Raw genomic sequence first — 72,089 nt, 5'->3', positions numbered from 1 at the left:
CCCGACTGAGGGACTCCTTATTCATTCTTTCATCCAACAAATATTAACTAGTGTCTACTAGCCGCCACATACTGTTCCAGCACTGGAAATGTAGCAATAACCAAAGCAATCCCAAAGCCTGGCCCTCAAAGAGCTTACATTGGAGCTGGGGAGACAGCCAATAACAAATACATTTCTTATAATTGCAAAGTGACATGTCAAGTGCCAATCAATGCTTTGGAGAAACATAAAAGCAGGGAAAGGGGGGTGGGGCGCTGAGATGGCTGAGCACTTTCAGTTTTAAATAGCGTGGTCAGAAAAGGCATCCTTGATAAGGTGAAAATTGAGTGAAGGTACGGGAGTGAGCGATGCCAGCACCTGGGGAAACAGCAAGTGTGGGTTTAGTTGGTATATGGCTCCGCCCAGTTTGGAACCTTCTGGGGTCAGTGGTGCCAGGAGTATCTGCAAAGGAGCAGTGTATGCTGGGGATGGAGGGGCCTTGTACGTGCAGGGCCCTAAGTCCTGACAGTGCTATCTCTTTCTCCCAGGGGCAGACGCACGCCCCTGGTTAGCAATGAAGTACAGTGGCTAAGAGGGTAAACCCCTTGGGGATGCTGTGGCAGATGTAGGCACTTGCGCCCTACTCCATACCTCCATCCACCTGAGGGGGCGTTGCTAAGTGTGACACTCCCGGCTCTGTTCCAGCCCCTCACTCATCTGGGGGAAAGGAGTCACTTGCCTGATTGGTAGGATTTGGGCGTAAGGAATTGCATGTGCATAGCTATACCCTTTCCTCCCCACTTTCTCTTAGCAAACTCTGGTCTGTGAGTTTGTGCTCTGGAATGCTCTTGGGCAGGTGGTGAGCTTTGCAACTCACAGGGGAGGGCTGTGGTCATTTGGAGTCCCCTGTGCCTGGGTGATAAACCTCCCTTAATCTGGTGTTTGGCATGAAGAAATCCTCTTGTCTGCAGATTAGACACAGTCTCCTCTAGCAGCTTTATCACAAAAAAAAAAAAAAATGATAATTTGATCTTCATTTATTACTCCTTTGCCTTATTTCCCAACTGGGTCAGAATTGGATGGGGAAGAAGAGTGCTATGTATTGGTAATCCTCAAACCCTAAGATTGTGTGTGTGTGTGTGTGTGATCTGTTATCCATGTGACAAATAGTCAGTGAATGAATGTATGGATAAGTGATGGTTGAGTTTGTGCTCTTATAATTGACCTTGAGATCTTTTGGAACCAGCAAAAAGGGTAATGTAACTTAGATAAAAGTGGGCAAAGCTCTAATGGATAGATACATTAAGAAAAAGAGACCAAAAGGAGGGGTGATTGAACAGAACTAGGTTTTTCTGTTTTAAAGGGTGAAACTTTATATTCACCAATATACTCTCCCTGTGGCATTTAAGTTTGAAAGGGTAGCTCCTTTAATTGAAGTTGCTGTAGATAAGTTTTTAACAAACCTGCCCCGATTACCCCAGTGGGAGAACCACACCCTTGGTCTTTGAGTGTTTAATGTGAAAGTCCTTCAACAAGTACAATAAATATGGGCACTGGTCCTTTCTGACCGCGTCACCTAGAACTTGGTCTGTCCTGAAACTGGAGATGAGGCTTTGCTTTTTCCTTAGGAGGAAGAAAGGAATAAAGGGGCTGGATATTATGAAAAACAGTGATATTATGATAAAGAAGAGGCATTTTCTAAGTTACGTAAGGACGGAAACATCTGAGAACCTGCAGAATTTTGAGAGAATGCTGAATGGTCTGAGTATCTAAAGAGGGCTGCTTGGCACCGTAACTGTACTTTCTTGGCTTTGAATCATTTTGTGATCATGTTTTAATTTTATTTTTCCTTCTTACATAGTTACTGATGAGCCCAAGGGCTCAGACAATGAGAGAGTCAAAGCAGGAATTGTGAGAAAATGAGTTGGCTTTTCTTTTGTATTTGCTGAGTATTAAAATCATGTTTCTGTTTTTAAGTAGAAATTGCAGCATAAAAGATATCGTAATCCATATTTTGGTTTATTTGGGTGGCTGAATCCGTGTGTAATGGGATTTGCTTATATTCTACTGGCTGATAAATGTGCCACCATAAACCAGCCTGGAGCTTTCTTGTGTAGACAAAAGACCAGAGAAATTAGCATTAGGATAAACTGCATTTATAAAATGCTATTAGCTTTTGAAGTAGATTTAGATTCTTTTCTCTATTTTGTAAAAATCCTCCACTTCTGTCTCTTTTCTGCTCTGTTATCTGCTGAATTCAATGTTATAAACACACAAGTGTTCAATAAATATAACCCGACAGTGACAGGCTTGGATATGAAAACAAAACAGCACTAAAAATTGCTAAAGTAAGTTGGTTATGGTTAGAGTTTTTAAAGGCCATGATGGTGCAGTTTGGCGGAATTCCCAGCTTCCCTTAAATGATGACAAAAGGTGTCTCGGTACAGCCCGGAGTGTCTAGAATAAAGATGAATTAGGAGAAAATGTCCAGAAGACTTAGCAAAGTCTTTGTCATGATAGGATGTAGGGTGGCATGATTCTTAAAATTCTCCATGAGGAATCATATCCATTGATAAGTTTTCCTACCCTTCTCAGAAAGGGCACAGCAGCACTGTATTAACTTGCTGTATGAAATAATACATTACCTTGTCACATCTGGTACATTATAACTGACTTGGTGAGCTTCACTGATATCCCTTTTCTGAGAGTTCATCTTGAATGCTTTATGAATGACGGCCAAGCTCTGAGACCCATCACAAACTTTCTTATATAGAGTTGGTCATCCGTAACACTACCGTCCCTGTAAAAAATGACCAATTTTGAACAGATTTGTGAGAAACGGGACCTTTACTTCTAAACTGTGAAATCATATTAATGTGAATAGGGAGAGAGGTGGGAGAGAAATCATCCTGAAATACTACTATTTCAATTCTTTTTGAAGGCTAAAACTAGGAATAATTATACCTAATGTATTCTTTAGGGATTCTTTATTTTCAAAGAAATTTGGCTTTGGAAGCTAAGGAAGAACCCAGGTACAATTTTTCAGTGTTGTGCTTAGGGATTGCTTGACTGTTCCTTCCAAAGACATGAGGCTGGTTTATTGGCAGTTTATGGTTGGATTTTCATAGCAAGCATAAAATAGTTGAAGCAGCAAATGATTTGTGAATGCCTGTGGTGGGTTGGGGTAAGGAGGTATATATTGTTTTCTCTGCAAATCTACTGCCACTACAAAACCACTTCTCTGTGTGAGATGACCATATATAACTTTTATTTTTAATATTTTTAGACTCTGGCCTTCTTTAATGATTTACTTTTACTTCCAACCACAGTGTTTCTTGCAATTCCCCTGTCCTTACATGTGCTTTGTAGACCAACTAAGAGTGAGAGCAAAATGAGTACATGCCTCAACTGCAAACTATTTATCAACTTTTTAAAAAATATATTCACTTTAGATTCCCTCCTGGTTATCTGGAGACCTCTTAACACTTGCTTCTCCCATTGCTTTTCATAATAAAGCCTCTTTGTTCTTCAAACCCCATCATATTCATGCAGATTTATGCTAATGATTACTTCCTATGCAAATATTTCAATTTAGTATTTGTAATAGAGAAAGCACTGACCAGCAGACCTGAAATTGAAGCTCAGCTCAGCTCTTAATTGTAAGACCTCATATATTTTACTTAATCTCTCTGGGACGTAGTTTCACCTCTGTAGCATGGAGATCTTAATAACTATCTTACAAAGCTGTGGTAGAAATTCAACAGATGGAAAGCCTTATAGGTTTTGAAGCACCTTACAGGTGTTGGGCATGAAGCAGAGACTACAGTCTGTGCACCCAGTGCATTCCCTTCTTAGTAGTGGACTTCTGTCTGAATCCAGCCTGGGGCTGTACACTCTAGCCTCCCTTACAGCTAGGTGTAGCCATGTGTTTAAGCTCTTGTCGGAAGAATGAAAGAGGGAGAGATGTGTATCATTTTTGCTTTATTTACCTTGCAGGAGATAGCTGGCCCTGGACTTCAACTTGTCGCCTTTCTGATGGGCTGGTAGGGCTATTAGCAGAGTGACCTTGGAGACCAAGTATTGTTGCACCAGTTCCCTGAATCAAAGGAGGGGGCAGAGCTGTCAGCTGCTCTAGAATACTTGTCTTGCACCCTTGTGTAAAAGAGAAGTAAATTCTGTTTTGTTTGAGCACTTGCACTTTTGGGTCTATTTGTAACAAGTTTAGCCTACTGTAACTAATACTGGCATTATTTCTGAGTCCTTGTTGATAGAGATCCACAGAGTAATAGAGCTGGAAGGATCTATAGGGGTCATCTGGCAAATAAAAATAGCACTTAGAGAGGAAACAAGTTTTATTTGGTCACAAAACAGATTAGTTACAGAGTTGGAATAAAATCCAGTGTTCACAACTTTGCTTCTTCGTAAAGTGAATAATAAACATACGTAATCTAATATGTATGTACAGAGGTGGTACAGACAGAACATATGAATAGATTCAGAAAGTATCCATGTAAACATTTTTTTTTTTTTTTTTTTTTTTTTTTGCGGTACGCGGACCTCTCGCTGTTGTGGCCTCTCCCGTTGCGGAGCACAGGCTCCGGACACACAGGCTCAGCGGCCATGGCTCACGGGCCCAGCCGCTCCGCAGCACGTGGGATCTTCCCGGACCGGGGCACGAACCCGTGTCCCCTGCATCAGCAGGCAGACTCTCAACCACTGCGCCACCAGGGAAGCCCTCCATGTAAACTTTTTATAACCGTCTAGAAATGGCAAGTTAGAGAAGTGGCATTTTACCCAACCTTTCGCATTGAGATGAGGATGGAAAACCAGGTCCTTACAGAGCACGAGCTCTGGGGCTTCTTTATCAACAGTTCCAGAGCATGGAGGGTCCATGTGTCAGATAAAGGGTTACAATGCCTTTTGGTTCCATGTGAGAACCGCTTTGGAGGGAAAATGACCACCCTGGCAGTGGCGTTGGGTATGTTTTAGCCGCAGCTGCTGGGAGCTTCTGTACTCAAGAAGATTGATCTAAAATGGCTTCTCAAAACAACCCAGCAAGAGAGAGACGAGGTTATGTTTAGACGAGGTTATGTTTCTAGCATTTGAACCAGAATACATTCACTCTGCTTTAAAAGGTCTTATGGGACTGAAAAAACCCAGGGAAATAGAAGTTGCTGTTCTCATTAAAAGAGGGAGGTGTTTTTATTCATTGTTTCTATTCACATCAGTTAATTCAACATGCCTTGAAGGGGCCTCTTCCAGGCTGGCAGTATTAAAGTAGCAGTTTACTCACTAATTATAAACAAACATTAGTCAAGTTGACTTACAAAAGTTGGTGCGTGGATAAAAAGCAAAAGAATTACCTTCTACCTGACAGATGAAATGAGTCCCAAAAGCCTCTTTGGGTCTTGTGACAACATGCCACACAAGAAACTTAGAATGAAATCCAAACTCTTTAACCATGACTTGTAAATCTCTCCATGATCTGGCCCATACCCACCTCTCACCTTTATCTCCTGACCCTCCACCTGGAGCTCACTACTGAGAAGCCACACTTGGTTTTTCTGTTCTACGACCACAGCCTCTTTCCTGTGCTGCAAGGTTCTGCACATGAAGTTAATGTGGCTGGCTACTTCTCCTCTTCCTGCATCTCAAGTTAAAAATCACCTCCATAGAGATATCTTTGCTGACCACCCTACAAAAGGAGGTTCATGCCACTCCATTTTTTATTTTATTTATGTGTCTGTTTATTTACTTACGGCTGGACATTAATCTCCCCCACTGGACAATGACTGAATCAGCGAATGACCCAGTTTGACCATAAAAGGGGCAAAGTTCAATCCAGGGAGGGTCAGAAAACTCCAGGTTGAGGCCAAACTAGAGCTCAGGTAGGAAGAAATTGGAACCAAGAGACTAGGGATGGACAGTGGGATTAGCGACCTGCTAGGGTTTTCTTTGGAATGGCAGACAGGCTGGGGTGGACTCCCAAATGGAGATCAATCCAGTATGGGAAGAGGGACAAAAAGACCCAGAAGATCAAGGACCTGAGAAGAAGCCAATGAAGCAGAAGCTAAGGCAGGAAAGAGGCAAAGTCTTAGATGGACTGATTCCTGGGCCAGTGGCTTCACTTCCTTCTGAAGGCGGTGCTATTTGTCCTTTGGTCAGACAACTGGAGGGTGATTCTTTCTTCTGGCTGGTGTCACCTCTGACCAGTTCTTAACTTTATACACATATCTCAGCAATAGGATATTTTCCTACAGCTCTGGCAGCTGACTTCTCTGATAGAAGTTGTGCACCTTTGGTCTAGAAGCAGCTTGTAACTCTTGAGCTGCCCTTCTGTCTTCCCTAAGTTCTGACTGCCCTATGCCCCATTCATAAATCAAAACCTTCTTCAAATTCTGCTTTGTTTAAATTCACCTTTCGCTTCTTAGAGAGGAACCCAGGAATCATCCTGGCGTGTGGACGGCCCTCAAGGACAGATGATTCTCTTTAGAATCAGAGAATCATCAGAGTCTCTTTAGACTCAGCCTTTCTGTTGTTATAGTAACAACAGATGTGCCTTCTAGAATGTTACGCTTCCTGCGAACTCTGTTGTAAGGATCGTAAGAGAGAGTCACTTGGTCCCAACTCTATTTCAGACTGAAAAACAAAAATCCTGTGCCCACGACTGTATTTTTTTTTTCTTGCATTATGGAAGTCAGGAGAAATTGACAGGGTAATACAGCCAAATCTTTGCAAGGAGTAGGACAAGTAACATGATGAAATCTGATATCTAGCATGTTCTACTTTACTAAAGAAAATATAATGCTAATAATGTACCTGTACTGTGATTATCAGTATAAATTGTGCAATAAAATATATGACTATAATGGAAATTTCAAAAACATCAAATAGATGATACACGATATAAAACACGGTGGACTATTTTACTTAGCTTCGATTTTAGCGTTTGTAAAGAGAATGAAACAATGCATTTAAATGCAGGAACCCATATTATCACAAACATATTTGCTAAAACAGGGAGCATCAATTGTGGTTAAATTTAGTAATGTCTGAGGTATGCTTGGATGTTTCTTTGTGATTAAATGTGAACAATTGCTCCTTTAAGGTAAAGGTCTGTGTATATGTGATTAATCAGATTGAAATGAAAGTGCAGACAGCTCATGCCATGCCTAGTTATCAGAATGATTGATTTTAGTCTGTGCTTCTAGGTGAAAAAATATCTGTTAATAATCCCAGCAGCCAAACCCCTGATGGCACTGATAGCTCCATGATTTGTGCACATTTTGCATTATCGAGCTCATTTGCAGGTAGAGGGTCTACACAATGATCCACTGGATCGCAGAATTATAACGTGAAAAAAAGTGACATCTAGATTTATGCAAGAGTTATGACTGCGAAATGCATTTCATCAGTGAGAAGTCTAAAATTGCTGCTGTTGTAGCTGTCACGGGCACGTTATTTTCTTTGGTTTGTGTGTAGGCAAGGCTGTCAAGCTTTTATCACACACACTGGTGTTTTTTGTGCACCATAGCTCTCTGCCTGCTGGCGACAGCCGGTCTCTGAACCCGGCTTGTTATTAAGTCTTCAGCTTTATGATAGCACTTTACCAACTTGGTTGAATTACACTTGATCATAAACACCTTAATGTTTTACTGGGTATAAAAGGTTCAGAGCAAAACATGAAGGCAGAGTCTGTAGTAAGTAGTGGTGGATTGCTGGTGGGGGCTGTTGCTGTTCATCACTGCTGAGGAGATGGTACCATCCTTAAAGGTCTCAGTTCTGGGTCCCCTAAAATGAAGGAGTGGCTTTAGCCAGAGATTTACGTAAAACTCAGATGTCTTCCGCATCTTGTACCCCCTGAATTTTTAGACCTAGTCACTGTATCGTCCAGTTGTCGAACCCTTCAGCCCCGTGCCCTTCTGCCAAGAAACTTGTTCTCTCTCCTCAGCGGTTCATTTCTGGGGGCAAGTTCATCCAAAATATCTCGGGGCATGTATTTGGCACCAACTCTCTGTCAGATTAATTTTTTTTCACACACTCACAATTGGTCTTGGTGCTTTGCTATAAAGAAACCAGGAGAAACTGACAGAGTAATAGAGCCAAAGCTTGGCAGGAAAGCAGTGAAGATGTCTTTTATACGATGAAATATTATACATAACGTGTTCTACTTTTACGGAGAGAAACGTAATGCTAATACTTTATCCGATTTTGAGTATCAGGGTATATTGCAAGGTAAAATATATGGCAATAAGGGAAACATCAAATGCTGCAAGTAACACATCTAAACCAGGGTGGATTCATGCATTTGGCTTCAACTGTTATACTTGTAAAATGCGTGAAGCTATGTGTGCAGAAACCTTTCTTAGGAGATTTTATGCAGTTGTGTCTGGTATGATACCTGGCCCTCAACAGGCAATCTAAAAATAGGAGCCATTATTATTATTACTATTATAAGCAAAGAAGGGACATCATTGCATGTACGTTTATGTGTTGAATGGCCAGATAATGAAGCGAAAGCAAGACTGCAAAAGTAAGTGAGAGGTCTTGAAGAAGCACACATCTAAGGGGTCTGTACCACCCCACCCCCTAGTGCTGGCCTGGCTATACTTTTAAAGAGCCTGTGTTAATCCTGACCTAAATCCCTGGGGCTGTGCTATCCAATGCGGTAGCCACTAGCCACACATGGTTATTTAAATTTAAATTAATTAAAGTTCAGCAAAATAAAAAATTCAGTTCTTCAGTCACACTAGCCAAATTCCAAGTGCCCCAAGCCACATGTGGCTAGTGATTACCATATTGGACAATGCAGAGAACATTTCCACCATCACTGTCAAGCGTTGTATTAGGCAGCACTGCCCTAGGGTAAACTCTGCAAAGAACCTGGGATTTCGAAGCTGAGGTCTGCAAAACACAGGAAAAAAACTGTGCAGTCAAGTGAGTACCAGACCCTGTTTGTGGAAATTAATTAGCAAGGAATTGAAAAAGAACAAATTGCACCGTGTAGTGCATTTTAAAGGCCTTGGCTCCTCTTGAATGAAATATTCAGGTAAACAGAAAGAATCATCAGTCACCATTCAGCATCACCTCTCAGCATCCCATCGGGGAGCCATGAGTCAGTCCCAAAGAGCTGCAATGGGAGGAAAACCAAACCCAAATCCAAACCTCAAAACGAGATTATACAATTGAAATTGAAATAAACGTGGAACCACATGAGTCATCTTAAAACTGGCCCTTTGCAAACACACTGTGATTTGGTTGTTTCTTGAATGTACCTGAATTTAATCATCCTTAGAAAGTGAGGAAACTCAGTCTTGGTTCCTCACGCTTCTGTAAGTTCCCAGTGATCCATCACATCATCACGAATTGTGCTACATTTATTAATGATACTCAATTAGTCCCAAGGGAGGCAGGAGCTAACGTCTGTCTTAGTCTTGACAATTACTAGAAATGAAACCGATGGCATTGCCTTCAGAATAAGTGACTAGAATTAAATACATGTAATAGTACGTTGACATTCTGTCATAGAAACAATGTAAAAATATTTGACATTTAAAGGTTTATAGGCTTTTCTCCATAAAATTTCTTAACTTTCTTCATATATTTTCAAACAATTTAAGTCACTTCAGTTAGGGAAAACTGTAGAACCCTGCCTTAAAAGATTCTCCCATGTGTGACCTCCTAGGGAATTTGAAGACGGTAAATTTGGCTGAATTTCACTGAACTGAAAACTGAAATTGTCACTTATTGGAGAGTGCAGTGGATTGTATGGTGTTGTCAGCATATTAAATCTTGGGTGAAAGTTATAAATATTATTGATTGTTTTAAATTAGAGAAGTGTCTGTGTGTTCAATATCAATTTCAGTTCAATTTTTAGAACTCAAGAAATACATTAGAATTGTAATGCTGGCAGGGACCTCAACTGACAATCTTGTCTTTCCTCTTAGACTCTAAGTCAGGCTGGATAAAAGTGATCCTAGGACGCTTGCTGGGAGCAGGGAAGTAGGATGGTGGAAAAGGCACTGGACTATGGACCCCTGTGATCTGCACTCTAGCTCCAGCTTTGCCACAATTTCCCCCCAAATTCTACAACTTCCTGGGTCTCGGCTTCCTTCATGATAAAATGAGGGAAATGGACAAAATAGTTTCTATAGCACTTTCTAACTCTATTAGTTTTCTGTTGTTACATAACAAATTACCACAAACATAGTGACCTAAGATAATGCCCGCTTAGGGCAAAGGACCTGAAGGGATGTTTTTCCAAAGAAGACATCCAGATGGACCACAGGTATATGAAGAGATGCTCAAAATCCCTAGTCATCTGGGAAATGCAATCAAAACTACAACGAGATATCACCTCACACCTGTCAGGATGACTTTTAACAAAAAAACAAGAAATATGGTGGCGAAGATATGGAGAAAGGGGAACCCTGGTGCACTGTTGGTGGGAAGATACATTGCTGCAGCCATTTTGGAAAACAGTATGGCAATTCCTCAAAAAACTAAAAATTGAACTACCATATGATCCAGCAGTCCCAGTCCTGGGTATATATCTGAAGGAAATGAAGTCAGTATCTTGAAGAGACAGCCGCATACCTCCCCCCACACAATGGCAGCGGGATGGAGCCATCCCGCCTTCACTCCCTAGTAGCAGCCTTTGTTCAGGCCATTTATAGGGAGGCATTTTATTTTATTTTATTTTTATTTATTTATTTATTTTTTGCGGTACGCGGGCCTCTCACTGTTGTGGCCTCTCCCGTTGCGGAGCACGGGCTCCGGACGCGCAGGCTCAGCGGCCATGGCTCACATGCCCAGCCGCTCCGCGGCATGTGGGATCTTTCCGGACCGGGGCACGAACCCGTGTCCCCTGCATCGGCAGGCGGACTCTCAACCACTGCGCCACCAGGGAAGCCCTATAGGGAGGCATTTTAAATGAGTTGGCCTTTCTGCAGTCCAGTCCCTTCGTGGCAATTTCAAGTGACTTAAATGGTTACAGCAGTGCTTTTTCTTGTGATTTTTTGGTACAAATAAATGAAATCTGAAAGTACAGATGATCCAATAGACAAAAATGAAAACCACCACAATCCCATCATCCAGGGGTATTCACTGTGAATAGTGGGCTGCATAGCCTTCTAGATATTTTTCTATGATACGTGCATAAAGTATTTTTAAGAGGATATTGTACAACATTTAACAATATATGGTGAAAATTTTCATGTCAGTAAAGATATTTCTGTGCTATGTTAATTGGCTGCCTCCTAATATTCCACCTTTGGGTGTAATAGTATTTATTCAGTCATTTCTGGTACACGTTTGGGCTGTCTCTATCTCTCACTTTTATAAATAGTGCTTCAATGAATATCTAGATAGCTAGATCTGTGAGCATCTTATTAATTACTTAGGATAAGTTGCTAGAAGTGAGATTGTTTGGCTAGAGCATACATACATATTGAAATCTTTTGAGATATATTGGCAATGCCTTATAATTGTAAAATGCACATTAACTGATATGGCCTCCTGGAAGGAACACTGTGTTTGTGGTAGAAGGTTGGGCGGGAGCTTTCTTTCGTTGATTGCTCACTCTATAATTTTGATCAAATCAATATCCCTAACATTCAATGTCCTCGTCTGTAAAACAGGAATAGTAAAACTCACTCTATCCACCTCAGATATAAGTGTTCATCTGCAGGTGAAGAGAGACAGACTATGAGGCAAGAACTTGGAAAATTATAAAGTTATGGATAAGTACAGGCATTTATTTATCTCTTTTGTCTAGACAAAGGCAGTGGTCTTCAGGAAAACAGTCCATCGTATCCACTGAATTACACCTCTTCTGAGAACATCTGTGTGTGCTGAAATCCCCCAAGAGTGTCCTGTGGATTTAATGACACTCCTTTGAGTGTACCACTGGCTCTAGTCCTGATCCAAAAGTCTGCTTCCATTTGTGTGTGCCTGTTGCTTTTCTTGCACAATAAAGTCTATGAAGCGGGAACTCTTCTGTATGGTCACTGTATTTATTTACGTTTTTGTCACCTTGCTTTCTCAAGCTGGCTATTCACTCATCCCCTGCCGATCTATTATGTTCTCTATGACAGCTGTCTTTATTGGTACTCATAGGTGGCATTTAGCGCTCATATGGCACTTTTCATCTTGAAAGCACTTTACAGACATTTAGCTAATTAATTTTCCCATCACAGCATGATAGGTAGGTAGGGAGCTAATCTAAGCATTTGAGCTACGGCGATGAAAGTTGTGTTACGATAAATTATTATTTTATTATTGTTTGAAGGAAGATGAGATGGTTATGTAATTTGTCCCAAACCGCAGAAAGTATTTACATGACAGTTGAAATTCAAGCCTAATCTGGCATTTTGTTGTATCACAGCCCTTCTTACTGGTTCTCATCCAGGTTGCTCCCAAAAGCAGTGTTATGGGAGTGAAACCAACCGGCTGGCTTCCCTTCCCACTCTGCGGGGCGGGGAGCAGCATTATTGGCACTTGAGTCACTTTCTTTCCTTTTTGAATAATGACACTTACTGAAATGAACCTGATGAGAAGTTTGAAAATATATCAGAGGGGCCTCCAAGTTTATGCAAGAGAAGGATGGACAGCAGTGGCAGGCGATAGGGAAGATATGGCTGGATAGTAATTTGCTTTTGAAAAATCTAAGTTTATGTAATTGGTAAAACGATGATATTGCTCTTGCTTGGGCCGATGGGAAAGTAATAAGGATACAAACTCCTTGGCCTGGCTCTCCTGAGCTGTACCAGTAGGGATCCCAGAGTGGAGAAGGAAGGCTGGAGGACCCAGGAGCAGTGGTTCTAGCTTTTGCTCTTTAGCCCCTAGGCCTCCCCGGGGTTGAGACTTCCCGACTGCCCTCTGATATCGGGGTACCAATCTGAGTTTCCAATGTTGATTTCAGAGGAGAAAGAATACTAGTAGACCTGGTTGTTATGAAGAAAGGGAGCTTGGTCAGTATTCTCCAGAATTCTCCTTCCTGAAAGGTTCATGGGTGGAACTTAGGCAGTGATGGGCTCTGAACCCATAGTCTTTCTTTCGTCAGTGATGTAATTGAAGGTAATGTGAGGATCACATTCTTGTAAGAGAATATCTGATTCAACTCCCTGTGTCCTGAGATGTGGTCAAGACTTGCAACAGGGGCTTCCCTGGTGGCGCAGTGGTTAAGAATCCGCCTGCCAGTGCAGGGGACACGGGTTCAAGCCCTGGTCCGGGAAGATCCCACATGCTGCGGAGCAATTAAGCCCATGTGCCACAACTACTGAGCCTGCGGTCTAGAGCCTGTGCTCCGCAACAAGAGAAGCCACCGCAATGAGAAGCCCGTGCACCGCAACAAAGAATAGCACCTGCTCGATGCAACGAGAGAAAGCTGCATGCAGCAACAAAGACCCAATGCAGCCAAAAATAAATGAAAAATAAATAAATTTAAAAAAAAAGACTTGCAACAGTAGTAATATAAATAAAATCCTTAGACTTTGGTAGTTGATGGTGGGGGAGCTAGTGGAGGAGGAAGCCAGAAAGAACAAGTCCTGATGTTTGACCCATTTGCCAGTAGCTCTTCTCTGACGGTCAGATTTCCCTGGTCTCTATAATTTCTTATGCCAGTGGGTGTCAGTCTGAACACCTAAGCAGATGGCCTAAAGAGGAGGGCAGGTTTGACATTTAGCTGTTAATTTATTTCACGATGTGGGCTGCCATGTATTATACATGAGGTAAATAAAATGATGGACTAATTATGGAAACATGTGCTGCCTTCCAATTACTCTTGGATTACATGTTTAATATTTTGAAGAATTCCAATTACGGGGAGATTTGTCACTGTGGCAAAGTTTTATTTGTGGAATTGCAACTTTTTCTCCAGTGAGGCTCAGCTGATTTTGTGCTGCTAAGTAAATGAACATCCTAGACTTTCCAACACAATTGGGATTTTTATTTTTTTCTGGTTGAATCATATTTTAGACTTATATTTTTGACAACCTATTTCACAGTTGACTGGCCTCCCTCTCCCAGTCTGGGATTCTGGTCCACTTTCAAATAGTAGATCCACATTTGTTATCATAAAAGGGCAATCTTGTCATTTTAAAAAGATCACTTCTTGTTAATTCAAGATCTGTAACTTGTTTTGGTCTATTAACTTTCTTATATTTCTTTCAAGAACAATTTGATTGGGAAAGGAATGGAGCAACACAGCAAAATGGTTTAACATTATCCAAATGTCTGGTTAAAAATTACATATAGTTTTTAAAAAGCAGGAACAACTAAGTTCTTTCAAGCTTAGGTTAGCAGTAATAGAAGCACTAGAATGTTTGAAAACCAGAAGATTGTTTTACTTTGTGTCTAAAGACTTAATGAAAGTCAGTTTTGTTTTGTTTTGGACTCGTATTCTGACTTATGCTAACTACACAGAGCCATCCTTCTCAATTTCATAAAAATTTGAAATTTTATAAAAATGGAAATTTTTTGTTTGTGTGCTTTTCAGTTTAAGATAATTATTGCCTCTGATCCAGAGCTTACCAATTTTATTTCGATCTTTTGCAAAAAGAACACTTCATACAATAAAGCATAGTAACTTTATTACAGAGGAGAGTATTATGAATTTTATGGTTTGAATATTGTATCTGTAAATGGTTACATTCGTTTTATATGCTTATATCTAATCTCATTTCAAACAATCATTTGAGACCGATTATACAAATACATAAACCAAAATACACACATTATAAATGAGTTATAAATCAGGAACAGGAACAGAATAGGGAGTCAAACTTGGGGAAGAGTTTGAACATAAATAAGAGGACACAGTTGCTAAAGAGAAGCACAGATTGGCTCTGTGTTTCTTGGTATCCAAATGAAAAGGGAAGCAGGATCCATTTCCTAAGACAAATGATCCTCAAGGAACAAACATACCTGTTCCTCAGGGGAAACAAAGCTTTTTTTTCTTGTAATTAAGTTTTTAATATTAGTATCTTACTGTTCATGATATTAATATATTAGCATACATTTTTAGGATAACTCTCAATACAGGTTTTATTATTTTTGTGTCATTTTTGTTCCATGAAAATACCCAAGCATGGTGGCTTAAAACAACAAGCATTTATTATTTCCCTCTGTTCTGTGAGTTGTCTTCTGGGTGGTTCTTTTGGTCTGGGCTGGTTTCACTGGGCCCAGGTGGCCTAGGATGGTCTGAGCTGGGATTTCTGGGATGACTGAGTCCTGTCTCCGCATGGGTCCTCATCCTCCAAGGCCATCAGGCTTATGCACGTGGTGGCATTTCTGTTCCCAGTGGTGAGAGAGCAAGCTCCAATGAACAAGCACTTTTCAAGTCTTTATTGGTTTGCTGATGTCTTATTGGCCAAAACAAGACATATGGCCGACCTAGATTCAAGGAGTGAAGAAAGAGACTGTCCCTCTTCAGGGTGAGAGCTGCAAGGGGCTGTGAATGCAGAGAAGAAGAGAATTATTGTGGGGTTTTTTTGTGCATACAGTCTACCGCAGTTGGAAAGCCCATCTGTCTCTGTACCACTCCCCATTAATCGTTAAGGCTGAGCCCAAGCCTGGAATAGAGAAGGAGGACATTGTGTCAGTTATCAATTTGTTGCCTCTCAGCTCTAAATGCACCCTTCAATATATACGCTCTGTGAGAGCCAGTGAAATTCTGTAAACGTTCCTCCTTACCACGAGCACGGTGGTAAGCTTTCTCAGTAGAGGGCACTGGAGGGACATTACAAAAGGAAGAGACTTCTGCAGTTGCTGATGGACTGAGGTCAGCAGCGTGGGTGTGAGGCACCCCAGAGAGCCTGCCTAGCCAGAGGCCCCGGGGTCCCTGTGTGACTTTGCAGCTTTGGCCTGGTGCTAACCTTTCTGCAGCCCTCTCCACATGGAAACCAAACCCTGTGCAACCTACAGACTGCCTACAGCTCAGAGAGTCACACACCGAGCTGTGATCCCTTCTGCAAGCACCGCCTTCTTCTCCACCACCCTGGGCAGACTGGGCACTCTGCTGACCTCTGCCCCAGACCCTCTGGCACCCCGACTTTCACTGCACACCTCTGTCACTGGTTGCTGACTGTCTGCTCCCCTGCCTGCTCGCCATAGGGTCGCCTAGTGTTTGCCCAGCAACTCCAGGCCAGCTCACTTCTCTGCTATCCAAGGACCAAACCACCCCTCCTCCCATGAGGTCTGTACCCCTTGCAAGTTTGTCCTTCCTTGGGTGCTCTCCCTCAGCCCCAGGGTACCAGACAGAATTTCCTTTCTCTTACAGTTTCTCTTTAATCAAAGATAATAACTCTTATATTAAATTTCCCCCATTTAACCTACTATGTGGTTTCTCTCTCCTGGTTGGACCCAGACTGCTACAAGACATGGTGTAGAGGAAATAGAAAAGCTGAAGACGGCCCTCCCTGATCCTGTGAGCAAGTGGACAAAGCAGGGAGATGGGAAGGGAAGTAAAGGAGGAGGGATTTGGGGAAGAAGGGAATGCAGGTAAAGGGAGCTGGTCATTTCTTTTCTCCTTTCCCCTGAGAGCAGAAGCTAGGGAGGCATGTTTTGGGCATTAAAGCTACCCAGTCACTGGATAGTAACTGGAAATCTCATACATTGTTGGTGAGAGTGTATTGTGGCATAAACTCTGACAAACGTCTGGCAGTCGTTGTTGTCTTTTTTAAGTGAAACTAAAAATATGGATATTCTATGACCCAGAGATTTCAATTCTAGGAATTTACCCAAGAGAAATGAAAACATATGTCTACAAAAAGATTTGTACGGGAGTGTTCAGAACAGCTTTTTCATAACAGGCCTAAATAGCTCAAGTGTCCATCAATAGGAAAATTGATAAAATGCGGTATAGTCATACCCTGAAATACTATTTAATAATAAAAAAGGTGGACTATTGTTACATGCAATAACGTGGATGAATCCCCCAGACATCTCTCCATCCATCCATCCATCCATCCATCATCTTATTTTTTGATGTATTTCAAAGTAAATTGCAGACATCTGTATACTTCCTGCTAAATAATTCAGCATACTTACTGTCTACTAGTTCCGTTTGCTCACAGTTATGTGAAAGAAACCTTATGAAAAAGAGCACAAATAGTATTCGTCCATATGAAGTTCTAGAAGAGGAAAATCTAATCTATGGGAGGTAGAAATCAGAGCACTGGTTGCCTCTGGGGAGGTGAGGACGTGGTGGGGGACAGCTGAGTGGGAGGGGACCTGAGGGAATTGTCTGAGGTGGTGATAATGGTCTGATATCTTGATAAAAGTTTGGGTAGCACAGAGATAAGTATGTGTATGCATTTGTCAGCATCCACAAATATACACCTCCGATTTGTGTAATTCATTGTATGTAAATTTTACATCAAGATAAAAAACCATAAACAAATATAACTAATTAACGATAAGTATGCTGATGGATAGATACGTGATAAAGTATATTTGTTAATGGTAGAAACTAAATGGTGAGTATGTAAGTCTTCACTGTGAAATTCTCCCAACTGTGCTGTGTGTTTAGGTTTTTCATAAGAGGAAATCTTTTCAAAGGCCCAGTTAAGTATGGAGAGCCACAGAGCATTCAGACTAAGAGCACACATCCCCCGACTACAGGGGAAGACTGTAGCTCATTAGGTGAAGCTACATACACAGCTGTTTCCACATGGCGTGGGTTGAGGGCACTGGGGTAGCAGCCGACAGTGTGTGGATAGATGTGTCCAAGGCAGAGCGCCTTGTGCTTTGACTTTGATGTTCTTATGCAGAGGTTTTCATGTGCCCCAGGATGGGGACGTGAAGGTGCTGAAGGTGCCTATGAATGGCATTTTGGGGTCAGGGTGAAGAGGCCATTGTAGGTGGCAATGAAATTAGGGGCAAAAGGCCAAGACTTGGTCAAAAGACCCACACAATGGGTGTTCACATCATGTTCAAGAGCTAAGGCTCAGACAAATGTCATAGGTCACCTGTCCATTCATTCATTCAACAAGCATTTAGTGATCATCTACTGTGTGCTGTACAGTGCTCTGGGTACTGGAGGTACAGCAATTCACAAAACCAGTTGAGTCCCTATGGTTAAAAAAGCTTTATCCCAGTGGGGGAAACATAGACAACAAATAAATAAGCAAGTATAGGGCATATGTCAGATGGTGATAGATGTTATGGAGAAAATAAAGTACGGGAATTAGATGAGAAGTATCAGATAAAGGAATTAGTATTTTATAAAGGGTGATCTGGGAAGGACTTATAAGATAATATTTAAATACAGATCTTGAGGGTATGGAGAAGGAAGCCATATGGCTATCTTAGGGGAGTATTACATTAGGGAAGCAGCAGGTGCAAAGGCCCTGAGGTTGGAGTTTGCTTGCCCTCTTTATAGAAAAGTTAGGAGCTCAGTTTGACTTGAATCAGCAAGGAAGAAAGTGAGATCAGAGAGGTGGTAGAAGATACAGAGCAGATAAGCACCTAGGCTTTTACTTTAAGATGAAAAGGTTTTGAGCAGAGTTTTGAACTCAGAAATAATATTTTAAATGGATCACACTAGCTGGGTGCAGATAGATTGAGAAACAAGGGTGGAAGCAGGGAGGCCAATTATAGAGCCTTTTCATTTATCCAGGTGATAAATGATGGTGGTTTAGACCAGGTAGAAGAGCTGATAAGAACTGGTCAGGTTCTGGATATATTTGAAGGCAGAACCAATAAGATTTACTTATGGGTGCAAATAAGATCAGAGAGGAGTTGAAAATGGCTCCAAAGATTATGGCCTGAGCATCTGGAATGATATGTACATGACATGGGCAAGAGTATAGGAGGGACACATCTGGGGACAATTCTGAGTCAGGAATTCAGAATTGGACATGTTGAATCTAAGATGACTTTGAGCCTTCTAACTGAAATTGTGGGTCAAAGTAGGACAAATGAGTTGGACTTCCAGAGAGAGGTGTTATGTAGAGAGATAAATTTGAGAGTTACTGCATTTAGATGCTTTTTAACACCATGAAGCTGGTAAGATCACCTAGAGAATACGTGTAAATAGAGAAGAGATGGGGACAAAGAGCTAAAGCCTGGGGACTGTAATGTTGAGAAGTCAGGAGATCAGGAGCAACTAACAAAAGATACTGAGAAGGGTTGGCCAGTGAGGAGACCAGCAGAGAATAGTGGTGTTATGGACTGAATGTGTGGACTAAAATGCAGCTGTTGATGTGATGATACCCAGTGTGATGGTATCTGGAGGTGGGGCCTTTGGGAGGAATTAGGTCAGGAGGGTGGAGCTCTCATTAATGGGATCAATGCCCTTATTTTAAAAGGAGGAGACATGGGGTCTCCCTCTCTCCCTCTCTCTCTCTCTCTCTCTCTCTCTGCTCTCCCCCATGTGAGGACACAGCCAGAAGATGACCAACTGCAAACCAGAAAGAGGGTCCTCACCAGAACCCAACCATGCTAGCACTCTGGTCTTGGATTTCCACCTTCCAGCACTGTGAGAGATAAATGTTTGTTGTTTTAGCCACCCAGTCCTTGGTAGTCTGTTATAGCAGCCTGAGCTGATTAAGACAGGTAGCCAGAAACCAAATGAAGAAAGCATTTGAAGGAGAAGGGAGTAATCAGTTATGTCAAGTGTGACTGATGGTTCAGGGAACAGAGAGGAGCACTGTCCAGCCACTTTGTAACAGAGACCAGCAAGGATGCAGAGGACCCTCTGTGCATTCAGGGTTCTTACCATCTCTCCACGGGTCAACTCCACACATCCAGTCATCACTCGGAAGGAGACGGCAAGGTTCAGGAGGTCTGAAATAGCAAGACATAGCATTCAGTGAAAGGAACTGCTGAAATAATTTCATTGGATTGATTTACCTTTTGGATTAAAAGGTTCTTCCCAGCAGGAAGAATCTCAGAGGGAGGATGAGGTATCAAATAAATAAGTAAATAATGAGGTATCAAATACCTCAGAGGGAGGGTGCGGTATCTTAATAAATAAATAAGCTACATTTTCCTCACACATCTGAATGTGTAAGCTACATTTTCCTCACACATCTTAATGTCTGAATTAAAGTAATTAAGTGACCTTATTCATAAATGGGCACACTCTGAAGGGCCTATTTTTAATGCACTTGACTAAAATATAATTTTCATTTTTAAAAGTATAATTAACACTTTGGACCCAAGTTTAACGTGTGTTTTGATTGTAAATGAGATGCATAGCTTGTAATAATGCTGAGGTGGCCCAAACGTATACACAGCATACAGGAGAGTGCTGGTATAGTGCTGGACAGTCAATAAATATTTGATAGTTAAACAAATCTAGTTGCATTTTTAGATTTTTTTTTTTCCTTGAGATTCCTACTCTTGTGGATGAGACTACAATATAGATACCTCTTTTCAAAGGCTGTTCTGGTGGTTTTCCTGGTAATAACAGAGCCATGGCAAAGTTGTCAATCCGCAAGAGAGGCAGGCGTTAATAGATGGTGTTCTTAAAGCAGCAAAGAGAAAAGTTTAAAAACCTGAGTAATTAATTAAAACTCTTGCCTAATTAAGCATTCTTTTACCAGGCCAGGGTCCTCATATTATTCAAAATGAGTAGAGCCTCTGTTTGTAACAACCTCTTAGAATCACAGTGTCAGAACTAGCCCTATTATTACTTTCAGATCAGGACACTGAGATCAGGGAGAGTGTGAGATGTGCTGGGTTATCGGCTAGATGATAGCAGTGATGGCTCTTAAAACTAGACTCTCTGTCTATTTTTTCTTCCGATACCTTATCAATGAGCCTAAATTCAAAACCTGTGTTAATTTTCTTATGAACTCAGGTACTCAGCAATTCTGATGTGTGTGTGAAAAGAAGGGACTAAGAAATCATCAGTATTTACAAAATATTTATATCGAATTAGTGCTTATTTTCTACATTCCTTGACCCACAAAAGGAGTTAAGGGGATCTGTCCTATAGAGTAGGGGTAGAGAACTCAAATACTTACAGGATCCCAACCTTTGATTCAGATGAACAGGCCATCTGAAGACTATGACAAAGGAGAGGAGAGGCTGATGGTCAGCTCCAGCCAACTTGTGCAGGCCTGCTGTTGCATCACCTTCCATTTTTCCAGAATGCTCAGTTTCTATGTGAAATTTCCAATTTTGCGTATTGACCGCTAATTAAAAAAAGTGCTGTGCAAGTAATATTTAAACAATGAACAAGCATGTTTGTGGGATGGATTTGGCTGGAGGCTTCCACTCTGCAACTCTGGTGTAGAGGTTTGGGGTTATTTTACAATCTCTGCCAATACATGACATGCATTAAAGGTACTCATGTGAGCCTAGCATTGTACTAAATACTATGGGGATGGGTAGAAGGGAAGCCTACAGTAATTTAGGGCATGTTTCTTATCTTCTGGGAATTCCTTAGTTGGAAAGACCAATTTATGTGTGTCTGTGTACAGATACATATAAGAAATAACTAGGGAGGCAGGTAATCAATATGAAATTCCAGTGGGTACTGCTGGAATTCAGAGGGTGATTACTAGAAACGAACTGAGGTGTGAGCTGATTATTGATGTATTATCTCTCAGTTCTAAATATTTCCCTTTTGCATGGTCTGTGAAAATGGATCTGGGCCCTTTACATATTTCTCCTTTGCCAGCTGGCATGAGGTTAAGCTTTGTCATTGTAAAAAAAAAGGGTTTTGCTTCCTAGTTCTGGTGTGCCGGTCTGGAAGACCTCAACCCTAGGGGAAGCCTCTCTCTTGGGTGCTCTATCTCAGCCCTAGGGATAGTGGCTGCTCCTTATAATAGCTGTTTTGATACTCTTTAGGCTTCTCTTTACTTCTTATTAGCCAATCCCTTGCTATAGTTAATGCATTTTATATTTAAAATTTACCTGTTAAAATTACTGTGTAATTTCAGTCTCCTAATTAGACCAAGAATGACATAGGGTGTGTTTCCCTCCCCCCCCACCTCAAACTCATAATGATGTCTCCAAGGGCTCTTTCTAGGCTATAGACCTTAACTTTTTGTTCTTTCTCTACTCCAGCATTTGATGTTAGTGGGGGCTGTCCATCTTAGTTCTCAACCTCCTTGTGATTGGTTTATAGAGCATGTACTGATGCAAAACTCACCAGAGTCCTTCTTTTGGTTTTGTAAAACTTGAGCTGGCATGATGGGACTAGTCTATATTGAGGCTGTAATGATGGTTACATATAGACATATACATTTGACAAAACTCATTACAATGTACACTTAAAATGGGTACATTTATTGTATGTTAAATATGTCTCAATATAGGTAATTTTAAAAAAAATCCAAAAACTTTTTCTCTGGGTCTGAGGCTGAGAATATACACTCAGAGCTGCCTGAGGCCTCAGTTCTAGCCCTGTGGGGAAGGCCAGTTTGAGACAAAGAAGCTGACATACACAGAGGTGAAGATGAGAGACAGGGAGAGGGAAAATCGGAAGGTTCTGGTCTCTTGTTCCTGAAGTTTCAAAAAGTGGATCTACTCCCTTTCTTTTCTGCTATTTGCTCTTGTGAGTTAAAAAGTCCTCCGTTTTGCATAAAGTAGTTCAACTTGATTTTCTTCCACTCATAACTAAAATATCTAACACAGAAAGAAAAGGTTATTGTAGCCTGAGCTAATCCGTGTGGGCAGACTTTATCTCAGAGATGAGAGTGAGCTGGATCTTGTAGGGAGCATTGAGAGGAGGTAGAAAAGCACTGTAGGTGACATCGTAAAGAAAGCATGGTGGAAAATAAGGATATGTATGGCATTGGTGGAGATAGGCCCACAAATTATAGCAGCTCAGAGCAGGGTCTTTGAAATCAGATGGCTTTAGGCTTAAATCTTAGCTTTGTTCTTTGCAAGCTAGTGTCCTGGGGTAGAGACCCAAGGTCTCTGAGCTTCAGGTAATTGTTGCAAGATTTACATGAGATTAAATATTTAAAACATCACAGTGAATGGCCTAGTAATAGAAATGATAAGACAAAATAGCAGCGGTAGTTATTCGTGCTCACGATTATAGGAAAATAATTCTTGAAAACACAATTATTTAATTCCAAATTAATAGATGGTGTAATTGACACCCTTCTTTAGAAAACATAAGAAAAATTATTAACCAACTTGCAATCACTTAGAAAAGAATTAGGTGGTTCCTAAGAGTCAGCAATGGCTCACCAAGAGCAGATCATGCCCAATTAACTTCCTGTCCCTTTTGTTAGTTTTGTGAGATGGAAGGAGTAGGGGAATGTTATTGACGTGGTCTGTCCTTTTTGAAAGGCACTAGATAAAGTGATCAGGTAGCCTAACTTGGATACTTTCAGCCACGGAACCTCTCTTTGCCCAGGATACCTTAGATTTCTCGTTAGCTATTTCCAATGTTTAGAAAGTCTTTCTTTTTACTGACCTGGAATTTCTATATTTGCATCTTAGTTCTACTGTTTGCAAGTGCACAGAAAGAAGGCTAGTTCTGCTTCCTTTCAGTACTTGAAGATCCCTCTTTTTCTTTTGTCCGATATCTTCTCCTCTGTTACATCAACCCTCAGTTTCTCACATTGCACTTCGTTGCAAATAAATTCTAAACGTTTCCAGTTGTCCTTCTCCTTCGTGCTTTATTTTGTCATGTCCCTTATGAAGTGTGGAATCTTCACTTAGAAGAATCTTCACTTAGAATCAGTTGTGATATTTTTGATATTTTCAGACTTATGCAAATTACAGAAAGACCGTTACATAGGATGCATTAATATTTTTATCTTTTGATTTTAATACTATTAACATTTTACAGGAACTGTGTCACTTTGTGGATTCATTTTGAACTTGAGAAGAACAAAATTCAAATTTTCCATTTAAAATATACCCTTATAAATCTAAATCTATAGCTGTGCTGTAACTATTGACTTTTTAAATCTAAAATGTGAGGTTTTACCATTATCTTTCTTGTTAGTTTCAGCACAGTAACTCAACCTGTCAGAATCTTGATCCTGTCATCTGTCATGTTAGTTATCCCTTCCTGGCTTCACTTCATCCTCAAATTGGATTTGCATGATCCTGCATCATAAGCCACTGACAGAAGTGTTGAATAGGACAGCACCAAGTGTGGAGCCCTGAAGCATGTCCTAAAGATTTCCTTCTACATTGACATAGTTTTACTAATTGGTACTCTTTCAGTAAAGTGTTGCAACCAGCTAAGAATTTTCTTATTTGCACTCTGGTCACCTTCCATGGATATCGAGAAAACCTTCTTTGGAGTTGTGAGAAGAATCTAGATTCTAGATTCTGGTTATATTAGAGCTCTTCAGAGAAACAGAAACAATGGTATATGTATGTGTGTGTATATATATGTATATGTATATTTGTATAGTTATCTATTTGTACATCTGTATCTACATAGATATCAATATGTCCTTCAACTGATTGGATGAGGCCTACCCACATAATAGAGGGTAATCTGCTTTGCTCAGAGTCCACTGCTTTAGCTGTTCATCTCATCCAAAACACCTTCACAGAACTCCAGAATATTGTTTGACCAAATATCTGGGCACCATGGCCCAGCCAAGTTGACACATAAAATTAAGCATCGCTCTAGGAGGGTTAGACATATCTGGCCCGCCATGAGGGCTGCCAGGAAGAATTGTTCAGTCCACGCCTTTCACAAACGCACTGTGCTGAGTGAGTGGGCACTGATGGTAGTCAGTGTACTACTCACCAAGCCATGTGCCCTGAACTAGGACTGCACCTACTAGCAGGAAAGGCACCTTGTACTAATTGGTACACAGGCACCGTCTATTCGGCAAGCCATGTGCCCTTGGGCCTCTTTTTCTAATTTGCACAAAGCCGTTCAATAGGCAAGCTACACTTGGCTTCTAATTCTAATTCTAAATCTTACACTTGGCTTCTAATTCTGACTTAGCTTCTTAGTAGCTATATGCCCATGGGCTAAGTCAGTTTTTTTTTTTTTTCTGTGAAACCAGTTTTCTTCATCTATAAAATGGGCACATGCACCTGGTGGTAAGACTCAGATCAAATGGGCTAACATGTATGAAACGCCTGGCTTGCCTGGTGTTTGGCACACAGTAGGTACGTTGGAAATAGCAGTCAGGATGATGATGTTGTACATCTCCCTAGGCTACAACCTGGTGTTCCCTCCAGAAATAACCTCTTGGCATGTGCTCTGTCCCAAATATTCCTCCTTTAGTTGGCTTAACTGTGGGTTCTGTTTAGAACTGTTGGCTGGTCTGGATGACCACAAGGGCCGCTTTCCAAACATTGAAAAAACAAGAGACTCAGATATTGAAATTCCTTGTCTGGCTTAGGCAAAGACTGTCAGAGTCAAGGGACAGTGAGACGGGCCCATAAGTTCCCATTTCCTGGAGCACACAGCTGGCGAGTCTAATTTGAAGTCCTTGCTGAAGTCCCTTTTGACACTCATAAATGCAGACTGTCCTGTTTTATCAAAACAATGACTTGTAGAGAGACACTAAACAGATGACAGCCATGCAGCCTTCCCAAATGGAGCAAACACATGGTCACCAATAAAGTTTGTAAATAAATTAGTAAGTCATACAAAGAAATGCAGGATTGATTGGGAATGGATAAATAACAAGACTTTTTTTTCCTTAATTAAAAGGATTTGGCTCACTTAAAATACCAAAGCACTGTTTGCCTTTGTAGAGAGAGGGACATTTGGAATCAAGTGTTAAATCTCTTTTGATAATTCCATGACAGCTTCAAATCTCAAATATATAATGTTTTTAGTTTGACACCCTACTCCAAAAAAGGGGCAGTGCTTTGAATAAATCATCTGTAAATGAATAGAAAAAATATTTTTTAAAAACATTTTATACAGCTTAATTTTTATAGAAGTCACAGTTGGAAAACAGCTGAGAATATAAGTCCTCTATAGAGGATGTTCCTACTCCAGTAGACTCTGTTCCAGGTTAATTAAAAAATTTTCCTAACAAAGCATGTTAGCATCTTTACTGTCTTTCTCTTTGTCCCTTCTCTTTCTCTTCCCTACAGAAAAGCGAATTTGACAGTGACAGTGATGTCTGTGCACAACTGGCAGAGAGAATACCAAAAGCTAGTAATAGTCTGTTTTCTTTTCGGTAATTTCCCCCTACCCCTGGCTTTCTCTCTCCCCAACTGAAGTCAGGCCTTCCTGTGTATATGTGTATAAGAGAGAGAGGCGGGGAGGGGAGGGAGGGAGAAAGAGAGAAAGAAAGAAAGAAAGAAAAAGAGACCCATCCTGCTGTAGATGGGACAGCAGGAACAAGACAGGGAGGGAGGGAGGCAAACCTTGATGGCCGCTTTGGCTCTTTCGCTGGTGTCCACTGAGTGAGATTGATTCTGTGATAACTTATCAAGGGTAGAAAGAACTTTGTGCTTTGGATGAGATTTGTGCTTCTGTTGCCTTAATCTGCTCACAGCTCCTGAGACCCTCCATTGACTCAATCCCCTTTAAGCCATGGATAATAGAATCACTGCCTTAAAAAAAGAAAAGAAAAAAAAAAAGCCTTTGAGGTTGTCTAGTTCATTTCGCAGAGAAAAGGGCTAAGACCTTGTGAAGGGTGACTCAGCCAAGGTCATTCAGGCAGCTGTGGCTGCAGCTGCCCTGGAAATTGCCTTCCTGAAATCAGTTCAGGGCTTTTGTCACTGTCATATGCAGTGTCCCTGCAGTCAGGTCACCATTCCCATTATCTCTAGTTTGATGTCACTTTGAGTTTTCTTGAAAATACGGTCAGATAAATGCCCATTGGTTTGTGCATTAATTTACTTTTTTCTGCTTTTCCAGGAGGCTGAGGAAACAGGCAGTCATATTAACTTTAAATACTTTGGCTTAGCATAAAGTTTCTCCTCCATCGTCATCCTCTCTAGTCTTCCCAGGGCTCATGCTTCGGGGGCCCACATTTACTCTCTGTCCTTTGTACACATCTAGTCTCACTTTTGCATCCTTGCACACACCACACCTTCTGCCAGAAAGATCGTAACAATAGTGGCACTTAGCGGTAGCACACAACGCCTGCCCAGCAATGATCAATCGGCAGATTGCTAGGATCCGTCACCTAGTGATTTAAAACATTGGCGCACTAACTAAACATGCAGGGGTATTAAGAAACCACAGCACTGTCATCCATTGCTTCTGGGGCTGATGGAAATATTACACTGGGTTATCCAGGGAATATTATGGTGTATCCGTCAAGGCTCAGACAGGCAAACAGAAACTCTTCTAGGTATTTCAAACAGGAGGGATGTTAACATTAGGAATGGATGCTTAAAAAAACTTCTGGAAGATCTGGAGGTTGAAAGGTCAGGAAAAAGGCTCTGCTAGATCTCAGGTTCCTACTAAAGTTTCCTGCAAGACCCCCAGAATGTTCACCACAGCTTGGTACACTAAATTATGTGATCTTCAGAGACCACTGCAAAACTTTTTGCCCACCACCTAAAGCCCATGCATTCCCACCCCCATTCTGCTGGAAGAGCACTAGTATCATTCTGTTGCTCCTCTGCCTTCTACATTTCATGGGAGTTCTTTTTATTGTTGCCAACTAGCCTGGAAACTTGCTAGCAAAGGATTCTGGGAAATGTAGTTTCTAGACGTTTAGCCTGTAAGACAGCGGTCCCCAACCTTTGTGGCACCAGGGACTGGTTTCGTGGAAGACAATTTTTCCACGAATGGGGAGGGTGACAGGGGAGGGGCGGATGGTTCAGGCGATAATGCAAGCCATGGGGAGCAATGGGGAGCGGCAGATGAAGCTTTGCTCGCTCACCCACTGCTCACCTCCTGCTGTGCGGCCCGGTTCCTAACAGGCCGAGGACCGCTACAGGTCCACGGCCGGGGGTTTGGGGACCCCTGCTGTAAGATACATGGGATAATCTAAAGGAGAGAATAGTAACAAATTGCCAACAATCTGGCACAGATGGCGTCTGTGTTTCTTCATAGTGCGGTGGTAGAAGGGAGAGGAAAATCCTTTTTTAGCTTCTATTTCCATTCTAGGTAGGCAGTGACTTTTTTTTTTAACATCTTTATTGGAGTATAATTGCTTTACAATGGTGTGTTAGTTTCTGCTTTATAACAAAGTGAATCAGCTATACGTATACATATATCCCCATATCTCCTCCCTCTTGCATCTCCTTCCCACCCACCGTCCCTATCCCACCCCTCTAGGTGGTCACAAAGCACGGAGCTGATCTCCCTGTGCTATGCGGCTGCTTCCCACTAGCTATCGGTTTTACATTTGGTAGTGTATATACATCCATGCCACTCTCTCACTCTGTCCAGCTTACTCTTCCCCCTCCCCGTGTCCTCCAGTCCATTCTCTAGTAGGTCTGTGTCTTTATTCCCCGTTCTGCCCCTAGATTCTTCATGACTTTTTTTTTTTTTAGATTCCTTATATATGTGTTAGCTCACGGTATTTGTTTTTCTCTTTCTGACTTAATTCACTCTGTATGACAGACTCTAGGTCCATCTACCTCACTACAAATAACCCAATTTCGTTTCTTTTTATGGCTGAGTAATATTCCATTGTATATATGTGCCACATCTTCTTTATCCATTCATCTGTCGATGGACACTTAGGTTGCTTCCATGTCCTGGCTATTGTAAATAGAGCTGCAGTGAACACTGTGGTACATGACTCTTTTCGAAATATAGTTTTCTCAGGGTATATGCCCAGTAGTGGGGTCGCTGGGTCGTATGGTAGTTCTATTTTTAGTTTTTTAAGGAACCTCCATACTGTGCTCCATAGTGGCTGTATCAATTTACATTCCCACCAACAGTGCAAAAGGGTTCCCTTTTCCCCACACCCTCTCCAGCATTTATTGTTTGTAGATTTTTTGATGATGACCATTCTGACCGGTGTGAGGTGATACAGTAATCAAGCCAGTATGGTACTGGCACAAAAACAGAAACATAGATCAATGGAACAGGGTAGAAAGCCCAGAGATAAACCCACGCACATGTGGTCACCTTACTTTTGATAAAAGAGGCAAGAATATACAATGGAGAAAAGACAGCCTCTTCAATAAGTGGTGCTGGGAAGACTGGACAGCTGCATGTAAAAGAATGAAGTTAGAACACTCCCTAACACCATACACAAAAATACACTCAAAATGGATTAAAGACCTAAATGTAAGGCCAGACACTATAAAACTCTTAGAGGAAAACATAGGAAGAATACTCTGTGACATAAATTACAGCAAGATCCTTTTTGACCCACCTCCTAGAGAAATGGAAATGAAAACAAAAATAAGCAAATGGGACCTAGTGAAACTTAAATGCTTTTGCACAGCAAAGGAAACCATAAACGATGAAAAGACAGCCCTCAGAATGGGAGAAAATATTTGCAAATGAAGCAACTGACAAAGGATTAATCTCCAAAATTTACAAGGAGCTCATGTAGCTCAATATCAATAAAACAAACAACCCAATCCCAAAATGGGCAGAAGACCTAAATAGACATTTCTCCAAACAAGATATGCAGATTGCCAACAAACACATGAAAGAGTGCTCAACATCACTAATCATTAGAGAAATGCAAATCAAAACTACAATGAGATATCATCTCACACCAGTCAGAATGGCCATCATCAAAAAATCTAGAAACAATAAGTGCTGGAGAGGGTGTGGAGAAAAGGGAACACTCTTGCCCTGTTGGTGGGAATGTAAGTTGATACAGCCACTATGGAGAACAGTATGGAGGTTCCTTAAAAAACTAACAATAGAACTACCATATGACCCGGCAGTGACTTTTGTAATCAAAAGGAGTTTAAACTTCCCCCTGTCATCACCATAGCCTGCAAAAGAATACTGAGTGTAAGGAGAATAGAGCTACCAAAGACACTGCAGACACAAAACACACATGTGCTAAAGGCTGCAGTCATTCCTAGGTTAATAATCTAGATGAGAGGTCAAGAAACTTTTTCCATCAATGACCAGATAGTAAATACTTCAGACTTTGTGGTCTATGTGGTCTCTGTCACAATTACTCAACACTGCCCTGGTAGTGCTAGGGCAGCCATAGACAATATGAGAAAAACCAAACATAGCTGTGTTCGAATAAAACTTAATTTACAAAACCAGGCAGTGGGCCAAATTTGTCTACCAGTCCATAGTTGTCTGATCTCTGATCTAGATCATTAATAAGCAAAAAATACCCCCCAAAACAAAACAAAAAAAAGCAAAAAACCCAAAACCCACTTCCTTCTCCCAAACAAATAAACAAACAGAAAGAACCAACTAATCAAAAAATACGAAAAATTCAATCACCTAGTAGAGCTATCTGGGACAATGCCAACGTAGAAGATAGTGAAAAGGGTACAGAATGGGCAAGAATTATTTGCTTAGCTGTTTTGATGAAGTGGTGGGGATAGAGATGGGGACTGTTCCTTCATTTTGGTGAGGAGAAGCAGAGACTAAGAACAGAAACCACATACATCCTTTGTGGTTGCTTATACATATGAGTATGTGTAGTTCATTTAATTCTCACTATAGAGTTTGAATCTAGGCAGTCTCCACAACATGTTTTTGCACGATTATCAACAGTCTTTCAGCTGCAAGTGATGAAACCCAGTCCACACTGGCTTAGGCCAAAGGACGGGTGCCTCAGCTCTTGTACCTGAAATCACCAGGGCTGTTACTGACTTGCTGCAAAGTTGGCTCTAGGTATGTCTCTAACATCGATAGAAATCAGTCTCTCCTCATCGCTCAGCACTGCTGCTCTCTGCTTTGCTTCATCTCACTCAGGTCAGCTTTCCGTCTGGGGTGGCGATCCGTGATCTCCCAGCCCCACAAGCCCAGTGGGAGGAGAGTGCCGTTTTCCTCACAGTTCTAGCAAAGTCCCCCCTGACTCTAGTTGGTCTGAGTCGAGTCTCAGGCACAGTGTAAAACCAATGATTCTGGCAAAAGGAAAGGAAAATGCTGACTGCCTAAGCCTAGGTTATATGCCTTGTTGCAGGTGGGATTGGTCGCATCTCAGTCACACAGACTGAGAATGGAAAGGAAGCGTAGTTCTTGAAAGGAAAATCAGAATGTTATCACACTTCGTTAAAATGGACGCTATGCAGGTAAAAGCCATGAGTCTACAGCTGGCCTTGCTTTTGTAGAGGTCTAGGTTACTCAGGCCCAATGAATCACAGGTGCCTCAACTAGGCAGATGGTCTCTGATGCACATGGTCCTGCTTCTAATGTCCCTCTAAGTAGAAGCGTTGGCTCAGCTGCAGGCACACAGCCGGTAGGAGGCAGATCAGTAAAAGGTTGAATGACTGAATGGAATGTATTTAATCAGAATAAGTATAGCACACTTTCTTGGAGGCTACCTTTCTGAAGAATCTTAAACACAATGGAGACCATTTTCCTTTCTAAACCAGAATCATTTGATCATTTTTTCTTGTATTTCCTTTGTTCTCATGAAAGCAGTTAATGAGAGAAAGAGAGAGAGAGAGAGAAAGGTCACAGTGTCCTTTCTAGGAGGCTGTGGCACTTGAATTTACCTGTCCTTTAGCTTATCCACTGAAATGGATAAAGACTTAGAAGCTTTTAAAAGCAAAGAGCAAATAGATTTCATCTTATTGGGTTAGAGAGATGTGGGTTTCCTCACGTCTGAAAGAGACACTACCCTGCCAGCCGTGGATATGTATTTAAGCGTGGCCACCGGTGCTGTGGTGTGAGCAGGCACTGACCTTTTAGATTAGCGCCTAAGCCTTCATTAAGAAGAGCATCCAGAATGACAGCCGTGCCTCTGAGGAAGCCCAGCATTCCACACTGGGAGCCCAAGCGGTGAAAATTGACTTGGCTCGGGATTCTCCTCTCCCGGGCCCCCATACTGGGAGCCAGGAGCACAAGACAGCAGGTTGGCAGATTCCGATCACTTAGGGGCTTTCCTTTATGATGTTTCTTTGTAAGAATGCGTCTAGTTAAATTCACAGGGTCATTGACTGTGGCTTTCAAAACATAAGCTTTTATGAAGGAATGCAGACCTGGAATCCAAGGTTCAGAGCCCAGACCTTCAAACAGATTAATCGCCATGGGGAGCATCATAAGAGTTTTCCAACTCTGGCTTCATCCTGTGCCCTAGCAACCGTGGGGCCCCTATTCAGCAGACCCAGGTGTCCACTATGGTCTGTTGGACAGAGCACTGGGCAGGGAGCCAAGAACTGGGACAGTCTCAATTTCAGCTCCCCAGTTGGCTCCCTCTGTGCCCCCTTGAGCAAGTTTCCTGCTTATTATGTTAAGAGGAGAACAATAATGTCCCAAGACACAGAGTTCCAGGGTGAGGATAGAGGTGGGACAGGCGGATGTGTGTGTGTGTGTGTGTGTGTGTGTGTGTGTGCGTCTGTTGCAGCGGGGAGTGTCTGGGGGGCAAGTAAATCATTTGCGACGGAGATAGCGTCCTGTTCTGTCTAGTGGATAAAACAAGTGACTGTTTGCTGCTCTTACATTTCCTTCTGATAAGCTGAAGCCAGGGGGAGACAAAAAAGATAAATAGGACTGAGGAACAAATGAAGAATTGACAGTCTATCCTGTGAGTTTAATGTAACCTAAGAATTTTCTGGTGCTCTGTATTAGAATTTAAAACTGTATTTTTCTAAATATGAATTTAAAATAATATTTTCTTCCAGATAAGGGGCATGTGGGAGATGCCAAATAAGTATTTATCACATCAGTAAAATAGTTTTAAATATCGGCTAGAATGCAGCCATAATTAGCAAGTAGATTACTGTCTGTACCAGACAAGGCAGGCGGTGGAGATTATAGCATTTATTGAGTGCCTACTGTGTGCCTAACATGGAACCTCACACTTTTGTATGGATTATCTCATTTCCTCTTTTCAATAGATGCAAAAAGTAGGGTGTTTACCATCATCCCCATTCTGCAGACTGGGAAGCTAATAGATGTACAGGTGTTAAATACATTTTCATGAGGTTGTGGAGCGGGGATTTGAACCTAGGCAGTACAGTTGATTCTAGAGTTCACATAATGCCACCGCTACTCTGCCAGTGATTGCCACATCTTCCTGCTGCTGTCACATGAGACTACGACAACCTGGGACTGAAGGCACTACCCAGAAAGAAGTGGGAGGGTTGCCAGATGTGGCAAATAAAAATACAAGATGCCCAGTTCAATTTGAATTTCAGATAAATAACAATATTTTGCTGTGAGTATGTCTCATGCAATATTTGGGACATACTTATACTAAAACATCATTTCTTGTTTGTCTGAAATTCAAATTGAACTGGGTGTCCTATATTTTATCCTACAGCCCTCTCCCTGGGAGACATGGCTGCTGTTGAAGGAGAATACATCCCACACATCCTGGCTGGTCTGGGTTCCCAAAGGAAAGGGCCTGCAGGGTGAGTTCCTCTTTGTAATTCACCACTCAGTCTTAAGGTCCCACCCAATGCTCCTTGCTTCTCCAAACCAGTTGAAATCTCAAGTGCCTCAGGTGCTTGTAGTAAATACAGGTGACTGCGCATGAGGGAGGAGTGGGTACCTTGTAGAGAAATCCATCATTTTATACTTGTGTTTGTGGGAGGAGCTCAGGAGCAGTTTCTGCCTGTATAGTAATAAGAACTGTAGGTGTGTACCTCCAGCTGCTTATGGCTCAGAGATGTGTTTTCTTTGGCTAAGTGATTATTGTTGAGGCTCTGCCCTTTGTCCACTAAAGTGTCCACTATTTTTTTATTCTTAGCTACTGGCCTGCCCCACTCATGTATATTATCTGTCTGCACCCTCCTCTGCAGCCATTTGAGTTGATAACTACTTTTGGGGAGGCACCTACCCAAGAGATAGCCAGAATTCAGTTTCCATTGTAAAACTGCATTGGATAGATGTCATAATTTAGGCAAATGCATGCAGGTTTTAATACAATTTATGCAAATTCCCAACGATCCTCCTATTTTATACACACGGCAATGGCCACTGGTAAAATCCTAGTGAAGCCCACAGGTACAGAATGTGTGTAACTGAGCACTGGATTGAGTCGAGGTTCTCTGAGCTTTGAAAGGGCAAATGGTGTAAATGTTAATACGGACTAACATGAAGAGGAAGGCCTCAGGGGCTGGACTGGAACATCTTTGGTTTAGAAGCAGTGAAGCACTTAACCTTTGATTTATAAACAACCCAGAACCAGATGTAGGAATATTTGTTTTCTGTGAATATGATGTATCCTGCTGATGAGAATCTCTTTCTCCAAAGAAATAAAGAGAAGATCTGCCAACCGTTTAAGTGAAGAAAAACATGCCTGGTACTTTGGCCTGCCTTGGTATAAGCCAGATTGTGAATTTAGAAGAATTCAAATGGCCCCGTGTTCTGAACAGAATCATTCGGCAAAGTGCTGATTGAGATCTGCTCAGCTGGTAAAAAAAAAATTGTTTAGGGTTTTAAGAAATGATGTTAGCATCATGTTTACAATTTCATTAGGTGACTAATTTTATTTTTTTGCTTTTGACCTAACTGTTGTGTCAACACCTTTTATTGAATATCAGTGGATTCAACAAAGTATAATCGTGGAAGTGATTTGAAAACAATGCAAGGTGAATAGGTGTTGATGGAACCATTAAGAAACCATAAGGTTTCTTAAAATTTCTTTGTCTTTGGTCAAAACTCAGTTTTTGATTTACAGATGGTCTGTTCCATGTTTGAAGAGCCTGGCTTCTACCAATGAAAAGTAACATTTGGACTGGGGAGAAAAATGCATCTTGGATTACTTTGCTGTTTCTAGCCTTGAGAAAGATGAGTGTTGAGGGGCCATAGGAGGCACTGGATATGGGAGTATAAATGCCAAAGCCTGTTATGTATTTAAATCTGGCTGGTGACTATTTATCTTCATGTTCCTTTTATCCTCACCCAAACCATTAGGTAATCAAGTTTAGACTATGCAGATATGCATTTTCAGTATTTATCTGCAGGTCATTTAAACCAAGGTGCATTTCCATGATTAAAAGTGGCACACTAAGGAGAGTTATGAAAAATGACTATAAAAGAAGACAATTGGAGAGATAAGCTAAATAAACGAAACCAATTAGAAAACAGGCTTCACAAAGAGATGAAAATACATGTAATTTTGTGGAAGAAGTAGATAATGTTAGTTAAAGGTTTATAAAGTGCTTTCGGGGAAATGAGAGTCAGCCATTTGAATGTGAGGCAGAGATGAACTAGAAATCAGTAGACTTGATGGAGTAGGGGAATAAATTATTTGCGATTCAAGGTTTTAAATAGGGTTTCAATGGTGTTTTGAGACAGAATGTCAAAAGACCAACATGGGTGAATTACAGAGACCAGGATGGGAGGTAGTGAATAAACTTGAGGAGCCTAGATGAAGGAAAGAAAGAGAATGAATTCTAAAAGGATGAAAGTGGGTTTGAGTGGTAATGAATAACATATTGAGACCAAAATATGAATATTCAACAGTAATATGAGACCATCAGATTAAATAGTTAAGAAATGATATAAATATAATAGGAAATAGAAAAGACAGAGCAGATATAAAATAAGGCATTTTCTATTTTCTCTTTTAGGATTAAGAGTTCTGATTGCAAATGGAGGGAAATAAATGTCAAGGTAAATACAATTAATGTGCCTTTGGCAAATAAAGGAAGCTAACACCAAAGAGAGGTGAAATGCCCCTCCCCCCCAAACACACGGACTGAAGTAAACCATATTCGGCAATTCTTGCTTTTTTCCAGGAAGCAGTACCTGAAAATTCTCACAAAACATCTCATTTATTATTGTACTTGAACTTTTAAATTGGCACAATTTGTAGTATTTTTCTCTCTCAATTTGCAATTGTCTTTGTGTTTTGGATCAAAATTTTTTCTCATTGTTATCGTACATATGGGTTTCATGTCTTTTCCACTTTTCCCCACCTGATAGCACCTGCTCACAATATTTTTCCACTGCTTTACCAAGTATTACACACACAAAAATTAGGTACATGGAGAAAGGCATATTTTAGGAGAAAGAGACTAAAATTTAGAATGAGAGTTAAATTCAGAAGTAAGTAATCTGGTTGGAAAGATAGAAAAATATTAAGCTGATGAGAGCCAATTCAAGCAGATGTATGACTGCAGGGAGGTCAGGATGACCATTATGGGACAAAGACGTTTCAAGTTGAAGATGGAAAGTTAACTCATGCATTATTTCACCTGACAAGGAATATCCACATACTTACACAAAGGGATGTTTTTCTTTTCCTTGGGCAGGCAAAATCAATTACATATTTTTTTCTAAAAAGGATGTCTGCTTGCTCTGCTGGTAGTGATGGAGGGGCTTGTACCTCACCAGGATGAATGTTCTTAGGCCCCTGTGTCTGACCTTGAATTTGACCCTAAGTGTTTTTCAAAGACATTGAAAACTGCCACGTACAAAGTAAAATGAATTTAACAATCGAAGCCACTGAGAAGACCGTGCTGGTCATCCTCAGTATCAATTGGGCAGCTCAATTGGTGAGCTTTTTTTTTTTTTCTTTTTTTAACATGAAAGATGAGCTGGTCTTCAATGGGAATCACAGCTAAAAGACACAAAATTGATGGTGACTTGTAAATTTAGAGGCAAAAGAAAAAGAGAGGTAATGCGCTATTTTAAGGTGTATTCAGGTAATGTATAGTGAGTCTGTCTAGAAGTCATACACCCAGATACTGTTTCATTAACTCTCCAGGCCTCACTCACTAATAGACCTGCTGGCAGAATGCAGAGATCCTTTCCTTATTATCAAATGACCACTTAAATTAGGTCCCTCATATTAGGTCTCAGTAAAGCCATCTTCCTGCTCGCAAGTGATTTCCCTCTGACTGTGTGATTAAGGGTATCCATTTGCAGTTTTCCAGTGCAAAACAAATTGAGAAATTTTTCTGTGAAACAGAAGTCTGCATTACAAGGCATTAAGCATCCTTTATGACACCAGCAAGATTCAAGCAGAGCGTGGATCTTTTCTTTCCTGAAGTGCTAATGTGGGACTTCCTAGAATCAGAGCATGACACAGGGAACTGGAGACATCATTATGCACTTGAAAACTCCAAAAATTACTTTCAGCTGAATTTCAACATGATTCGGGTACTCGATTCCATCAGGTGGAGGCAGTAATTGATTCAAAGGAATGGGACTGAGAAGCGGTGCATTTATGAGCATAGCTTCCAGAAAAGAGAAAGCACATTTCATGGTCCCTGCTGCAGGCTTTGGGTTGTGGGGTAGGGATTTGAATGCTGTATGGCTTCATAAAAGAGGAAATTCTTTCTGGATTTACCTCTAATCTAGGTTTGAAAGGATTGGGACATTTGTTTCCCCTTCCCCTGCGTTCTATTTTTTTTTTTTAAATCTCTCCCCACTGACATTACAATCTTCATCCCATGTCTTCTTTTTTTTTATCTGATAGAAGCCAGTTTTGTGACCCTATTCTGACCTCCTCCTCTTTTCTTCTTCTTTTCTTTTATTTAACATAGATGAATTATTGGAGTATAATTGCTTTACAATGGTGTGTTAGTTTCTGCTGTATAACGAAGTGAATCAGATATACATACATCCCCATATCTCCTCCCTCTGGCGTCTCCCTCCCACCCTCCCTATCCCACCCCTCTAGGTGGTCACAGAGCACCGAGCTGATCTCCCTGTGCTATGTAGCTGCTTCCCACTAGCTGTTTTACATTTGGTAGTGTATATATGTCCATGCCACTCTCTCACTTCGTCCCAGCTTACCCTTCCACTTCCCCGTGTCCTCAAGTCCATTCTCTAGTAGGTCTGTGTCTTTACTCCTGTCCTGCCCCAGGTTCATCAGAAGCTTTTTTTTTTTAGATTCCATATATATGTGTTAGCATATGGTATTTGTTTTTCTCTTTCTGACTTACTTCACTCTGTATGACAGACTCTAGGTCCATCCACCTCATTACAAATAACTCAATTTTGTTTCTTTTTATGGCTGAGTAATATTCCATTGTGTATATGTGCCACATCTTTTTTTTTTAAACATCTTTATTGGAGTATAATTGCTTTACAATGGTGTGTTAGTTTCTGCTTTATAACAAAGTGAATCAGCTATACATATACATATATCCCCATATCTCCTTCCTCTTGCGTCTCCCTACCACCCTCCCTATCCCACCCCTCTAAGTGGTCACAAAACACCGAGCTGATCTCCCTGTGCTATGAGGCTGCTTCCCACTAGCTATCTATTTTACATTTGGTAGTATATATAAGTCCATGCCACTCTCTCACTTCATCCCAGCTTACCCTTCCCCCTCCCTGTGTCCTCAAGTCCATTCTTTATGTCTGTGTCTTTATTCCTGTCCTGACCCTAGGTTCTTCATAACCATTTTTTTTTTTTTTAGATTCCATATATATGTGTTAGCATACGGTATTTGTTTTCTTCTTTCTGACTTCACTCTGTACGAAAACTGTAGATCCATCCACCTCACTACAAATAACTCAATTTCGTTTCTTTTCATGGCTGAGTAATATTCCATTGTATATATGTGCCACATCTTCTTTATCCATTCATCTGTTGATGGACACTTGGGTTGCTTCCATGTCTTGGCTATTGTAAATAGACCTGCAGTGAACATTGTGGTACATGACTCTTTTTGAATTATGGTTTTCTCAGGGTATATGCCCAGTAGTGGAATTGCTGGGTCGTATGGTAATTCTATTTTTAGTATTTTAAGGAACCTCCCTACTGTTCTCCATAGTGGCTGTATCAGTTTACATTCCCACGAACAGTGCAAGAGTGTTCCCTTTTCTCCACACCCTCTCCAGTATTTATTGTTTGTAGATATTTTGATGATGGCCATTCTGACTGGTGTGAGGTGATACCTCACTGTAGTTTTGATTTGCATTTCTCTCATGATTAGTGATGTTGAGCATCCGTTCATGTGTTTGTTGGCAGTCTGTATATCTTCTTTGGAGAAATGTCTATTTAGGTCTTCTGCCCATTTTTGGATTGGGTTGTTTGTTTTTTGATGTTAAGCTGCATGAACTGCTTGTATATTTTGGAGATTAATCCTTTGTCAGTTGCTTCATTTGCAAATATTTTCTCGCATTCTGAGGGTTGGCTTTTCATCTTGTTTATGGTTTCCTTTGCTGTGCAAAAGCTTTTAAGTTTCATTAGGTCCCATTTGTTTATTTTTGGTTTTCTTTCCATTTTTCTAGGAGGTGGGTCAAAAAGGATCTTGCTGTGATTTATGTCAAAGAGTGTTCTTCCTATGTTTTCCTCTAAGAGTTTTATAGTGTCTGGCCTTACATTTAGGTCTTTAATCCATTTTGAGTGTATTTTTGTGTATGGTGTTAGGGAGTATTCTAATTTCATTCTTTTACATGTAGCTGTCCAGTTTTCCCAGTGCCACTTATTGAAGAGGTTGTCTTTTCTCCATTGTATATTCTTGCCTCCTTTATCAAAGATAAGGTGACCACATGTGAGTGGGTTTACCTCTTGGCTTTCTACCCTGTTCCACTGATCTGTATTTCTGTTTTTCTGCCAGTACCATACTGACTTGATTACTGTAGCTTTGTAGTGTAGTCTGAAGTCTGGGAGCCCGATTCCTCCAGCTCTGTTTTTCTTTCTCAAGATTGCTTTGGCTATTCGGGGTCTTTTATGTTTCCATACAAACTGAGAAATTTTTTGTTCTAGTTCTGTGAAAAACGCCATTGGTAGTTTCATAGGGATTGCATTGAATCTGTAGATTGCTTTGGGTAGTACAGTCATTTTCACAATATTGATTCTTCCAATCCAAGAACATGGTATATCTCTCCAACTGTTCATATCATCTTTAATTTCTTCCATCAGTGTCTTATAGTTTTCTGCATACAGGTCTTTTGTTTCCTTAGGTAGGTGTATTCCTAAGTATTTTATTCTTTTTGTTGCAATGGTAAGTGGGAGTGTTTCCTTAATTTCTCTTTCAGATTTTTCATCATTAGTGTATAGGAATGCAAGAGATTTCTATGCATTAATTTTGTATCCTGCTACTTTACCAGATTCATTGATTAGCTCTAGTAGTTTTCTGGTAGCATCTTTAGGATCCTCTGTGTATAGTATCATGTCATCTGCAAACAGTGGCAGTTTTACTTCTTCTTTTCCAATTTGGATTCCTTTTATTATATTTTTCTTCTCTGATTGCTGTGGCTAAAACTTCCAAAGCTATGTTGAATAATAGTGGTGAGAGTGGAAAACCTTGTCTTATTCCTGATCTTAGAGGAAATGGTTTCAGTTTTTCACCACTGAGAATGATGTTGGCTGTTGGTTTGTCATATATGGCCTTTATTATGTTGAGGTAGTTTCCCTCTATGCCTACTTTCTGGAGAATTTTTATCATAAATGGGTGTTGAATTTTGTTGAAAGCTTTTTCTGCATCCATTGAAATGATCATATGGTTTTTATTCTTCAGTTCATTAATATGGTGTATCACATTGATTGATTTGCGTATATTGAAGAATCCTTTCCTTCCTGGGATAAAACACACTTGATCATGGTGTATGATCCTTTTAATGTGCTGTTGGATTCTGTTTGCTAGTATTTTGTTGAGGATTTTTGCATCTATGTTTGTCAGTGATATTGGCCTGTAGTTTTCTTTTTTTGTGACATCTTTGTCTGGTTTTGGTATCAGGGTGATGGTAGCCTCGTAGAATGAGTTTGGGAGTGTTCCTCCCTCTGCAATATTTTGGAAGAGTTTGGGAAGGATAGGTGTTAGCTCTTGTCTAAATGTTTGATAGAATTCGCCTGTGAAGCCATCTGATCCTGGGCTTTTGTTTGTTGGAAGATTTTTAATCACAGTCTCAATTTCAGTGCTTGTGATTGGTCAGTTTATATTTTCTATTTCTTCCTGGTTCAGTCTCAGAAGGTTGTTCTTTTCTAAGAATTTGTCCATTTCTTCCAGGTTGTCCATTCTATTGGCATATAGTTGCTTGTAGTGATCTCTCATGGTCCTTTGTATTTCTGCAGTGTTCAGTTGTTACTTCTCCTTTTTCATTTCTAGTTCTATTGATTTGAGTCTTCTCCCTTTTTTTCTTGATGAGTCTGGCTAATGGCTTATCAATTTTGTTTATCATCTCAAAGAACCAGCTTTTAGTTTTATTGATCTTTCCTTCATTTCTTTTTCATTTATTTCTTATCTGATCTTTATGATTTGTCTCCTTCTGCTAACTTTGGGGGATTTTTGTTCTTCTTTCTCTAATTGCTTTAGGTGTAAGGTTAGGTTGTTTATTTGAGATGTTTCTTGTTTCTTGAGGTAGGATTTTAAGCTTGCTTAGGATTTAAGTTGCTCTAAGCTTCCCTGTTAGAACTGCTTTTGCTGCATCCCATAGGTTTTGGGTCATCGTGTTTTCATTGTCATTTGTGTCTAGGTATTGTTTGATTTCCTCTTTGATTTCTTCAGTGATCTCTTGGTTATTAAATAGTGTATTGTTTAACCTCCATGTGTCTGTATTTTTTACAGTTTTTTTTCCTGTAATTGATATCTAGTCTTATAGCACTGTGGCTGGAAAAGATACTTGATACGATTTCAATTTTCTTAAATTTACCCAGGCTTGATTTGTTACCCAAGATATGATCTGTCCTGGAGAATATTCCCTGAGCACTTGAGAAAGTGCATTCTGTTGTTTCTGGTTGGAATGTCCTATAAATATCCATTAAGTCCATCTTGTTTAATGTATCATTTAAAGCTTGTGTTTCCTTATTTATTTTCATTTTGGATGATCTGTCCATTGGTGAAAGTGGGGTGTTAAAGCCCCCTACTATGATTGTGTTACTGTTGATTTCCCCTTTTATGGCTGTTAGCATTTGCCTTATGTATTGAGGTGCTCCTATATTGGGTGCATAAATATTTACAATTGTTATATTTTCTTCTTGGATCAATCCCTTGATCATTATGTAGTGTCCTTCTTTGTGTCTTGTAATAGTCTTTATTTTAAAGTCTGTTTTGTCTGATGTGAGAATTGCTACTCCAGCTTTCTTTTGATTTCCATTTGCATAGAATATCTTTTTCCATCCCCTCACTTTCAGTCCATATGTGTCCCTAGGTCTGAAGTGGGTCTCTTCTAGACAGCATATATATGGGTCTTGTTTTTGTATCCATTCAGCCAGTCTACCTTTTGGTTGGAGCATTTAATGCATTTACATATAAGGTAATTATCGATATTTATGTTCCTATTACCATTTTCTTAATTGTTTTGGGTTTGTTTTTGGAGGTCTTTTCCTTCTCTTGTGTTTCCTGCCTAGAGAAGTTCCTTTAGCATTTGTTGTAAAGCTGGCTTGGTTGTGCTGAATTCTCTTAACTTTTGCTTGTCTGTAAAGGGTTTCATTTCTCCATCAAATCTGAGTGAGATCCTTGCTGGGTAGAGTACTGTTGGGTTTTCCCTTTCATCACTTTAAATATCTCCTGCCACTACCTTCTGGCTTGCAGAGTTTCTGCTGAAAGATCAAGTTTCTGCCAAAAGATCAGCTGTTAACCTTATGGAGATTCCCTTGTATGTTATTTGTTGCTTTTCCCTTGCTGCTTTTAATATTTTTTCTTTGTATTTAATTTTTGATAGTTTTGTTAGTATGTGTCTTGTCGTGTTTGTCCTTGGATTTATCCTGTATGGGACTCTCTGGGCTTCCTGGAGTTGACAGACTATTTCCTTTCCCATGTTAGGAAGTTTTCAACTATAATCTCTTCAAATATTTTCTCAGATCCTTTCTTTTTCTATTCTTCTTCTCGGACCCTTATAATTCGAATGTTGGTGTGTTTCCTGTTGTCCCAGAGGTCTCTGAGACTGTCCTCAGTTCTTTCCATTCTTTTTTCTTTTTTCTGCTCCGTGGTAGTTATTTCCACTGTTTTATCTTCCAGGTCACTTATCCATTCTTGTGCCTCAGTTACTCTGCTCTTGATTCCTTCTAGAGATTTTTAAATTTCATTTATTGTGTTGTTCATCATTCTTTGTTTGGTCTATAGTTCTTCTAGGTCCTTGTTAAATGTTTCTTGTACTTTCTCCATTCTGTTTACAAGATTTTGGGTCATCTTTACTATCATTTCTCTGAATTCTTTTTCAGGTAGACTGCCTATTTCCTCTTCATTAGTTTGGCCTGGTGGGTTTTTACCTTGCTCCTTCATCTGTTGCATATTTCTCTGTCTTCTCATTTTGCTTAACTTGCTGTTTGGGGGTCTCCTTTTCATGGCTTCAGGTTCGTAGTTCCCATTATTTTTGGTGTCTGTCCCCAGTGGATAAGTTTGGTTCAGTGGGTTGTGTAGGCTTCCTGATGGAGGGGACTGGTGCCTGTGTTCTGGTGCATGGGGCTGTATTTTGTCTTTCTGGTGGGCAGAGCCACATCCAGTGGTGTGTTTGGGGGTGTCTGTGAACTTACTATGATTTTAGGCAGCCTCTGTGCTAATGGGTGGGGTTGTGTTCCTGTCTTGCTAGTTGTTTTGCATGGGGTGTCCCACACTGGAGCTTGCTGGCTGCTGGTTGGAGCTGGGTCTTAGCATTGAGACAGAAGTCTGTGGGAGAACCCTCACCAACTGATATTACATGGGGCCGGGAGGTCTCTGGTGGTCCAGTGTCCTGAACTCAGCTCTCGCATCTCAGGGGCTCACGCCTGAGACCAGGCCGGAGCACCAAGACCCTGTCAGCCACATGGCTGTCCAGCGCTGAGGCTGGCGTGCTGCACCCTCTTCCAGGCTGGATGAAGGACGAAGCCTCTTTTCTTCTTTCCTTCATCCTTTCTTCCTTTATTTCTTCCTCAAGCCTTGCTATGGGCCAGGTACTGTGTTGGTGGTGGGGATATAGAGCAAAAAGATGATGGAACTGCAAGGAGAAATAGACAGATCCACTATTATAGTTGGAGACTTCAACACACCTCTATCAGTAGTTGACAGAGAAAAGAGAAACCCCAGGGGCTCACAGTCTTGTGGGAAGTTAGAGATGTGTAGCATCCATTATGGGATGGTTGAGGAGTGCACCAAGAAAGATATTCTCCCTGTGCTATGGGGGGAGGATTACCAAGAGGATTTGGGAAGGGTTTTTGAGTTAGACTGTCAGCTTCACAAGGGCTCAGAGTAGCTAGTTTCAGTCGTTGAAGGAAGTTAAGGATTGGAGGATGATGGATGGATGATTGAAGAAATGAAAGGAGAAGGAAAGAAGGAAGAATTAAGTGAAAGCATTTGCATCTTGAAGGATAAGGGAGTAAATAGCAGGGTGCCTGATAATACTGTACTGGGTATGAGAATTCAGCTGCCTGAGAGGGTAAAGCAGGAGACGGTTTTAAAGCTTTTGGGTTTTATATATCTTAAATTTATACATATATGTATGTATATTCTGAGTGTCATGGCATAGACTATGTATTTTTACCTTTTTAACTCTTAGTCATTAGAGAGTGGCCCTTATAGATTCACAATGTAAAAGTATCATTGGAATGAATGAAGGTGATGGGGGCCATTGGAGGATTTTAATTAAGGGAGTGAAATGATGAGATTTGTATTTTAGAAAGGTGACCCTGGCATCAGTATGGGGTACAGCTTACAGCTTTAGTGCATGGATTACAGCAGGTTGGGTTATGGCCCACACTTAGAGATGGAGAAAGTGTGTGTGTGACACAGAGAGAGAGAGAATAGAAAAATCAGCATGCATTGCTCTATTTTTATGTATTTTGCACTGCTACACAATGTTCTTCTTACAGTGACATGGACAAAAACAGTTTAAGAAACCATTTAAGAAACATTGGCTTTGAGTTTGGAGAAGTAGAGAGAGCAACACAGGCTACATCTGCGATCGAGCCAAAAAATAATGAAGGCTTGGACAAGGCAGCTGCTGTACGTTGCAAGGAGCTGCGTTGGTCTAATTTTCTGACTCATCACATCTATTCCTGTGTCGAACTTTGCAGGACACTGAATAAGGGAGGAAATGGGTAAATTGGAAGGAAGCTCTAAATTTAAAGTCAAGGAACTTTGGTTTAGTATTTCCCTTTGTTATAGAGCTGGGACACCCATCCTCATCCTAATGCACTTAATTTGTTTTAGAAAAAGAAGTCTTTAAAAATATACACTAGAGGACTTCCCTGGTGGCACAGTGGTTAGGAATCTGCCTGCCAATGTAGGGGACACAGGTTTGAGCCCTGGTCCAGGAAGATCCCACATGCTGCGGAACAACTAAGCCCCTGTGCCACAACTACTGAGCCTGTGCTCTAAGCCAGTGCGCCACAACTACTGAGCCCATGCACCACAGCTACTGAAGCCTGTGCACTCTAGGGCCCGTGTGCCACAACTACTGAAGTCCACGCGCCTAGAGCCTATGCTCCACAACAAGAGAAGCCACTGCAATGAGAAGCCCACACACTGCAACGAGGAGTAGCCCCCGCTCGCCACAACTAGAGAAAGCCCATGCGCAGCAACGAAGACCTAACACAGCCAAAAATAAATAAATAAATTAATTAACTAATTTTTAAAAAATAACGTAAAATTAAGGGTTGAACTAAAACATCTGAAATTTATTAAAAAATAGTATATATATATATATATATATATATATATATATATATATATACACACACACATTAGAAATATGGCTACTGATTTCCATGGTGTCTGAGTCCCACTCCAGTGTTGAAGTGACCAGATTCATAACATTTCAGAAGAGGAGAAATGGCTATGGTAGAAGAAGCAGGGTATTCCGTTGGAGGCTGTATTAGTTTCCTAGGGCTGCTATAACGAATTTCCACAAACTGGTGTCTTAGAGCAACAGAAACTTATTCTCTCACAGCTCTGAGGGCCAGAAGCCTGAAATCAAGGTGTGGACAGGGCTGCGTCCCTTCCAAGGGCTCTAGGGGAGAACCTGCTCCTTACCTCTTCCAGCTTCTGGTGGCTGTGGACATTCTTTGACTTGTGGCCGCATCACTCCAGTCTCTGCCTGTGTCTTCATATCTCTTCCTCCGTATCTGTCTTCTCCTCTGTGTGTCTGTCATAATGACACTTGTCACTGTATTTAGGGTCTACCCAGGTAATCCGGGATGGTAACCTCACCTCAAGATCCTTAACTTAAAATTACATCTGCAGAGATCCTTTTTGCAAATTAGGTAACAATTACAGGTTCTGGCCATTAGGACATGAACGTATCTTTTGGGGGTTACCACTCAGCTCACGACAGAGGGAAAGTGCACTTTGGTCAATATTTGAATATGATACTTCACCGGAAAAGACCTGGCCTGTGTCTGCTATAGACTGAATGTTTGTGTCCCCAACACCCCACACCCAAATTCATATGTTGACTTTCTAATACCTGGTATGATGGTATTTGGAGATGGGACATTTGTGAGGTAGATAGTCATGAAAATGGAGCTCTCATGGTGGGATTAATACCCTTATAAGACAAGAGACAGGAATGTACATGTTCCCTTTCTCTCTCTCTCTCTCTCTCGCTCTCGCTCTAGCTTTCTCTCTCTCTGTCTCTTAGCCACGTGAGGATATGCAATGAGAAGACAGCTGTCTGCACACCAGGAAGTGGCCCCCTCACCAGTGGCACTCACGAGAAATGCCAGCCCCTTGATCTTGGACAGGCCAGCCTCCAGAACAGTGAGAGATAATTGTGTTCTAAGCCCCAGTAAGTATGGTTCTGTTGCAACAGCCTGCGCTGACACAGCCTAGCTAACACGAAGTGGGAGAGAAGGATTCATTCTGTGGATGACGCTGAGCATAGGTGCTGAGGCCAGCGGGTGGAATGCGGAGCAAGGAGGCCGGGATTCAGAGTTGAGGTTATGTGTCTTTGTTGCTGTGAAAAAAAGTGTTTTTTAGTTGCGAATAAAAGTATATGGCACTATTCTGGGAAAATAACCCCAAATATGCAATGCAAAAATTTATAAAGAAAGGGACACCTACATGTATGATTTGGGGCATTTGCCTGGCCTCTCAGATTCCCAAAACCCTCTTCTCTAAAATGAATGAATTAAACTGGATTATCCTAAGCTCCTTTCCACTTTTACTTTTATTTTCTTCTGTAAGAACTTTATAGCAGGTGTCCAGCTCCCCCAGCCCCCATTCCTTGCTTCCTGCATTGCTAAGTGCTTGTAATTTGCTCAGGTCATCACAGGATGGCTAGCTGGCATGAGGGGAAGCTAAACTCCACAGTAGCCTGTTCCTCTTCCAGTGGATAGGTCTCCAGAGAACTCCAGAATGGAGGCTATGTCCTTAAGTAAATTAAATATTTTATTGGCAAAATATAACTTGATAATGTATGTATACATTATCATTATAACAGCAAAAAAGAAGATCAAATTTGGAACACCAGCGAAAGAGTAGATGATGTAAGTTTGCACGTGAAGCACATTGCACAGTCCCAGGGAATTGTTACGTGTCGGTAATTGCTTGTTGAATTTGAATGCAAAGGTCTGGGAAAATCAATCCCTGCAGAGTCTCTAGTTTTCAAGGAACCTCTGGAGCCCCAGCTTGTCACGGGCTTGCCCACTTTTCCTTCCACTTCAGAGCTGGAAACCTGGGGTTGCACTCACCCCAGGGTTCAAATAGCAGCTTCAGCCTCAAGAACTCCAGCCTTGTTATGCTGTGGCTCAGTTCCCTTCCCTTCAGGGTCTGGAGCCCCTGGCGTTGTATTCACTCCAGGACGCCAGGATTCAAAGGGCCCTGCAGCCACTAGCAGCTTTGCTTCTAAATGGCCTCAAGCAGTTTTGGCGCTTTGAGCCTCTGAAGCCTGAGAAACCCCTGTGCTGCTGCCCGCTCCCTCCAGGCATCAAATCTGCAATTAGATGCTTATTGGAACACCTGGCAAACACCCTTCTGTGGGACTACCTCACAGCCTGTCAGAACCACCTCTCTGCCTGCCACGCTTCAACTGTTCCTTCTTCCAAGATAGAAGAGAGAAAAAAGAGAGTCAAGTAGAGCCAACCCTTATGTGCTAATCTACAAGACCTGGCCCAGCTCTGGGGTCCGCTACACCCGGGCAGCTCAGGGGCTGCCTCAGTTACTGTGGCAGCCTGACATTCACGGGGCTCCCAGCCTCTGTTAATATTTAATAGGGATTCTGCATTTTACACTTTCTCCTCCTCAGGCTTGTCACTTTAAGCACAACTTCGATCTACCTTCTTTAACTGATTAAACCTATTGTCGTTCGCATTTTTTAAGAAGCTAAAATTTTAGACGTAGGAAGTCTCCAATAAATATTTAACAAATGAATAAAGGGTTTGAAATGCCTTGTGTCTGTAGCAACACAAGATAGTTTTAGACAAACTCAGGAGAATGGATTCCTCTAGAGAATGAGGCAAAGATTCAAGAAAGTCTCTAGGAGATTGGGACACGTCATCTCATCCTCCAGAGACACTGCCTTTCATGTCAATGCTTGCAGACATTTTCGTGTGGCTTCCACTCCACTCCAGCAACTTCCCCTGAACGTGGCTAATTCCTCTGCTCTCAGTTCTCACTGATCCTAGATATGTTTCCGTCATAAAACATGGGATTTTATATTAGATCTGGGTGTGACTTTGCCTGCCTCCCTCACTAAACTGTAGGCTCCTTTGGTTCTAGACTTACTCATTCTTATTTTCCCAGTGCCTACCGTCATTGTTGAACTGCTCTTCTCGATTTTGATTTTATTTCTCCCTCCTCTCCCCCCACAGGGCACACCTACTTTTATTCTTCAGTTTCTACAGTGGGCCTTTGCATTGCTGTTCAGCTGTATACTTGCAGTTTGCTGCGGAGAATGGATATCAGTGTGGGGTTTGGGATAGAAAATGAGATCAAGTGACCGGTCTATTTAAGAAAGAGTTAAGTCTCCAGCATTAGCTATAAATGTCCAGCAAGGGAAGGACTCCTAGAGCTCACAAGCTTCCTTTTATGAGGATTTCTCCTGATAAAAGCAGCAGGAAAACTTTCCCCCCAAAGAGCAACATTCACCCTCCAAAACACAAGCATTTTCTGGAGTGTGATACTCATTTGCTTGTTTAGTTGATAGGTATTTACGGTGCTTACTGTGTGCCAGGACCTTTCAGATCTGATGGGCTACAAACCAGTGGGTCCTTTAGAAATAGGCAACCAGTTGAACTGATATCTGCATGACAGGAGAATATTACAAAAGGAGCTTAAATCCCCACCTTGGGCAATCTTAACATTTTTCCATTTTAAAATGGCTTTTTGGTGTTGAGAACGAAAACCAAAGTGCTATGACTCCTTCAACAACAGATATCTCGCCTCCTCCAAAGAGATTCTTTTTTCGTAGTCCCAAAGGATGATTTTATTTTATTTTTTTTAATCAGTAAGGTAGATTTTATGCATATATAAAACTTTCACACCCTGATTATAGGAAACACACCTTCTCAAGCACACACAGATCATTAGCAAAAACGGATCATATATAGCCAAAGGATAATTTTAAATGTTTAAATTAGAAACTAGCTTTTTATGGGTTTCATCATAATTTTCCCATTCTTGCTGTTAAGCTGTAGTTTTCAAAAAACAGGCTCTTTCACACCCACCCCACTTGCTTTTAAATACTTAAGTTTCTGGGCTTAGGTAAAACTGCTCAACTCTTTCAAACACCCCATTTCATATTCATCTTAAGTTTCTTGTATTTTATCTTTTATGTGACTTTTTAGTTTTACAATTTTGTTGCGGAAAGATTTACTGCCAGGTGAAAGTTATGTTGTTTTGTGGAGGCTCTATTGTGGTTTTGTTTTTAATTGTAATTGATTTCCAAAACTTTCTACGGCCATATTTATGAACAAGTGGTTTTCTTTTTTTTTTTTTTTTTTTTGCTGTACGTGGGCCTCTCACTGTTGTGGCCTCTCCCGTTGCAGAGCACAGGCTCCGGACGCGCAGGCTCAGCGGCCATGGCTCACGGTCCCAGCCGCTCCGCGGCATGTGGGATCTTCCCGGACTGGAGCACGAACCCGCGTCCCCTGCATCGGCAGGCGGACTCTCAACCACTGCGCCACCAGGGAAGATATCAGACCTCTGGTAAAGAGGTAAGGAGATTTGAGTCTGAGCCCTCATTCTACCACTTTCTAGCAAGACAGAATAGCACATCACAGAGGTCCATGTGGGCCACCTGGGAGTCAGACAGACCTAAACTGGGACCCCCATTCTGCCCTTTCTCCTTTTCCCCACCTTTATGCCCTATAATCCTCTTTAACTCCTAGCAGTGATTCTCATTGCCAAAAACTTCATTTGTAGGATCCACTGATGTACCTTTTTTAAAAGGCAGTTGGAGTCAGTATAGCCAAAAAAACAGACCGTTGCTTTGGTTTCACTCTGATGACTAGCTGGCTGATGCTGGACCAATCCATTAACTCATCTTTAAGAGGGACTGGGCTAGATAATCTCTAACGACGTCTCTGGCTCTAAAATTTAATATTCTATACACTTTTTGGAAAAAAATGTATTAGAGGTTTGAATATATCTTATATAGTCAAGGAAGGGTCAAACTCACTCTCCTTAGAGGCAGTTTTGTATCCTCTTTATTTCTTACTCTCCTTGACTCTTTAGGAGACTTTCCAATTCAGTCTTTTGTTTATTCATTCGACAAACATTTACTCAATACACACTAGGTGGCAGTCTCTGTAGCAGACACTGGGCTTAAAGAGAAATAAAATATAGTCTCTACTGCTGAGATGTCTATGGGAAGAGTGCCAGGTAAACACTGTACCATAACAACACATGCAGCGATGTGGAAAGAGGTGAGTGGGAATCTCTGGAACACGTCCTTATCTCATGGGAGGATGGGCATTTATAAACAAGGAAAGAGAGATATTTTTTGTGCCCCCCCCATTGCCCCACCTCCTACCTCACCACACACACACAAATGCACACACCTTCAACAAAGCGTGAAGGCCCATTATGTGCCAAGCACTTTGACTTTGCAAATTATGTAAATGAGAGTGGTATAGCCCATTTTATCAAGTAGTTTATACTCTATAAAGAGAGGTAGGAGTGGTTGATAAATCTCTGTGCTGTTATGTAAAATGAGATACATACCATAAGTAAGGTCTAAAAACATCGCTAAAGGGATTCCTAAGGAGAGAGCACTGCCAGTAGAGAATCAGGAAAGGCTTCATGGAGAGGTTGACATTTCAGACAGACTTTCAGAGTGGCTTAGCAATTCCAGCTGAGTATTGGGTGTCTCGTAACTACTGACTTTCAAAGTGAAATTTGCAACCTCGAGTAAAATCACATCATATTTCTCTTTTGGAAATGATCCCTTTCTATTTCTACTTAAATGTGTTTAAAATATCTGATGGAAGTTAGCAGTTCTGGGCAGTGGAAGCCTTTTTAATGGACTCCCCAGTTTGCCTGCACACTTCACTCTCACCAGCCGCTTTGCGTGCTTACCAAGAAACAGTTGTATTTCTTCCCAAACTGGGTGTTATTTAATTAAATATTATATAAAACCGATGAAATATGAGAGAGAGAGGGAAGACAGGAGTTGTTATTTGTATAAAAATTAAATTGCTTTAGAAAGGCTAAATAAAGTTGAGTCATAAACAAAAATTGCTATTAAATTGGGAGCAGATGAAAAAAAGGTAAAAGCTTTGGGGAAGAGTAATAAAAGAAACTCCATTCAGCAGACCCACACTTAAAGAAAAAAGCTTTGACTTTCCATACAAATTTAGTTAAAATAAACCTCGGAGTGAAATATGTATCATTTTTATGATCCCCTGCATATATTGACTTTTTCAAATGAATGTTTCAAATTGTTACATAATAAGGTCTCTATACTAACTACTCTCACTATGAGCCCTTTTGTATGTACTGCAGACCTTATCAGAGCCTTTAGAGTAACACTGCAGGAGTTCTATGGTCTGAATGATTTTCTAGTATGTGCACGTATCATTAAACTTCAATCCAGCTCTTACAAAGCCAAAACAGCCATGAGGCCAACACTATGAATTCTGATAAAAGAGAAAGAGAGACTCTGAGTCTTCCATCCCAAATATTTTCTTCTCATTCTACATTTTCTCCGTGGGTAATCCCTTCCACCTCTTCTTTTGTCCTACGTGCTAACTGCCAAATCCATATATTCTGCCCCAACTTCTCCACATCTTTTTTACTGACAATTGTACATCTTTCGTCTAGTTTCATAAAGCCTTTGGCTGTTAATGATGACACTTTTAAACTGTGTTATAATAGTTATCTAACCATGTTTATGGAGTACATTAATGTCCCTTTCCACCTCCCAAAACAGAATTTCCAAATATCAACCTAGCCAATGAGCGTGCATTACATGTAGAAAACGTACATTTGGGGAAGTGTACAAGAAGAGCCAAAACAAAACATCTAACAAACATTAAGGTTTCACGTGGAGCTGATAGTTTTTTGAAAAAAGACAGTAAGGCACAGTTGTCATTCTCCTATCATTTGAGATTTAAATTTATTGTCACTACAGCCCTTGATAGGTGCTAGTGTTTACTGATACCAGTATTTTTCTATTTTAGGTGTGGGATTTTTTTCTAGTTAGCAGCCTATAAATGATGCCCATTAATTTTCTTACTAGATTTCAGTATGCAGCATGTAAGTTCAAAAATACATTTTCCATACAGAACTATGTAAAATCACTCTCAAAATATATCTGACAAAGAAAAGCTCACATGGGTTTTTTATTCCCCCCCCACCAAATTCTTTGTTAAGTTAGCATTCATCTTAACTCGCAGGACGTATGTGTCAGCAAATACGGTGCCCATCCCTCCTCTGGGATGCAGGGTCTTTGAGTTCAGGCCTGTGTCTAATCCATCTTTGTATCCTCCCCACCCCAGTGCAGAATGTGAAAATGCTCAATAAATGTTTATCAAAATAGGCTGGGCATGCTCTCTAATGATGGTTATTTTATATAGCCAAGAAACCCACAGGGAAGTTCTATTTTAGATAATGGCCTATCCCAATGAGACTAGCTAGAATTCTAAACATCTAATAATATACCTAGTATCCTTAGATTTAAGAAAGGACAAAGACTTATTATATTTAAAAATTTAATATGACTGACTTTAAAACCAAGTCCAGGCTCAATCAAGCCAGTGAAGAAAAATACAGTCATTGGTTCTTAGAGAAGCAGCAGCATATTTGGGATTGAAATCCTGGCTCTTTCATTTATTTGCCACATGGATATGTGCTAGTTGCTTCCTGGGTCACTGAATTTTTTATCTCTCAATTCCTCACTGATAAATTGGGAATGATAATAATGGGATCTAGGTTATAGGCTGTTATAAAGACTGTTATGAAGATATAGTCAAATATATGTATTTTATATATATACCCATATTTATCTTTTTTTATTGAAGTATAATTGATTTACAATGTTGTGTTAGTTTCAGGTGTACAGCAAAGTACAGTTTTTTATATTTTTTTATATTTATGTATGTATATTCTTTGTCAGATTCTTTTCCCTTGTAAGTTATTACAAAATACTGAATATAGTGCTTTACAGTAGGTCCTTGTTGGTTATCTATTCTATATATAGCAGTGTGCAGTGTGCACATGTTAATCCCAGTCTCCTAATTTATCCCTCCCCCCATTTTCCCCTTTGGTAACCATAAGTTTGCTTTCTATGTCTGTGGGTCTATTTCTGTTCTGTATATAAGTTCATTTGTATCATTTTTTTAGGTTCCACATAAGAGCAATATCATATGATATTTGTCTTTCTCTGTCTGACTTACTTCACTTAGCATGATGATCTCTAGGTCCATACATGTTGATGCAAATGACATTATTTCATTCTTTTTTATGGCTGAATAATATTTCATTGTGTGTGTGTGTATATACATATATATATACACACCCCATCTTCTTTATCAGTTCATCTGTCAATGGACGTTTAGGTTGCTTCCATGTCTTGTCTATTGTAAGTAGTGCTGCAATGAACGTTGGGGTGCAAGTGTCTTTTCGAATTATGGTTTTCTCCAGATATATGCCCAGCAGTGGGATTGCATGATCATATGGTAGCTGTATTTTTAGTTTTTTAAGGAGCCCCCATACGGTTCTCCATAGTGGCTGTATCAATTTACATTCCCACCAACAGTGCAGGAGGGTTCCTTTTTCTCCACACCCTCTCCAGTATTTATTATTTATAGGCTTTTTGATGATGGCCATTCTGACTGGTGTGAGGTGATACCTCATCGTAGTTTTGATTTGCATTTTTCTAATAATTAGCAATGTAGAGCATCTTTTTTTTAAAAAAATAAATTCATTCATTTATTCATTTTTGGCTGCATTGGGTGTTCGTTGCTGCACACAGGCTTTCTCTAGTTGTGGCAAGTTGGGGCTACTCTTCGTTGCGGTGTGTGGGCTTCTCATTGCAGTGGCTTCTCTTGTTGCAGAGCACAGGCTCTAGGTGTGCAGGCTTCAGTAGTTGAGGCATGCCGGCTCAGTAGTCGTGGCTCATGGGCTCTAGAGCGCAAGCTTAGTAGTTGTGGCACATGGGCTGAGTTGCTCCACGGCATGTGGGATCTTCCCAGACCAGGGCTCAAACCCGTATCCCCTGCATTGGCAGGCAGATTCTTAACCACTGCGCCACCAGGGAAGCCAGATGTTGAGCATCTTTTCATGTGCCTATTGGCCATCTGTATATCTTCTTTGGAGAAATGTCTATTTAGATCTTCTGCTCATTTTTTATTGGGTTGTTTGTATATTTTGAAGATTAATCCCTTGTCAGTCACATTGTTTACAAACATTTTCTCCCATTCTGTAGGTTGTCTTTTTGTTTTGTTTATGATTTCCTTTGCTGTGCAAACACTTTTAAGTTTAATTAGGTCCCATTTGTTTATTTTTGTTTTTACTTCCATTACTCTAGGAGATGGATCCAAAAAGATCTTGCTGCAATTTTTGTCAAAGAGTGTTCTGCCTATGTTTTCCTGTAGGAGTTTTATAGTATTCGGTCTTGCATTTAGGTCTTTAATCCATTTTGAGTTTATTTTTGTGTATGGTGTTAGAGAATGTTCTAGTTTCATTCTTTTACATGTGGCTGTCCAGTTTTCCCAGCACCACTTACTGAAGAGACTGTCTTTTCTCCACTGTATATTCTTGCCTCCTTTGACATAGATTAATTGACCATAGGTGCATGGGTTTATTTCTGGGCTTTCTATCCTGTTCCATTTATCTATTTCTGTATTTGTGCCAGTACCATACTGACTTGATTACTGTAGCTTTGTAGTATAGTCTGAAGTCGGGGAGCCTGATTCCTGCAGCTCCGTTTTTCTTTCTCAAGATTGCTTTGGCTATTTAGGGTCTTTGTGTTTCCATACAAACTAAAAATATTTTTTGTTCTAATACCTTTATGTTATTTAGAACAGTGCCTAACATATATAAATGTTTGGCACTATCTACATGTTTACTGTTATTGTTAGATGTGAAGTGATTCTCACCGGCAATTTAACACTTTAGTAAAAACCTTCTTCTCATCTCATGTGACATATCAGGGCCCAGAGATATCACACGGCTTACCTAATTAGTAGATATGCTCATAGTGAACAAGGTGTTAGATGCCTTGAGATTTTTATCTTGCTAAATTCAACCATTAAGTTCATAAGACAAGAGTGACCCCCTACTATATAAAAGGTCCTATGCCACATATGAAGCCAACACAGATCCTTGATAGGCTGAGAGAGGGATTCATTACAGATATTCATTGCAGCTTAGAGATTCATTAAAAAGTTAGTTTGAAAGCAACTTAAAGAGCATAGGAAGCTACTTTTATTACATTTTTGCTTTGTATAGCTTACTAATTCCTACACAGAACAATCTAGTCTGGATTAGCATTTGAAATAATATCATAATGGTTTTATTTAGTTTGCTTTTTAAAATTTATTTCTTGTGTTTATCTCTAACTTTGAAGTGATTAATATTTTCTGAGGAAACCATATTTGTAAGCTGCAGTCAATCCAGTGATTCCCCAGACGACTGCAGGTCAGAATCTCCTGAGGGAAAGTTTTTAAAGACATGAGAAAATTAAGTTGTAACTCCAACCTGTTTAGACCTATGGAATCAGTATGTTTGTAGGCAGGGCCCAGAATATTTACTTTTACACTCTAGCTCTACTCCCAACCTCTGTGATTTGCAGCCGATTATGAGCACTGTTGTGCAGCTTACTACCATCTGGTGGAAGTTAACTGAAATGCAGGCCCAAGATCGTGGGTAAGTAACTTTTTGAACAATATAACTGGCCACTTTGACCAGGCTTCAGTGATATAGAAGCCACAGAGTGACACTATTCTATAACATTTTGCTGTCTAACAAATATAGGGGAAGTAGTTAAATCAGGGAGCTATTGTAGATGTGTGGATGTTCTGAATATTTAATTTATTCATAGTGGTTCAGTTTCTCACTAATATTAGCAAAAAAATGGAGTCAGTGAGAGCACATGGCTACAAGCATCTGTCTCAGATTTGAGGTGATTTTCTGTCACAATCCATCCCGACTTCTCTCTCTGCCTTGCACTTTGAAGTGTCTTTGATCATGGTAATACTTTTAAACTGCAGTTGGTTGTAGAGAACATTGTCTTTTGCAGAGACTCATTGGCAAAAGGTTAATGATGTTGGAAGGAATATTTTTCTTGGCTGAACAGTGTTTTGGTTTCCTCAGCATTACTCTCCCTGGCTGCCTTTTTTCATGTGTCTAGCAGTCCCACATCCTTGATTTTCTTGCCCTAGAATCCGGTTCTTGACTGTTCAACTGCCATTTGCCTGATCCTTTCCGTTACTACTTTTTTCCCGCTTCCTCTAAGTGGGCCAGTTTCCAATTTGCATATTGAAATTTTTTCTTTCACCCTTCTTTCCATCTCAATTTGTTCCTCCTGAGCTTTCTTGTTTAATACCTTCCTGCAGGAGTCCAAAGGCAAAACAAACAATCTGTTTATTACTTAGAGAAAGGTTATTAACCTGAATTCCTCCAAGGGCCAAATGAGTGCAGTAATGAGTCAAGCATGCAGGTCGGGGGCTGGGGTGAAGAGCCAATAACAATTTGCCCAGTGGATGTTGTCTTGCTACAGTATGGGCTCAGGGTGCCAGGCCACCCAGGGTTTTACAGAAGACAGTAACACAGAATTTTAAGTAGAATATCCTGATTTTTAAATGTTGGTGTCTTATTTAGTTACTTTTAAAACCTTGTGAAAGGAGAAAAATAGAGTCATGGGTAGAAGATGGCCCACAATGTCTTTTCGCAAACTTTCGTAGAAATGACGCTGCCCTTCCTGTTCTTATCTCCCCCTTTGCCCCCATAGGTTCTCATTGTTGCTTAAGTTCATGTCACCTGCTGTAAGGAGGCCCACCAAGATTATAAGTGTTCAGGTCTTCCCTGGGTATTATGTGTCTCCCCAAAATTCATATGTTGAAACCCCAACCCCCAATGTGATGATATTAGGAGGTAGGGCCATTGGGAAGTAACTAGGTTTACATGAGGTTATAAGGGCGGAGTCTCATGATGGGACTAGTGTCCTTATAAGAAGAGACTAGAACTCTCTCCACCATGTGAGGATGCAGCAAGAAGGTAGCCATTTGCAAACCAGGAGGAGAGTCCTTACCTGATGCTGAACTGTTGGCACCTTGATCTTAGACTTTCCAATGTCTGCAGTAGCAGTGCTGTCTGTGATTCAGTGAGTAGGTTTTTATAATTCTGAGCTTCAAATTAGGAAGTCCTTGTTGCTGCCCACCTAAGCTCTGTTTTCCACAGGCCAATAAAGCTGACACTTTGGTCTCCATCTGCCTGATGTCTCCATCTCTTCTGTCTATCTCTTAATTGGTTCAAAACTCTAGCAGTGAATGGGGTGTAATTTCTAATCTCAGACATCAACTTTAGATTCTTTGAAATTAAATACACTCTAATTTCAGACTTGTTCAGGAATCATCTGTCTTGCTGTGCTTCCGTAGAGATATAGGGAGGATTCTGGTCCTATCCTTTCTATTGTGTCCCAAGGATGGGCCCAATTCATCCTACAAAGTGGAATGCCAGAGACTGTTTTGTTTTGCTATCAGGGCTTACAATCAATGTTTGTATTTAAACTATCCTTCCAAGATCTTCTCTGTTTGGGCATCATACTTGGGTTTGTATTCTCTTATTGTCTCGCGATTGTTAGTTCTCTTGTTATTTTCTTCCTCCCAGTAAGTTCGTCAACTTGAGTTACCAGAATTTATCTCTTATGATGTTAGATCAGAAAGTAGGGGCTTCCCTCGTGGCGCAGTGGTTGAAAGTCCGCCTGCTGATGCAGGGGATACAGGTTCATGCCCCGGTCTGGGAAGATCCCACATGCCGTGGAGAGGCTGGGCTCGTGAGCCATGGCCACTGAGCCTGCGCGTCCGGAGCCTGTGCTCCGCCACGGGAGAGGCCACAACAGTGAGAGGCCCGCAAAGTAGGACCAATGCTTTTCTTCTTCTCATCAAATGTCATCAAACATCATCACAGATTTGTATCAGAAACATTTGTTTTCTTCCAAATCTTTTCATCATGCCCATATTCAGAGAGGTGGAAGGAGAGAAGGGAGGCCAGTGTATAGTGTAGCTCAGATCCTAATTATATTAATCAAAGCCAACTTCCATTCAGTTGAATTCATTAGGAACTATGAAGATCATCACCAGGGCTTCTACAATGAAGAGAAAAAAATGCAGCACTTTATGAAGAAGACCAAAAGTTTGGAACTATAGAGAAAAAATAATATTTTTCTTATGTTGTTGGGATTTACCAAGGCTCAGCATGTGGCATTCATCACTGTCCACTCACCATATATTAGGATAGAAGATTTCACTGTTAGATCTATGATTCTGACCCAGCCAACACCTTTCATTATAACCTATGGAATCCTTATTCATTTAGGGATAAATTCTACCGTCACCTTTGCCTCAGATGCTTCTTCCATCCTCCCCTAATTGAAATGCGTTTTCCTGTGACGATATCATTTCCTTAGAAGCCACCTTCTTTGAAGGGTACACTTTAGTCTATCTTGAGTCAGTTATTTAGGAAGAGGGATCAGCCAACTATTATTCCCACTGATACTCCCACATCTTTGTTTTACCACCATCACTCAGCAAAACTCTTCCTCTTGAAAATGGATACAATCTTTTGGAGAGGTACCGTACCACGGGAACACACTAGTCTTATCCAGAGACTTCAGTACCTAAGTTTCTTCTTTACTCTACCCCATATAGAGGCCTTCTTCATAGCAACATCTGTGTTGATGGCCTCTAGCATCCTGGAGGTGCTTGTTTTCAACTCCAATGATCTGCCTTAGTTTGGGCCATTGTTCTATCTACTATCACTCCCTCTCTCTTTCTAATTGCCCAGACCATTTCTCAGCCTCCATTAGGGTGTTTTTTTTTATTTTTTATTTTTTTGATTCATCCAAAGAGTTGTCATCTTCCTTCACTGAACACCTATAGTGCTTTGCATCTCTCTTCTTTCTGTTTCTTACTGTGTGTCTGCCTCACGTCAGAGTCATTCATTTTCCTCTGTCCCCAGTACCTTATCAGAGGCAGAATGAAGTAGAAGACAGATGTGTAGCAGAGTCAGACTGGTTTGACTTTAAACGCCAAAAACTCTAGTTACTGGCTTCGTGATCTATTGCTGACTTACTGGCTTTGTGAGCTTTGCTGACCTACTGGCTTTGTGATCGTTGGTAACTTATTCAAACTTTTTAAACCATAGTGATTTTGGTCTTTTCAGAAAATTGGGGGCAATAATACCTACAGTTATAGATTGGTTCTGAGGATTAAATGGAAAAATACATGTAAAGTATCTAACAGTTTTTGTTAGCTGATAGTCAGAAACTACAGGGAAGTTATTACTAGAAACTGGAAGAAAGAGTCTATTACTGATCCTCCCCCCCATGCTTAGCACCTTGCCCAGCGAATGTGATGGTTCATATTTATCGGATAGGTAAGCGAACAAGTGAATAAATGAATGATTTAAAGAACTCTTCCTGCTAAAGCATTCTTTTACTTCTTAATAAAAATAAAATCCATTGCTTTAGAAACTAAGAAGGATACAAATTAAGATATTAGAGTTGACTTCTGTATTAGTTTCCTAGGGCTGCTGAGAGAAAGTACCACAAACTGGGTGGCTTAGACAAGAGAAGTTTATTGTCTAATAGCTCTGGAGGCCAGAAGTCTTAGATCAAGGTACTGACCTAAGGTTTGGTTCCTTCTGAGGGCTCTGATGAAAGGATCTTTTCGATGCCCTCTCCTAGCCTCTGGTGGTTTGCTGGCAATCCTTGGTGTTCGTTGGCCTGTAGAAGCATCGCCTAGTCTCTGCCTTCATCATCATGTGACAGTCTTCCTATGTCTCCACCTTGTCTTTCCTCTGTACCTGTCTCTTGTGTCTAAATCTACCCCCCTCTTTTTATAAGGATGTAGTCCTATTCGGTTAGGGCCCACCCTAATGACCTCATCTTAACTGGATCATCTGCAAAGACCCTATCTCCAAATAAGGTCACATTCACAGATAGTGGGGGATTGGACTTCAACATCCTTTTAGGGAACACAATTCAACCCGTCCATCACAGCTTCTAATTTATAGTAACTGTAATATAGAGAGAGATACGAGACCAAGGTAAGAATAATTAATGGACAATATAAAAAAGCGTATTTTCAGTCATTAAACTGAATGCTGTAAACCCCTCCGTATTCTAAAACTTAATGAAAATGATGGTTTGCAGGGTCAAGGAAAACTTTGTGGACAAAGGGTCATTTGTTGCTGGGCTCCTTCCTTAAATAAATGTTATTTCTAAATAATCATATTTTCTGTACATTGTTACTGGTTAACATTTTGAAATAGCTTTAGATTGCTCGAGCTAATGAGACAGCTCAAACAATAGGATCAGGCTGTTAATGTGGCTACAGTACATGTGTGTTGCAAGAAAGAAGTTTCCAGGGAACGAGAATTGCTATGGTAACCTGATATATCATTAAAAATGTAATGAATAAATATCATCAGGGTCTCAGATTCATCGCACAGAAAAAACTTCAAGACTGGGATGACTAAGTAGTTATCATGCTGATTGCTCGAAGTTTTGTATGCTAAATCAGAGTGATTGTCTATTAACAAAAAAGTAATAATATTCAAATAATCCAGGACTTCATAAGGTGCCTAAAAACTCCTTCAATATAGCCTTTTGATTTAAATCACTGACATTTTCCTCAAAATATTAATTTTATCTGTAAGAAATAGTCATAATAATAAGCCTGATTATATGCATTTCAAAAGAAATAATAATCTGCCAACTCTTAAGAGTACAATAGACACTGTAGTATCTTGGTGTTCAGTATGGAATTAGGAAGGAGATCTTTTTCTTAGAGCTCTCTCCTGCTGTTATAGGATCCGCCTTTCACACCCCACCTTTTCTTTCTTCCCCCAACTTAACAACTCATTTAATCCCTAAGATGTATCTTGCTATTTGTCTATTTCTTTCAGTTTATTGCATCTGTCTCTGAAGAAATGAGGCAGATACTCTAGCACTCCAGTGTTAAACAAAATTCAACCTCTTGGGTAGTAGACATGGAAGGCACAGCTTGGGATGGGTGATAGAAGAAATAATTGCCGTCAAAAGATATACCTGCTCCTACTTCCATCAGTTTTGTCTCCAGTAGCCACTTTCTGGATCTCCTATATGATATCTGTACTTTCCTTCTCAGTTTCTCTATACCCATTTTCCATGAGAGGAATGTGGTGATATCACCAGTGATCTGTGTGTCCTTGCCATGCTCCTCCTACCATAGGGCCTTTGCACAGGTTGTCCCCTCTGTCTGGAGCACTGTCCCCCCACATTTTGCCTAGTTAATTACCCACCTGTCCTTTAGATTTCAGCTTTAGCCTTACTTTCTCAGATAAGCCTTCACCTGACTGGTCAAATTCCCTTCCTGTCGGCTCTCACAGCATGTGTACCTTTTGTTCATACATCATGGTGGCACCTGTATGACAGTCTGATTAAAGGAAGAACCATTGTGGCACCTACTATATATTTTTGCTCACCACGGTGTTTCCAATTCTGGTACAGAGTACAGTCCCAATAAATATTTATTGAATAAACTAATACATAGCTTGTGTTCCTGGACTACACTTAAGAATTTCTGACTTAGATATATGCTTGCATCCAAGAAGGATTCTGTTTCATGTTTGCACTGGCACAGTGTGTTGGCAATTAGCGCGCTGTGGTCTCACAATCTACAGTGATACCATTAATGACTGTTGAAAACCGAAACTTTCTATTGCTGTCTTATTTGGGGTAGTATGTTTCATAAATCTAACCACACAGTTATAATCTCACTGTCCTTGTTGGCGTGTATTGTTCATAATATAATGCACACAGTTGATGTAATGTAGCCAGAAATTTTCTGTGGAGAAGAATGTTAGGCTTTAAAATGGTTTTTGATGTACTGAATGATTACCACTGTGAATGCAGTTGTAAAAAAAAGGTAATAGATATGCAGAAACACTTTGAAATGTAATTAGTTCTTTAGGATTCTGAGGCCATGTCAGTATATGGCAGGAAAGGATTAATGTCACAGACGCTGTGGGCTTAAGAGGTGGGAAGTGATGCTATACTTGCCCTCTTTGGTACAGTATTTTGGAATCTCAGAGAAATTCCAAAGAAATATAAGAAGTGTTCTGTGTCTTTAAGTAGCGCATAATCTAGTTGGGATATGGTCCATACAAAAACATAAAGCGAATCTGAATTTCTAACCATATGGAAAAGCACACAGAGGCGCACACACACACACACAGAGCCATTCTGTAGCCATAATGAAAAGGAAAAGACAAAATCATCCCAGTGATCTCCAGGGTCCTACATGATCTGGATACCAGCCCCTCCTACTTCTGTGACTCCCCTTTCTTCTGCTCTTTTCTTCTTTCACTCCATACTGGCAACTCATTATTTCTACCTCAGGGCTTTTACACTTGCTGGTCCCTCGCCTGGCATGCTCTTCCCCCAGAGAAACGCATGGCTGGCTTCCTCAAATCCTTCAAGACTTCACTCAGTCACCTTCTCAGTGAGGCCTACTTTGTCCCCTCTGTTTAAAACTGCAACCTCAACCAATATCAATGCTCACAATTCCCCTCCCTTTATTTTTCACCAATGCATTTTATACAATGTAATAATACTATGTTATCCTGGTTTTTTTGCTGCCTTCCCTCTAGAATGTGAGCTCCCTGAGAGCAGAGATTTTTATCTGTTTTCTAACTGCTGGGCGTCCAGGGTATATAGAACAACACCGGCTGCATAGTAGGAGCTCAATAAATATTTGTTGAATGAAAGCACTGCATAGAATAGAAGAGGAAAGTACCCAGCCTTTAGAGCTAGACTCCATCTCCACCATTTACTTGCTGGGTAATCCCAGGCATAACAGGTAGCCTCTGTGAACCTCACCTGTAAAATGAAGACTATCTCCCTCATTACTGCCTAGAAGTGTTTTTGTGTGTGTCGCCTCGTCTTTAATTGTAGAAGTGAGACTAGTAATCTCTCCCATTCTTGTATGGGTGGCCCTGTTGATGGCATACAACAGGCGCTCAGTAAGTAACAGCTGTTGTTACTATCAGAAAGCCTTTCTGGAGGAGTAGGTTTAAATAGATAGAGACTTGAAAGAGACATTAGCAGAGTCTACAGAAACAAATAAGTTATGTGTGGGGATTGAATGAAATAATGAATATTCAGTCTAAATACAGAGTGTGCCTGTAGTAGGGGCTGGATACCAGTGGCAGAATGTTTGCTGTTCTTATTGTGCTTAAGGACAGGGCCTGCTCTGTGTGGAAAGAAATGAGAGCGTTGGGGCAGGCTAAGAATCACTGAGCCGTGTGAAGACAGCAAGATGAAGAAGGGGATGTGGAAAACCGAGGCCATCGTAGGAGGTCATGACATGACCAAATACTGGATGGGGAAGAGTCTTTCTTCAAACACGTGTGGATGTTTGGAATTGTGAAAATCAAGTCACAAGGGCTGGCAAACGGTGATAGGTAGCCTGCTGGGGTACTGGAAATGTTCTTTACCTCCATCTGGCTGGTGGTTCCATTGATGAATATATATGTTAATTAGTGAAGCAGTACATGTTACAGTATGTTACAGTATGTTACAGTATGTTAGTTAAAATTTGTCAAGCTGTGTACTTGACTGTATGGAAGTTACGCTTCAATAAAAAAGTTAAATATGTCTATGTGTGTGTGCATGTGTACGTGTGTGTGTGTGTGTGTGTGTGTGTGTGTGTGTGTGTGTGTAGTCCCAAGGAAACTTGCTTTGAAATGATAAGGTGATGATGACATGGATGGCTATGCAAACCCGTAAGAAAGGAGAGATTCAAGCAAGAAATTTATCAGTCATGAGTGGTGTAGAGAAGAACTTGGACTCAAGAGACCAGAAAGATTTTGGTGCCGCTACCTGAGACGCTTATTGGGCCGTGGAGGGAGGTAGGAGAGGGAGGTAGGGGAGGCGTTTGGAGGTCATTTAGTGTTGAGTCTTCACATGGCGAGCTGTGAAGCAGCTTCAAGTAAGAAAGTTCTCTTTCAAGTTAAAAGAAGAACTGATCGTGCTGCAGCCCCTGGAAATGTCTGCTCTGAGCCCACGATGCGAGTTGTAAAATCTCCTTGTGAAAGTTGGAGATATTTTTTAACACCACAAAGAAATGTGGGAGAACTCTAGAAATTCTGGCTTTCCAAAGTAAAATTCACAGTACCGACTATCTATAGGGAAACTTCTATGAACGTTTTTGTGGCTGGTTTTCTTGCATGGAATCATGGAATGACAGAGCTGAAAGGATTTCAGATGCCATCTGATTCAACAGCCTCATTTTCTAGAAGCTAATCTTCAAGAAGTTATCCATAGTGACATAGCTGGTTCATTTAAAGCTAAAGAGAACTTAAATTTACGTAATAAATTGCTGCTTGACTTCCTCCCTCCCTTCCTTCCTTTATTTTCCCCTCTGCCGGCCCTCCTTTCTTTTACAAATTAGGAAGGCATGTTTAATAATCCCCTTAGCAACAGGATGAATAATTATAATACTTTTTGTATATTAAGAAATTGTATTTATTTTAGTTCACTCTGGTCCATAAACTGTTATTCGGATTGAATTATTTAATATATTGAAATGTATTCCAAGTTCTTTATCTAAATGGAGCTGTGAAGTAAAAGCGTGTATTTGTTTTCTGGGTAGGCACTTGCTTTAAAATGTGTAATAAGATTGTCTTAGGGTCAATAGCACCTTCACAAAAGAAAAGCAGAAACATTAATATTATAATCCTGGGTAAGCCGTTCAAACAAACACAACAGCACATTTTAATTTCTTTAATTCACACTAAATTGTTAGGAAAATTGCTCATGTTCACAGCATGGGTTCTTACTTCTGGGTTTGTAAAACTAAAACAAAAAGAAATGACGTGCAAATATTGAGAGAAAAGTCAACAATTAAAATCTTCAAACTTAACCTAGTCATCATCAATTAAACAACCAAGGAAGTGAGTCAGTTTTGAGACGGATCTTAGAACATTTTCAATTAAAAGGAGCAAATTCATTTTCATCTTTTAGTTATAGCTAAGGTGCATTTGAAATCCTCAAATATTGTTTTTGAATTTAGGCCTTATAACTAAAATTTGATAAGTCATCATGCACTATATTAAGTCTTACAATACTTTTCCTTTTTATTTCAAGTATCAAAATGTAAAAATGGTTATTATCACCTTTTAGTAAAATAGAATATATTAAGTAAAAGAATTGAGACATTTTTCTATCCAGGTAAGTGCATCTGAGGAAAGAATTTGAAAATACTTGTACCTCGAGCTCATGCGGGGTTCTTCCCCTAAGTGGACTTTGCTTTGCTTGTTCTGTTCGCACAGGTGAATCATTTTTGGCCTCTAAATCAGGAATGAAAAGAAAAACAGGAATGGGGAGATGTGTTTTCTCTTTGATCCATTCTCTGATCATAAAGGAAGCCGGGAATATGGAAATGTGTTTTCTCTTTGATGCAGGTTTTCATCAGTATATTTATAAGCAGCACGGGGAGTTCTTGCAGAGATGGGAGAAATCTCCCACCCTGGAGCTTCTGTGGTTCCAAGGTATCTGACATGATTATAGAAAATACAGATGAGCTCAGCTTTCATGTTGGGGTTAAATCAGATATTCAACAAGTATTTATCAAGCATCCACAGGGCGGATAACTTTGAACCACACTCCAGGCATAAACCGTAACCTCTCACAACTCAGCTCGATGCGTAGATTTAAGTATGTTGAAGAGCTTCATCCTGGCAAACACTGCCTTGTTTATCCTTAATCCAGAAACTGGCCTTAAATCTGATATGAAGGCATCATAGCTGTGGTCACATTCACAAAGTTGGAATAGAAATTCGTCCATATCCTGGGAAGCCCACATCTGTGCTATCACCTGGGCCTGTGAGTATTGTATTATCATTTTTGAGTTCTTCAATTCCCAGCATCAAATAGAAATCTCATTCTATTAGTGATCTTTGTTGTACCCCTAGAAACTCAAAGTGTGTCTGTGGCATAATAGATTTCTAATTGGATTTAGTTTCTCCACCATCTCTTCCTCCTCCTTTGCCTTCTTTCATTCATTTCTGTTGCCCCCTGCCTCCCCAAAACAGGGCTGTAAATGCTTACCCAACTTTGTTGTTATGGTTATTAACTCACACCCAGTCAGGTCAAGAATCCTCCTGGGACCTTGTCGCCATGATGTCTGGGTCTGGGTTGCTTGATTCTGGAACTCCATTCATTCTCTCCTCCTTGCTCACAGAGTGTGAAAATCCAATCAAAGGGCAGCACGATATGGAGCAGTGGTTCCCACACCTTGATGATGATCTAAATTATCTAGGGATTTTTGTTTAACTAAGAGTCTTGGGCTCTGTCTCCGGAAATTCTGGTTTCAGTAGGTCTGAGGTGCTTTCTAATGATGGACCAGATTTGGGAAACACTGCTTTCCTGTAAAACCTGCTAGTCAGTGTGTGGTCTGCAGGCCAGCAGTGTCAGCCTCACCTGGGGGCTTGTTAGAAATGCAGAATCTCAGGCCTCACCCCAGATCTACTGCATCAGTCAGAATCAACATTTTACCCAGCTCTCCATGCATCAGCATATGAAAGTTTGAGAAGTTCTTCTGTGAAGAACTCAGGCAGAAACGTTAGATTGTGCTCTCAAAATTGCTAGTGACCTAGGAAATGTGCTTTACACTTTTCTACTCTTTTCCTCAAAGGAAAGAGAAAGAGATTGAGAGAGAGAGAAAGAGTTGGTTTAAATGATATCTTACTTTACAAGATTCTAAATACTTTTAAAGAGGTTTTTGTTTGTTCGTTTAGCAGCGAAGGTGAATTAGAAAGATGATTAAGAGAAATGAAAATGTCAGGTGTGTGGTATATTCAGTGTGTGTATGTGGGGTGTGTATGGTATGTATGTGTGTGTGTGTGTACTTATGTGCATGTATTTATGTGCATGATGATGGGAAAACAATGATTCCATTCCCCACTGTACTTGTTTGCTAGGACTGCTGTAACAAAGTACCAAAGATTGGGTGTCTTAAACAACAGAAATGTATTGCCTCACAGTTCGTCAGCAGAGTTGGTTCCTTCTGAGGGCTCTGAGGAAAGGGGGCTTCTCTCCTTGCCTCTTCTCCTTGCTTGTGGCAGCACAGCTGCAGTCTTCACATGGTTTTCTCCCTCTGTGCATGTCTGTCTCCAAGTTTCCCCAAAGATAAAGATACCAGTCATACTTATTAGGGCCCACCCTAATGTCATCGCTTTAACTTGGTTACTTCCATAAAGACCTTATCTGCAAAAGAGGTCTCATTCTGACGTGCTGGGGGTTAGGATCTCAGCATGTGAATTTTGGGGAGACACAGTTCAACCCATACCATCCAAAATAGTCGCGGACTACAAATGAGAAGAGGGATGTGGGGTCCCTGAATCACCCTCTCTGTCCTCCCCACCTCCACCTGGGATTGGATCAGAACTATTGTAGAGAAATAGGCCTCCTGAGAAGGGCTGTTCCCTGGCCGGCCTTGAGGTCATACTAGCCCAGGCTGGTTATGCTCAGCATCGGTCAAAAAGCACAAATCCTTCCACTGTGCTGACTTTTACTTCCTGACCATAAGTGAATAGAGGAGCAAGACAAATGATCTTCGATGGACTGCTGGCAAGGTTTACTTCCACTAAAAATCAAACCCACCATAATTTCTTTCTAATGGCCCAACTGATCCCTGATCAAGGGCCTACAAATCTACCCAGCTCTCAGTCCTCCCAGCTTCAGGAAAACAAAAATGTCAGTGATTTTCTTTACCGGGCACTCTGCCAGGGTCCCCTGGGTCCTGGTTTTATTATTGCTGTATCTGTGAGGTGTGGTCTGTGCATAATCTGAGAAAGTCAGCTACACACTAGACAACCTTGATTTAAAGCAAAATGCCGTGGGCAGACTACCTTACCCAAATAGCAGTGAGCTCAGAGAAAGCAATGAAATGAAGCCTACAGGGAGAAATGGCTGGGATTTGAACACCTTCAGTATTCACAAAACCTGAGGGGACATAGACATATCATGCTACCAGCTAGGAGCAACTTACACCCCACAAGTATTTCCCTGAGAGCCTACAGAATTACAGTGAGTGACTCAAATAGTGGAGTAAAATGTATTCATCTTAAGTCTGTCAGTGACCCCTGCTTTTGTGAACTTAAATCAAGTTCAAGGTGACCTTGACAAATTGGAGAAGCCAATACACGCAAACAGGGAGAGGTTTCACAGGTAATTCATGTAGGATAATTAAAACTTTATAAATATAAGCCACTCATGGGATTGATTTTGCAAAAGAATAGCAACTAAGTATCAGAGGCTAGGTGGAGTGGGCAGGTCAAGGTTGAGGGTGACAGCGTCCTAATGTGGATTAATATGCACAAATAGGATGGACAGAGCCTAACAAGAAGTTTAAAAAGTTTTAAAACTTTTTTGATCATGGCTCATAGTAAAAAATAATTTTACATTGAGACCTAATATATGTACATTACACGTATGTATCTGAGACAAACGTTTAACAAAATAATACTTACCCTTACTATATGTGAAACTCTATTTTCTCTTCTCTTCTATCCCATCCCATCCCATCCCATCCCAGACTATCTAATTCTATCCTATCCTACCCTATTCTATATCTCTCCATTCTTTTTTAAAACTTTTAGTGTGGGTGTGACTTACTACACTGATTTGATGACCCACCTAATCGGGGCCAACCTGGTGCAAAACATCCTACAATGCACAGGAGAGCTCCCACAACAAAGAATTATCCTGCCCCAAATGTGAGTAGTGCTGCTGCTGAGAAACTTGGCTCTACACTTAGCATTCTTCTAAATGTGCTTTAGAGCATGATTTTCAGTCTATGAGCTCCTTGGAGCCTCGGAGCTCTGTCAGAGTGGTTCAGGGGGAGAGTGATGGGACCCAGGGACTCCTACCCTCTCCCGCACCAGTCAGAGCAGGCTAGACTTTTGTTTGTAGGATGACCAACTCATGCCAGGTTGCTTGGGACGTTCTTGGTTTTAGCACTGTGAGCCCCACATCCCAGGAACTCCCTGAGAACCCAGGAAACCAGGTCAGTTGATGACCCTATAGCATACCAGACAAAAAGAATTGTTCTTGAGAAGGGGTTCTGCTTAAAATAAGAGGGAAAACCTGTTAAAACCCACTACTTTCAGAAGCATAAATCTTATAGTGGAAGGGTATTGAGAAGAACTTGGAGGAGACCTGTAAGGGATCTTTTTTTTTTTTTTTTGTGGTACGCGGGCCTCTCACTGTTGTGGCCTCTCCCGTTGTGGAGCACAGGCTCTGGACACGCAGGCTCAGTGGCCATGGCTCACGGGCCCAGCCGCCCCGCGGCATGTGGGATCCTCCCGGACCGGGGCACGAACCCGTGTCCCCTGCATCAGCAGGCGGACTCTCAACCACTGCGCCACCAGGGAAGCCCAGGGATCATTTTTAAATGTTACTAAATGGTCTGGGGAAGAGTCTCGTGAAGAAATGTTAAAGAACTAGGTTTTTCTCCCTAGACCGAGAACCCTGGGGAGAGAAAGATCTTAATCACCATCTTCATGGGAAGAAAGCAGCCACATTATTTGAATGGATTTAAGCAGCTGTTCTCTGCTCTTATTTTTGACGGGTTAAGAGGGGTTCATCCTGCAATATCAGGAAGACCTTCTTGCCTTTTTTTTTTTAAGAAATTTTAAGAAAATGTTTGGAATGTCTTATGGATTTTTTTCTGAGGAAAGAAAAAGATAAAAATTTACCTTTTAAATAATTAAATTATTTGAATTGGGTATTTCCTATAGTCAGGGGACTTTTGGCCATGGCCACTTGAGCTTCCTTCAGTCTGTGATTCTGTAAATGGCTTGAACCTTTATCTGGCAAGGGCCGTGGACTAGGTTCACTCTGGAATTAATGGAAAAAGACACAAATCCTTCTTTTAGGAGATGACATTCCCCAAACAGTCAATCAGAAATCAACTGCATCCTTTTTTAGGTCATATCTTCTTGAAAGTGTCCCTGTAAGGATATATTTTTTTCTATTTCCTGCAAGCCAGTTTATTGTGGTTGCTCAGGTAGTTTCTCTCACTCAGAGGTACAACTAATTAAACTTCAACAAGGTAGCACCTGACCTCACTGCTTGACCTCCTTTCGGCGCCATTTTGTTATACTTTGGTTCAGTGTTCTCATATACTCTTAGCCAAAGGTCAACAAAATATTTCAAAGCTATAATTAATAATATCTTTGGCTCTTTAAATGTTTTAAAAGCAATAGAAATTCCCCCTGACTGGCTTCCCTGGTGGCGCAGTGGTTGAGAGTCCGCCTACTGATGCAGGGGACACGGGTTCGTGCCCCAGTCTGGGAAGATCCCACATGCCGCGGAGCGGCTGGGCCTGTAAGCCATGGCCGCTCAGCCTGCGCGTCCGGAGCCTGTGCTCCACAACGGGAGAGGCCACAACAGTGAGAGGCCCGCGTACCGCAAAAAAAAAAAAAAGAAAAAGAAATTCCCCCTGATGTCTATTTGCTACCCAGAGTTAAAATGGTCATGTATCAAGAGTTTCGTTTGACCTTCCTTTCTCCAGAAGAATCTGTAATAACATTTTCTCCTGTGAAGATGAGATATCTACCCAAAGGTGAGAAGACGACATTCCTGTATGTAGAGTGTCTCTAATCATTTTAGAAATAGAAACTACTTTTTACTTCCCTGATGCATGGAGATCTAGAGTGTGATATGATGGTGAAGTCTGACTCAGGAAGTGAAAGGGCTGCTCACTGAGATGGAAAGCCCTAGAAAGGAGCATTAGAGTGAGCTTGGCAGCTGTCTCCTTTCACTGTCCCCTCCATGGAAACTTCTGGGGAACTGCAGAGGCAGGGAAGCCGAGGGTCTATGGGCTCACAAATGAGCCTCTTCCGCCAGCTTGTCAAGATGCTTCTAGATGTAAACAGTGCATTTCTAACAAGGCAACACCTCATTTCCTTCCGTTAGGAATAAAGAGAATCTCTTTGAAAACTCAGGAATTGTGTCACCGGTATTTACTGTATTTTAATTATTATAGACCCATTTGTTCAATTTAAGAGGCCATGGATAACACTTAAATACCTGAATGGTAGCCTGCATTCAAAGAGTCACTGAGCTATAAAATACTCATTTGCCAAACCCTGTTGTCTTAGATCATTAGTTACTACTGAGATCCATAATGATTTGGCCATTTCCAGCGATAAGCAAAAAATAAGCGGTTCATTATCTTTAGTACCCACAACTAAAGTTACTTATTGCCACTCTTAACTGAATGGTTCTATTTGCTAATAGTTTTTCCAAAAATTTACTTTTTTTGTTAGAGAAAAGTCACTTTTTCCTCAGATAACTGCACATATATTTTGTTCTAGAATACATGTTATGTCCTTAGCAAAAATTGAATGTAGAAATCTTCCTCACATTTCAAATAAAATATCATTAAGCAAAGTTCTTGCTGCTTGAGGGGGAAAAAAATCACTGTGTAAATAGTATACAAAGTAATGACCTTATTCCAGTTCACTTTCCAGATGGAACACAATGGCTCAGCACAGACATTTAAGAACCAAGTTGGAAAAAGGAACAATACAAAAGGAATAGAGATGAACTGTAGGTTCAGGATGGTTTGGTAATTGCCTAACATTTCCCAGCTGGGTAAGGAACATAACTTGATAAATACCACAGGGTGGAGGGTGAGAACCTGAGGGCCTCGGTTGGCAGG

The sequence above is a fragment of the Globicephala melas genome, chromosome 10 (assembly GCF_963455315.2).
Source record: "Globicephala melas chromosome 10, mGloMel1.2, whole genome shotgun sequence".
In the NCBI taxonomy this organism is placed as follows: Eukaryota; Metazoa; Chordata; class Mammalia; order Artiodactyla; family Delphinidae; genus Globicephala; species Globicephala melas.
The sequence above is the reverse complement of the archived record's forward strand: the minus strand, read 5'-3'. Positions refer to the sequence as shown.